We start from the raw sequence: 72,089 nt of genomic DNA, 5'->3' as shown, positions 1-72,089 counted from the left end.
AGAAAGTATCATATGCTTGGTGTATAGGATGACACTTATACTTCTCTGTGATTTAGGGAATGTATATGAAACAAAGGTCATACTGAACAGTAAAGTTTTGTTAGTTTACATAACCAGTGTTCTGTTTATCTATCTCTGCCTAATAAACCATCTCTAAAATTCAGTGGCTTGAAACCATGACATCATTTATTTTGCTCATGAATCTGTAACTTGGCCAGGGTCTGGCAGGGAAGGCTCGTGTCTATTCCATTTGGCAACTTGATGGCTAGGAATGGGATTATCCGATGATCACACCCTCACACTTGTGGCAGTTGATGCTGGATGCCAGCTGAGATCTCAGCCAGGCCGTGACCATATTCATATGCTTGGCCATTCTATGTGGCTGGTTGGCTTCCTCACGTCAGGGTGAGTGGTCCCAAGGGTAAGTGTCCTGAGAAGGAGAGAGCCAGGTGGGAGCCAGATCACTTTTTCTAACTTAACCTTAAAAGTCACTCAGCATTGTTTCCAGGTACCATCACGCTTTCTATTCATTAAGTGATCTACTCAAGCTAGCCCATGCTGAAGGTGAACAGAATTAAATTCCATCTTTTGATGGGAGCAGCATCCACAAATAGTCTTACATGGTTAAAAACAATCACAGACTGCCCTCTCACCACAAAGCATTTACCTCCCTCACTCATGAAAAATTTGATCACTTCCTTACAAGACACTCTTTGTGAAAATTCCTCAAATTATAGTACCAGGTAGAGGATTTTGTAGTGTAAATTACATCAAGAGGCACATGAGGCTCTTTGGGTTCAGTTCCTTGAATGCAGTTCCTTAAGTACAGCTTCTCTCATTATGAAGACCTGTGAACTAACAGGACACATTATCTGCCTCCCACATACTCAACATACAGTGCTGGGACATGTATAGGATAACTGTAATAGACACTCCTGCTCAAAAAGCAGTCACTGTTCCACAGCAATTCTGAAAACCAGCCAGTAATAACATGCTGCCTATCCTAGATTAGGGCTCAGTCCTAATTTCTATGAAAACTGTGTAGTGCTTGGCTCTGCCTTGTGAGTTCTTAGATTTTGTCCTCTGAGTCATCTATTTCTTTTCTATAAAAAATGGTCAGTTTTTGAAGTTGAGTATATTTCTCAGACTACTTCCTGCCCAAACTTGTTTAGGGTATCCAAGAGCCTTTTTTCATTTTGTACTGTTTTAACCCTTTGAATTGAAGCTGATGATGTTTCTGCTCTACAATTCTCTTGAAAAACTATGTGGATTTTCTATGAATCTTGTTAGGTCTCTTTCCATTCAGTGAAAGCATCAGTAAGTTTTACTGACATAAGCCCATGCCCTCCTTGGACTCTGTGTAAGACAGCAGTGGGACAACATGCTTCAGATGCTCAAAAGGCATTTGTCTGCTTGCAAGGGTCTCAGTAGCACTGCCTTACATTTTTCTGAGGTCCTAATAAAAGATTTGTAGTGTTGCTCTGTTTCGTCTTGTACCATATCTTTCTGTTAGCATCCTGGATTTATCTTTGCTCAGAAGACATTTCTTAATTTTAGCACAATTGCCATATAGAAAGGCTATGAATGAGAAAGTTATTTTGGAAACAGGAAGTTGTGGCTGCTTTGTGTATTAGCTTAACTCTGTCTTCTCACATTTGCCTACCTGCAATGAGAAGAGAACGGGCAGCACCTTGACACATTGCCTGTTACCTGTGTAGCTAGCTCATGCAGTTCATCAGGTGCGTTTGGTCTTCCACAGTACTCTAGGTTATAAGCTTAACTTTCTCACTATGTAACAAAGATTCCTTTTCCTCCAACTTCCAAAAATATCTCCTTCACTCTTGCACCAACACCCTTCTGCTAAGTCTCCTCAGGCCCTCAGGCTCACATTTCAAGATATGCTGCTCAGCACGCAGGCTGACAGTTCCCGATCTCTGTTTGATCCAGTCAGAAACAGCTGGGGTCTGTGTTCTTTTTAAAACGCATCTTTCATCTAACCTTCAAGATTCTTATTGAATTTGGGATAGAATCGTTCTTTTAGGGGAACACATATGAATAAATAGGTCATAGTAGTTCACTATCTCCTTAATTACTGTCACTACTCTTGCTCAAGAGGAACAAAATACCATGATTTTTCTATGTTTGCCATCATTATTTAATGGTGCTGCTATACCGTAGTGACGTACAACTCTGGACAAGTCACTTAACTTCCCAACAGTTCAGTCTCCTTCTATAAAATGAGGGCATTGGGCCATGTATCTATGGTTCTTTCCATCTCTAATTTTCTGTGTTTGATTGGTAGTATTTATAAATGTTAAGAGGCAACCTAATATGCGTTTCTGTTTCATAATAAGGAGGAAAAAATACATTGTCCTACTTAAGGTTTCTGTAAGCTAGGTACACGAGGGTACTTAAAAGAGTTCGTGAAAAAAAATAGAATTAAAAGATAATACAAATATCTCCATGAACTTTTTGAAGTATCCTCATATAGCTGATGAAAAAAACTTTTCTCTTTTTTGTAGAAATTAAAATCACTTTTTAAATATTCTCCCAAAAGCCACACTGTTCATTGGTATATTTAATTCATGTACCCTATTACTTAATAGAGGAAATTATAACCTGTTATCACAGAATTCTGAAATGCTAATTAGTTTATCCACATTTTTCTAAGAACTATAGACTTTTTGCATGGCCTGTTTTTTTTTAAAACAGAGAAAGTATGTCTGTCTGCTATGTTTTAACAAGTTTTTCAAATTGCACACTGATGGTTTTATCTATGAGTTACTTTGGAACATTGAAAGTGTCTTTTCAGAATAATAATTTTCATCTTCTTATTTTTAATACATAAAAGCTGTTTCTCTTTCATATTTGTTTAGACATTTAGGCTATCTCCATACTTAATAATTGGAGATTTCTTTAAGAGCCAAGATTAATTTTATGATTTATAATTTAATTTTTTTCCAGGTAAATTTTTGTTTATAATGTTCTTCTCTGCTTATTCGATTCCTAATCAATAATATAAGTGGTTATACATAAGCCAAAGCAAGTAAGAAGATTAACTTCTTGTCACAGCTAATCAGCTGCTCTTATCAAATCCTGGATCCATATATTGCTCACGAGGTGTTATTCTAGGCACTTTATATTCATTACCTACAATTTTCAAACAACTGTGAAAGTTAAGTTATCCTAATTTAAAATGAACAGACCAGCTTCTAACTGCTACATGACCACATTGGATTTAAGGTGGCCCAGTCACTTACTAGCAAAGAACTCTGGCCAAGTGAGAAGCAAGCTTCTCAGTTTTATTAATGGGCCACAGAAGTTTCCCAAACACAAAGCACAGAGCTTCCTGATAAAGATAGGAAAAAGACTCCAGTGTCCCTCCAAAGGCAAGCCTGCTTGAGTTTACCTTTAGATGTAGGTAGAGAAGCTGCAGCATATCAGACCTCCTCTCTCAGAGTTTCCCAGCTAGGAGAAGAGAGGTTTCCCTGTGGAGACTGCAAGCACAAAGCTCCTGGACCCAGACCCCAACTGCATCTATAGAGAAATAGCCACAATGTCATGACACACCTAAGAATGGCTTTAATGCCTTAATACCACCCAGCTGCAAAACACAACACAGAGAATGCCTGTGTCTAAGTCTGTTCAGGATGCCATAAGAAACTACTGTAGACTGGGGGCTTATAAACAAAAGAAATTTATTGCTCACAGTTCTGTAGGCTGGAAAGTCCAAGATCAAGGCACTGGCCAATTCAATGTCTGGTTAGGACTCACTTCCAGGCACATAGATGATGCCTTCTCTTTGTGTCCTTACATGGTAGAAAGGGCAAGAAGTCTCTCTGGAGCCTCTTTTATAAGGGCACTTATTCCATTTATGAGGGCTCCACCCTCATGAACTAATCACATCCCAAAGGCCCCACCTCCTGATACCATACATTGGGGAGTAGAATTCTAACTTATGAATTGGGGGGAGGTCACAAACATAAAGTCCATAACAGCCTACCTGTCACCAATATTAACAATAAGTTTAAGATTTAGTTGTCCTGTGATAAGGAGTAAGAGTGTGAAATAAGGATAGAGATTTCTTATATCTGAAACTAATCTTCATAGACCAAAGCAGAAAATGAGAAATGCAAGACAATGGTTTTCCATAAACAATCTGGCCTTTCCAAATTTATTCTCAAAGGATATCTTAATTTGAACAATCTCTGCCATACAAAGTATGGCATAAATCTCTGGAGAGAAATCATGTTTTAAGGCAGTATTCATTTCAGGATTCAGAAAGAGCTCAATGTTGATGAATAATTAATTCATCTCTTTGCTTGAAACTTCATGAATAATCATATTTTTACAAAGGGGGAAATTATGAATTTTTTTCTGTATCTGCGTTCTTTGAATGGATATAGGCATACATGAACTTGATTAACAGAGGAAAATTATTTAATGTCTTTGCTCTTCCAAAAACCAGAATATCTTGTTTAGTAAGTCATCTCTTTATATAATTTCATAATTTCAGGGAATCTAATTAAGTTCTTAAGTCCCCTGGAGATCATTTAAAGCAATGTAGTAATGTACTTTTTAGAGAGTTAATGCTATTTTTCAAATGCTTTTTCTCTGAATAAAATGGGCATGCAGTTTAGTCTAAAAAGAATACTTGCCTTTGGAGCCCCTGTAGGGATAAATATTCTGGGAGTAAAAATTATCTACACGCTAAATGTGCTTTTTCTTTTTTGGAAATAGACAAGGAGAATTATTACTGTCACGTCTAGCAATGCCACCTAGAGCCCTGGCGTCCAGATAATGTCCTGGGCTATTCTTGAGAGGCCCAATTGTGTGTTCCATGCACTCTGAGTGTTTAAGGTATATCTGCTGCAAATATTAGTGGACAAAGAGATGGTTGGTTCATTTACATAGAACTTAAGAAGGGAATTAAATGGAATAACTAACTGGTGATAGAAGTAAGGATACAATACAGGCTGTGAAATAAGGTAAGAGTCCCAGAGACAAGGCAAAATTAAAGGGCTACCTGCAATTGTAGAACAGGTGAAATCAAATAAGTAGCAGAGGAAGAAGAAATATAAATGTGAAGGAAACGTATTTAAATCTAATAAAGAAAGAAGAGAAAAGACTAGACATGGAATTTTAAAAAGGCTGTGAAGTCCTATAGTTAAAAAAGAAAAGTACAGGTGAAAATAGTATTTCTAAATAGATGTGGAAAAACAAGTTTTGAAAAAGAGAGAAAACACTGATGATTCCAGTTGTCCACTTCAGATGAAGAACATGAAATAGGAAACATCTTCTAACTCCAAAGAATTAAGTGACACTACGAATACGAGTCTGTATACAGTTAAGGTAATTTTGTTTGCTACTCAAGCTGGTTTTCTTCCATTTCTTTATCTCCTACTCCCATGCCATTTTCTTCTCTCTTCAGACAGACACACAGACACACGCACACACACATGCACATGCACGTGCACATGCACACTGATGAGCTTTCATTATCTGTATTTCTTGAGAGTTCCTTGGTGTGACAGTTAATTTTATGCATCAACTTGACTGGCTTAGGCATTCCCAGATAACTGGTAAAACATTATTTCTGGGTGTGTCTGTGAGGTGTTTCCAGAAGAGATTAGGCTTTGAATTAGTGGGCTAAGTAAAGGAGATCTACCCTCACCAATGTGGGCAGGCATCATCCAGTCCTTTGAGGAACCAAATAAAACAAAAAGGCAGAAAAGGAAGAAACTTCTCTCTCACTTGTAGCTAGTATATCCATTTTCTCCTGCCCTGGGACATTCTTTGGGCTCAGGGACTTACACCTTCGATCCTCAGTTCTTGGACTGAGAGTTACACCATCAACTCTCCTGATTCTCAGGCCTTCAGACTCAGACTGAATTAGACCATGGGCTTTCCTTGTTCTCCAACTCACATATGGCATATTGTAGAACTTCTCGGCCTCCATAATCATGTGAGCCAAGTCCCATAATAAGTCTCTTTTTATATATCTATGTATCTATATCCTATTGCTTCTATTTCTATGGAGAACCTTTATTAATACATTTGGTTATTAATAATAATGAGTATTTAAGACAGTAAGTCTTTTGTTTTTCTAATTTTGAGAGTAGAAGTAGGAAAAATCAAAATAGAATGGATAAATCAGCCATCTGTACAGGTAATTTAAAAAGCTTAACCTTAATAACCCAAGCCATTTTGAAATCTTTCAATGTATTTTTGTCAGCACCACGCTCAGCCAGTGAGCGAACCGGCCATCTGTATATGGGATCCGAACCCGGGGCCTTGGTGTTATCAGCACCGCACTCTCCCGAGTGAGCCACAGGCCGGCCCCTTCAATGTATTTTTGTATTTCAGATTCTTTTAAATTTTTTCTACAGGTAAGAATGGGTATCAAGAAGATGCAAATGCTCTGAATTCTTTGACCATTTAAGTCTAATTATAAATTTAAATAAACAGGCTGTCAAACTCATACATCAATGTCTTGTGTTTTTGTCAACTGTGATTCCTACTTGGGCTTGATCATCTTAGAAGCACTGGCAAGATCCATTCTCTGAACCAATAAACCAAAATACAGACTTGCTGGTGCAGCTGGCTGGTCTGGCTGAGTGTCTTCTTTGGCTCACCTGGATCCCCATATCTTTAAAACGTCTATGCCAGTGCACCCATCCAAAACTTATAATTGAAAACACTCTCACTTCAACCTTCCCATCCTTATTATGCCATAGCCACAATTGTTCCAATCATTGATTTGATCATTTTCTTCTTTATAAATGAATGTGAAAAGAAAGAGCATGAAAAAAATTAGGTACCAAATAAAAATAGCAGCCATTTATCGAACACTCTGGGATGCATACTTCATGTAGTATTTCTTTTTCTCTTCTTAATTTATTTTTCTCAATGGACCCATGATAATTGTATATATTTATGGGATACAATGTAATATTTGTGCAATGATCATATCAAGGAAATAGCATATCCATCGCCTCAAGCATTTGTCACCTCTTTGTACTGGGAACATTCAAAGTAGCTCTCTACCAGCTACTTGAAGTTATACAATAATTTATTGCTGACTGTAGTCTCCCTACAGTGCTACAGAATGCTGGATCTTTTTCTTCATATCCAGCTACAGCTTTGATTCCTTTGCCCACCTTCTCCGTATCCTCTTTCTCCCCTTTCCTTACCAGTCTCTAGTAACCATCAATTATCGTAACAGTCTTGCAAAGTGATTACTATCTTTATTTTAAAACTTACAACTCAAATAAAAAATTAGATTCAATTGGAAAATGTATGTATTTCCCAATTACATTGTATATGTATGTCTATATCATACATGTATATAGTGACAAAAAAACTTGTTTTAAACATATTTTCAATAAATTGTCTATTTTAGTAAAATTGTTACCTGGCTTACTCAGCTTAACAGCTATAATATATCTTCAAATCATTAATTTGTGGCCTTTTCTTTGTATTTAAATAAAGCACTTAATGGACATGCAAAGAAAGTTTTATAATTAAACCTCTACAAAGTTATTTTGGAGAGACTGAAAATATTGTTTGGTAAACATGACCTGCTGTAATTTTTCAATATTTTAAATGGGTAAGGATTTGAGAAGCTTTGTATAACATTTATAATTTAAATAATGTTGTTTTTACTAAGTACTTTTAATCTGAGTGATAAATTTTAAATAAGGTAAACAAGTAATTTAAACAGATAGATTTATTCCCCATGGTAAGTCAGTTTTGCCAACTGTATTATATTTTAAAAGGTGCATACTTTATTGACAATATTTGTTCAGTGGATTAAAGCTCATTTTTAGATCTCAGTTACAGGTTTACAGAGAGAATTTTGAATGTAATTGTATTAATAATATTAATGAAAATGTAAAATTATGAATTGTTTTGGGAGTCTCTGGGTATGGTAACTTTAAAAAAGTTATTTTATTTACTGAATCACTTATAATGGAACAAAAACTACAAATGTATTATATTTATTGAACCATCAAATTAGTTGGTCATCCAGTAATAGAGTGGATATGGGAGCAGAAAACAAACTAACCAAAAAAACCCTAAGGAGATTAACTGTCCAGTTCTGCATCTGTTTGTCAGGGTGAGTGAAGAAGCAGTAATTTTTAGCAATTGCCTTTCCATTTTCTTCCATTATAACTCACGTGTGGTTTTCATCTTTAAATGATGCTGATTAGAAATAAATGGGAATTCAGAACCATCTTCTTCAACAATACTACTTAGAAGTTAGGTGGCTTGAAGTTATGAAAATTGATTTCCTGTTCAGCAGTATGGTTCTCCTGCACTGCAACACCAAGGGGACAATATGTTATACATGGCCTTATCCTGACAGCACATGCAGGGGCCCTGGTGCATCGGATGAAAGGCTAAGTGGACACACAGGGTGGAAACAAACCTTTCAATGTGCCCAGTTCTCCGTTGTCTTTCATTGAGCGGTGCTTGGGGGAAGTGTACATTAAATAATATTAACTTGTAAGGGAAATCCCAGTAACGCCCTCCTACTGTTTTCTTGAGGGGTCAAAATGTCTGAAATATAATTCACTATTCCACAGATGGAAGTTAGGCGTTTATTTCCCTCATTGTGAGTTATTTGAGTTTGTGGTCTTTCTTTCTTTCTCTCTCTCTCTTTCTATTTTTATTTTTGACGAGGAAAAAATTCTCTTCCTAATATGATTTTACTACTAAAATAATAGTTATAGAACTTATAATTTCCAACACACATCACAGAAGTTTGTAAAGAAAGCAAATACAAAAATTAGTGATTACAGAAGACCATAAATCACCCATGGCTGTGCTCCCACTAACTAACGCGTGCTACAGTCACAACCAGACAAGACTGCTAAATGTCAACCAAGGCCTTTGTGTTTGCAAGAAAGCCCATGCATGAAAATACACACATACCCACAGACAGAACCAGACACCTGCAAGACAGTGAATCAGAATAGTCAGTAATTATTTATGATTTCCATAATAGACTTATAAAACATTAAAACTGTTTAGAAACTTGAAAATCTCAGATAAAAAGATAGATAGATAATTACATAGATAGATATTACATATCTATATAACATATATATAGATATATTACCTAAATATAAGTGTTATATAGAAAGTGGTAAAAATTCAAATATACATACGTGTGAGTGTGCGTCTGTGTGTGTTAGATGTCATAAATATCATGTATATATTATATATATATATAATATAATACCCATGTATATTACATATATAGTATAAACAGTCATAAAGAATCCAAAAGCTTGAGGTAAAGACATTGTATGTGTGCTGGGTTTGACTTTTCAATGTCACTGTCAGGATATGTAAGAAATGCAAAATTTTAAGTCTTTTTATTAAGGGATCTAAGTCCCCTTTTACATGAAACAGAAAACTTAATCTAATTAATTACAGATTAACTTTTTCAAATTCAGTAATTCTTCAGTCAATTCAGTTTTAAATTCAACCAAATTTCCACCACCCATCCCACCTTCCCACTGTCCCTGAGTGTACTTGGTTCCCTGTCCACAGTTCCTGGCAATCCTCTGTCTCCTGCCAGCATCTCCTAGAGCAGTCTTCAAATTCGAATCTGCATCATAATCCCCTGGAGGACTTATTAAAACACAATGGGCTGGGCCCCACTCCTGGGGATTCTGATCCAATGAGTCTGGAATGGGATCGGGGAATCTCCCTTTCTCACAAGGAACAAGCTCATGCTGGTTCTGCTGGTCTAGGGACCACATTTTGAGAACCACTGCACTAAAGCACACTTTGCATGTGCTGATCTTTTCTCTACTGAACCGATTGCTGAAGGTTGTTCACTAGGTCAGGGCCACATCCTAATCCCTTGTGGAGTCAAAGGAGACTTGCCTCGGCTCCCTGCGTTCTGAAGCCCCAGAGGATTCGGGAGACGGGTTGGTGTATGCCCCTTCTGCCTGGCCTGTCTGGCCACCCTTTTGGTTTATCTGTCACTTTACCTTTCCATTGCAACTTTTGATTTTATGAAGGGAATGGGATCCTGGTCTCATCTACTTTTGGATGGCCCTCCACCTCTAAAATATATTTAAGAGTCTTTTTGTTCCTGCTGCATCCCCTGGGACTTTGCTCAGAGCAGCTGACTCTTCTCTTCTGAACTCAATCTCTCTCCCACTGCGCTTCATCTCTACAGAAGCATTTACTCTTAGGTTATCATGAGTTCTTCTCAAACGAATGTTCTCAGTTCTTCACGCCCTTAGCATTTTGAGGTTTTAGAAATGTTTCTCCCAAGAAAAGCCTATTTATTAAGCCATTAAAATTGATACTTTAAATGTAATCTGATATTGTTTTTAAGGCCTGTTTTATAGATTAAAAAGCAAGTTTCTATGTTTTTATTTTACATTCTGTCCCCCTCTGAAGTAATTAGCCTCAGTTTAAGACCTCATTTTAATCATGGAAAGGTCACAAAATAACAGGAACTACTCAAAACATCAGTTTAAAAAATAAGTCAAATTTTCAAAATATTGCCCGGCTTACATTCATTTGGTTAGTTTTCTTGTGGAATGGCATACTTACCATCTTTGTGCTTTTGGTGAAAATAGTTACTGATGCCCATTTGTTGGGAAAATATAAGGAAAATGGTCAGGACCCCTCAGATGTTCAGAGTCTTGCCGAGCAGCTGAGGTGTGTATGTGCCTGTACACGGGTGTTCCTTGTTATTGTCTAGTGTGATTGCACATGTGCATCAGGGTTTTTGGTTTGGATTATGGACTCGAGTAAAAAGGACTAACGGTGGAGATGTGCAAAGCTTCTAGAGGACGCTCCAGGGAGCCCTATTAGGTGGATTGCTCCTAGCTCTGAATAAAGCCTATTATTTCTTCACCCACAGCTCCCAGGACCTTTTACCATTGCCTAGCTCATAAACCTGCATGTGAAGGGTTGTGACCAAGTCTGGACAATGGGCTCAAGGGGTCTGTGAGACCTAGCCCTAGCTCTACATCATTGAAAGTAAAATATTGTACCTCCATGGGCCATTGTTAGAATTTCTATTTTATTTTTGAGTCAAATTCAGAAGGTGTGATTATCAGGCACTGAATTGCATCGTTATCCCCCTTCTAGAGAAGATCAACTGGATGCTCACTCAAGCCAGGGATGGCTTGGGTCTCCAAGACTGTCAGGAAGGCTTGTGTTCAGATTTTCTCAGTCCTGCCTTCAGAATTTTGTCACTTTGGCTTCTGAATGAAGAGCCTGAGGGAGCCAGAGGTTGGAAGTAGTTGTATTTGAACAAGGTTACTTTGATGTAATTTGGCTGCACTCTGTGTATTGGGAATGCAAGGCTTGTCAGTAGAACATGGAACGTTATGTGAATTAACATGTACATTTACACAAATTATGTGCAGCAAAAAGGACTGCAGATTTAAAGTAAGTATAAGCTAACCTTCCTGCTGCCTCCACTCTAGTATAGGAAAATGACAGACTAAAACTAAATAAGCAGAGAATTAATAGTGTGATAGTAAGAGAAGAAATGCTTAATGCAGGAAGAGACCTCTTGGGCAGACTCTTTCAAAGGAGTAATCTGTTGGTTCTTAAAACTCAAAAAGCATGTATTTGAAGGTAAATAATCCTGTCATATACATGCATGTATGTGCATGTGTATGTATGTACACATAATCACACTTGTCCTTTTTAAAAAAATTACATTAAAAGCCACCACTCATTAAGTGCCTACTATATGGTAAACCTTAAATGATGTGTCCTTTATATACTATGTCTATGAAACAGAGATTATTATCCAAATTTTACAGATGAGGAAACTGAAACTCTGAAGACTTAAGGAAATTTTTAGTCCAAAAAATGGCTAAGTATGAATTCAAGCCTAAATTTGTCTAAACCCAGAAATTCCATAATTTACTTAGTTCAGATTTTTCAATTTATCTATGGTTGTTAAATTAAAATATAGTATTCATTCAACCATTCTAAATGCTGGTAGGATATCATATACAATTTGAAGGATTTACCTGCCAGCCCAAGAGAAAAGCCCAAGGTTAAATAAGGCTTGTGTTGGAAAAGCACAAAGAAACCCAGTGTGGCCAAAGCATTTTGAGTTAAGAGGAAATAAGCAGGCAGTCAAAGAGGCAGCTGGGATTAGACTGTGCAAGGCTAAAGTCTGGACTTAATATTTTAAATAAGACAGGAAGCCAATGGAATGAATAGGAGCAGTTTTCCTTTCTTCCTTGAAAATTATCTCGTTGTTAGATTTTACTGTTAGACAATTTATTTAAATGTCTATGAAATCTCATATTGAAAGCTGATTCCACATTAATTATGTCCTCACTCCAGTTAACAACATTTGGTACTTACAGAGTCAAGTTTATTGTCATTTTCCCCTTGCATATGTATGCTTTTCTGTCCTTTTTATCTTAGGGACACCTGTGATTGCTCAATGATTAGTTTTTGCAAAAAATGAATGTCTTGTTTGTATATGAATAATTTATCATCACATATTTTTCCACCTGTCAATTTTACTGACATTGAAATGTGGATAATTTAAGGCATATTGTTATTAATATTAAAATAATGTGAAACTAGAAGTTTGTTTTGTATTAATGAAGCCCTTATGCAAGCTATTTGCCTATTAGTAATGCATAAATGTAAATATCTGCTTGTAACTATCATTCTCCAAGGAATCATGAACTTGAATACGTGGAAATGTCAGCATTTTAATAGTTGATAAAAAGAAAAAAAGTTCTTCTGAAAATACATACTCACATTTTTATTTTATTTTATTTATTTATTTATTTATTTATTCTGACCAGTAAGGGGATCTCAACTCTCGGCACGGTTTTGTCTGCACCACGCTCAGCCAGTGAGCGCACCAGCCATCCCTATATAGGATCCGAACCCGCGGCCTTGGTGCTACCAGCGCTGCACTCTCCCGAGTGAGCCACAGGGTTGGCCCCGTACTCACGTTTTTAAACACTGAAGTAAGATTTAGATTTTATGTTAAACAGATGTAGAAAATAAATGTCAGATTAAAAGAAAACAAAATAAAATAACAATTTCAAAAATTTCAAACCCAAGCAAGAAGCTTATGTCTTTGTTTTTCATTTATTTCCCCAAATAAATGAATAAGAAACAGCTTATTTGAAGCTGTACTTAAATTACTATATTATGGGCATATTAACAAGGCAATAGGCATGATATTTATTTAAGATTTATTGAATTTATTATAATATGATAGGCATATATCATATAATATACTATTTATTATTTAGAATTACATGATTTATTATTTAGGATTGTTATTGAGTTTCATAAAGAGTTTTGGAGAAATAATGAATTGTCAAGTTTGATTTTTTTTCAACACCAGAAGTACATGTGCAAAATAATTCATTTACATAAAAAGGCACATAAAGTAGTGATACCTTTCATGGTTGCACGAATCTATTTTAGATCCTCAACAAATACATATTTTGCATCTACCATCTGCCCAGTATTGTGCTAGATGCAGAGAATATAAAGAAAAGTAAGACTCAACTTCTGATTACAAAACAATTAAAGCCACAAGAACTCATATACTAAGTTTAAATAATTTTTTAAAATACACTATTAAATAATTTGTCATTAATTTTGGTCTACAAATTAGAAAATTAGAATAAAATGACTCGTTGTTATCTGATTAATACATTTGTGAAGGTGGTCAAATCTGATTACTCACTCCCCCACCAAAATTCAAATTAATCCCTAAATTGTCTGGATTATTTTTTCATAGAGACCCAAATAACTGTTTAACATTGCATTCTGCAAATGATCGGGATCTTCCTGCTTGATGTGTCTATAGCAATGGAGCATTGCACATTGTAGAATATATATAAATATAATTAAACAAGTGAAATAAACAATTAATAATTACTGAATATTGATATTTTAAGGTATTTCTCCTGAGATCATGGTAGAGTGAAACAAAATGATTTCATTATGTAAATGGAAGACAAATTATAGTTATCTTAGATAAAAAGTAATTACTCAGAACCCTTGTTGGTATGAATTGAATCTGACCACTTTACCTTTTGTGAAACGTAAATTAGCAGGTCTGTACTTGAAAAGAAAAGAAAAAATCAGATCAATGTATTTAAAATAGATAATTCTTGAAAAGTTCACAAGTGAAGTAGTCTCACTAGTCAAAAACAAATGTCTTCCAAAATTTGCGAAATTCTTAATATATTGCAGAAAAAAGAGTGTCGTTTGATCCAGGGTTTGTCTGTCTGACTGACTCTGAGCCATTTTATAATTCATCCAGTGTGAGTCCTAAACATTGGAATTATAAACATTAGCAGAAACTGTCCATTCATCAGCAACCCTTCTATTTACCTGTCATGACCTTGGTGTTTGTGCAAATGTGACTTAATTGCAGCCTGTATTAATTCAAATCCCATGCACTGATTTCTGTGTAATATGATAACATTATCTACCGATCTGAAACCTTTCTAGAGCCCTCAGTCCCTCATGATAAAGTCCATGCTCTTAAAGAAGTCTTTCTACCCTGCAGCCTCGACTCTGGCCTCCAGAACAGCTGCATTGTTTCTCTTTTGGTGCCTCCAACAGGCTCAGCTCCTTCTTAACTCTGGGCCTTGGTTAAGTGGGAGCTGAGCCTGTTGGAGGCACCAAAAGAGAAGCAGAAATTTCATCTTCCTGGAAAACTCTTTTCCTGACTCTCCATTTGTCTTGTTTCTTCCTGTTCGTTGAGTGTCATTTTACACTTTACTTCCATGGGAAAAGTATGGAAGAAAGAGGCCATTCCTAAGTCTGGAGGAAGGTACTATGTCTACCTCATTGCATCTGTAGCACTAAGAAAATCCTTAACCTGTATATTTTATTCATTCTTCTAATTATTCAACAAATATTTATTAAGCATCTATTATATGCCAGGCATTGTTCCACACACGGGGGATGCAATGGCAATGTAAGACAACGTTCCTTTGTCATGAGGCTTACACACTTGTAATTAATAGTCAACTGAGACATAAAGGCACACTATAAGGAAAATTAACTGTGGGTTAGGGACAAGGCCTCTTGGAGAAAGTCTCCTTCAAGCTGGGTCCTAAAGAATCAAAGGGAAAAGCTACGCCAAACTGAGAAAAAAGAACATTTTAGTCAGGAAATGCAAGCTCAAAGATGTTGCACTTTCTCTAGATGAGGATGAGGTTGGCATTTCTGTGGGACAAGGAAAGACCAGTGTGCCTGGAAAATAGTGAGAGACGGAGCATATGGGTAATGGCAAAAGAACTCAGACAGCAGCCAAATCCTGTGGCATATCACAGATGACAGTGTGCAGTGGATTTGATTTTTAAATCCAGAAAAGAAGCCATTGATATATCTGGATCAAAGGAGGGCCATGCTCTTATTTAGGATTTGGAAAAATTACACTGCTACTAATGAAATGTGAGAGAAACAAGAATGAAAGCAGGAGCGATGATGGTTTGATGTGAAGTTTAGAGTGATAATTGGAAAAATTCAGGATCTATTTTGGGAACTACTTGTAGAGTCCTGGAGCCATCTGATAGTTTGAATATAGAAAGTGAAAGAAAAAGTAGGTGACCTGAGATCTATGGCTCGGGGATGATAAGGAAACTGAGGCACAGAAAGTTTAAGTGACCTGCCCAAGTTCTCACAGCTTATTTTTTGAGGGAGAGAAGAATGGTGTAAAGACTGAGGTTTTGGTGATGTCACCAGGATGGTGAAGTAGAGGATACCTGATGTCACTTCTCTCCAAAGAGATCAACATACAACTCTTAAAAACAAAAACTGCCATCATGAAACCACTGGAACTCAGGGGAAGAGGAGGAGAGACCTGCTGAGTCTGTGGAGGTGTGAAAATCCATGGGGTGTGGGAGGAGTGACCACTCCAATCAGTCTCAACCCCAGCTGCTCCCTGGACCAGCATGGCACAGTGCACAGAGCAGCTACCAGCACACAAAGAAGCTATCTGGAAACAGCAAAGTCATAGCAGCACCCTTAGGATGAAGCTATTTAAAGTCTTTAGGGGAAAAAGGGTGCCATGATCACTGGAAAAATTATGTATATATATTATAAATATAAAATATAACAATATATATTTTATCACACACACACACACCACTTCACACTGCCCCATCCCATTTCCCAGGCCAGCTAAGTTACTCTCAAGCTTCCTCTGCACCCACATAGGAGGGAGGAGCTGCAGCTAATGGTAGGAAGGGATCACTTTGAGTCCCACCTACCACCTTCAGGACCAGCACAGCACTATACACTCAGAAGGCCACTGTATCTGCTGTCTTGGAGGTGAGAAGAGAACTGGAAGTAGGTGTCTGAATTACACAGAGGCCTGTGAGTCTTCACAGGGACTTGTGTAGGGCCTGCCCCATGAGAAACTTTTGGAGTGCTAGGGGAGGGGAGAGCCACCAGGGACGCATCAGGGCACAATGCTGGCAGGTGATCTGTTTCCCAATTGCCACAGGCATCACACAGTGGAGACCAGTTGATGAGATAGAACTGCAGGGGACATATTTTGCAGGAAATACTCAGTCCCAGTCTGGATTTTTCATACAGCCCAGTTGCACTTGTGGCGACCCCACATGACCCAGAAGTGACTAAAGGCAGATATTAGAATCCTGTCAACACAGAAAGTTTTCAAGGCAGCAATTTAGCTCACGTACAACATTCAAGTTCTGATACCTGCAGGAAGTTTCTTGGAATCCAGGAATTAGCCACAGGACAGCAAGTTAATTCCAGTGAAGTTTTTAAGTAAGTGGTGGTGGTTGCAATTAATGCACCACGGAATGGAAAAAAAAACAACAAACAAGAGACAAAGTTCTGATATAGAGTAATAAAAGTCTAACACCATAAAAGAGTGCCAATAAAACCTGGAAGAGACAGTCATCTCTTCAAATGTACAGGCATCAATGTAAAGACACAAAAATCAAGAAAGAACAGAGAAATATGACACTACCAGAGGAAACCAAGAAAGTGTGAGCAATGAATCTAGAAGAACAGCAGACTTGTGAAGTGTCTGATAGAGCACTCAGAAAAATCCTCTTAAAAATGTTCAGGGAGTCACAAAAAAATAAAGATAGAAATTATATGATATTTGAAAGGCAATCCCAGAGCAGAATGAGAAACTTGACAAAGGAATAGGATCGATCAAAAAAAAATAAAAATTCTGGAAATAATGAATATGTTATCTGAATGAAAAACTTGATAGGTAGCTCCAACAGCAGACTTGATCAAACAGAAGAAAGACTCTGTGAGCTTGCAGACACAATATACAAAATTATCCAATCAAAGGAGCAAAAAGAAAAAATAATGAGAAGAAATAAAACAAAATTGCAGCAATTATGGGACACCTTCAAGAGAAATAACCTTCATATTATTGGTGTGTCCAAAGGACATGAAAAAGAGAAGAGACCTAGAAAGCATATTTAAGGGACTAACGGCTGAAAATTTCCTAAGTATGGAGAAAGATGAAAGCATCCAGGTATAAGAAGCTCAGAGGTCACCAATCAAGCTCAATCCAAGAGGAAGACCCCAAGGCACATCACAATCAAATTATCAAAACCCAAAGACAAAGAAAGAATACAATTGTTGAAAAAATCTGTTAATCAAGAATCCCGTATCTTGCAAAACTAACCTTGAAATATAAAGGAGAAATAAAACCTTTCCCAGACAAACAAAAGTAAAGGAAATTCGTCAACACTAGACCTGCTTTACGAGATAATGCTGAAGGGAGTTCTTCGGTCTGAAAGAAGAGAATGCTAAAGTGTGACCATAAAACATCTGAAGGTCCAAAACTCACTAGTAAAGTAACTCCACAGACAATCTCAGAAAACTTCAATATTTTAAGAGTGTTGAATAGGCCACTTATACCCTGGGTTTAAAGTTTAAAGGACAAACTTACCGAGATAAAAACAAATACAACAACTCTATAAGAGATAGGTAGCATTAAAAATGCAACTTGAAATAACACAATGTCAAAAGGGGAGGAGGGCGAAGAATGACATCAAAGCATAGAGTTGGCTTTAGTGTTTTTCTTTTTTCTTAGTGATCAAACTTAAGTTGCTGTTAGTTTAAAATAATCTGTTATAACATGCTTTTGTAAGACTCATGGTCACCATAACACAAAAATCTATAATAGGCATACTCAAAATAAATAGCAAGAAACCAAAATATAGTACTAGAGAAAACTGCATAATCACAAAGGAAGATAGTAAAACCAGAAAAAAGAATCTACAGAACAACCAGAAAAAAGGTAACAAAATGGCAGTAACAAGACTGTATATCAATCATAACTCTAAAGGTAAATGAATTAAATGCCACAATTAAAAGGCACAGAGTGGCTGAATGGATCATAAAACAAGAACCAACAATATGCTGCCTACAAGAAACTTACTTCACCTATAAAGCCACACATAAACTGAAAGTGAGGGAATGGAAAAAGATATTTCATACAAATGGGAACCAAAAATGAGCAGGAGAAGATAAACTTACATTAGATAAAATAGACTTCAAGGCAAAGAAAGTAAAAAAAATAAGGAAGGTTATTATATAATGATAAAGAGATCAATTCAACAAGACAATGTAACAGTTCTGAATACACGAGCACCCAGATACATAATGCAAATACTGTTAGACCTAACAGAAGAGACAGATTCCAAAACAGAAATAGTTGAGAACTTTAATACCTTGCTTTCAGCAAAGAACAGATCATCCAGACAGAAAATAGCCAAGGAACATCAGAGTTGATCTCCATTCTTGACAGATTAGATCTAACAAATATTTATAGAACATTTCATTCCAATAACTGCAGAATACACATTCTTTACAGCAGCACATGGAACATTCTCTATAATAGACCATACAGTAGGTCACAAAATAATTCTCAATACATTTAAAAAAAAATGAAATCATACCAACTATCTTGTCTGACCACAATGGAATAAACTAGGTATCAATAACATAAGAGACATCAGGAACTATACAAATACATGAAAACTAAACAACATGCTCCTATACAACAAATGGGTAAAAGAAGAAATTAAAAAGGAAATTAAAAAATTCGTAGAGAGAAATAAAAATGAAAACAACCTACCATAAACTGAGTGGTACAGCAAAAGCAGTTGTAAGCAATAAATGCCTACATCAAAAAAGTAGAAAGACTTCAAATAAACAATCTAATGTTACATCTCAAGGAAATAAGAAAACAAGAACAAATTATTAGAAAGAGACATAACAAAGATCAGAGAAGAAATAAGGGAATGGGATATTGGCAGTCTACTGCCCAGAAGCAGGCAAGGAGAACACTGGAGGTCCCACGCAGGAGCTGAAAGCAACCCCCACTGCCTAGAAACAGGCAAAGAGCATCCTTAGGGTCCTAGGCAGGAGCCAAGGGCAGCACCCCTGCCTGAAAACAGGAGAGGATCATGCTGAAAATATCACTTCCATGGGGGTGGCCCACCACAACCATAGCTGCTGCAAAAGTAGCTCACTGCCATGACAGGAGCCACAGCCACTGCACTGTGCAGGCAGCCAACCAGATACTAGACTGCATTGACACGAGGAGAGTCACCAGTGGAGACCTGGAAGAGAAAGTATCTTTCCTCAAAGCCTTCTACAGAGTAATAGAAGAAGCAACTGCTCTGCCAGATGACCAGACATCAGTGTAGAGATACTGGAAATATGAAAATCCAAGAAAACATGACACCACCACAGGAATACAGTAATTCTCAACTACCAGACCCTATAGAGCAAGAAACCTTTGAAATGACAGAAAAGGAGTTCTGAGCAATAACCTTAAGGAAACTCACTGAGACATAAGAAGACTCAGACAACATAATGAAATGAGAAAAAAAAAAACAACAAGATATGAAGGAGAAAATTTACAAAGATATTAATACCTTACAAAAGAATATAGCAGAGCTTATGGAATTGAAAGATTCACTCAATGAAATAAAAACACAACCAACAGCTTAAGCAACAGGCTAGAACAAGCAGAAGAAAAAATTTCTGATCTTGCAGATCATCTTTATGACATAACCCAGGTGGACAGAAAAAAAAAAAGATAAGAGAATTTTAAAAAATGAAGAAAATCTAAGAGAGCTAAGAGACAGCCTTAAGCACACAAACATTCAAATCCTGGGTGTTCCTGAAGGGGAGGAGAAAGGAAAAGGTGTGAAAAACCTATTCAATGAAATAATAATGGAAAACCTCCCACGTATAAGGGGAAACAGAGACCTTCAGATCCAGGAGGCACAAAGATTCCCCAAACAGAGTCAACCCCAAAAGATCCTCTCCAAGACATATTATAGTAAAACTGGAAAAGCTCAACGACAAAGCGAGAATCTAAAAAGAAGCAAGAGAAAAGCATTAAGTAACCTATAAAGCAGCCCCTATCAGACTAGCAGCAGACTTCTCAACAGAAACTCTACAGGTCATAAGAAAATGGGATGATGTACTCAAAATACTAAAATAAAAAGGCTGTCAGCCAAGAACACTATATCCAGCAACACTATCCTTCTGAGAAAGAAATACTGCATTTTCCAGACAAACAAAAACTGTGGGAATTCACCCCCACACAACCAGCCCTGAAGGAAATCCGCAAGGGAGTCCTGCATCTGGAATGTGAAAAATGATAATCACTACCACAAATATACAAGAAAGAAAAAAATCCTCCCAATAGAACAAAAATGCAAACATGAAAGAGAAAGAAATTAAATCTTACCACCACAAAAAAACATAATGACAATGAAACAAAAGCAGACAAACTCTTAGTCTCTTTGGAAGATGATAGGGAAACAATTCATTTTTCTAAAACTAATAAGTAAAAGGGAAGAGTCAGGCATTTATCCTGTCATTCCTATGTGAATTTTCCTCAGGGTGACCATAAATAGCTGAGGAGGGAATATTTCTGTCTATTGAAGCATCCCAGTTAGTAAACAAAGAAGAACTAAAATTACTAGAATATGGTATTTTGCAAACCCCTATCAAAAATTGGGTCTAGCAAATGCTCATCACCGTCTGCTAATGTCACAGAGAGACAATCATACATAAAGGGCGTCCTGCAGAAGGAACGCTTACTTCAGAAGCCAAATCTAAACTGAGCGAGACCAAGGCTCAGGATCCAGCAACCAATCATAAGGAAATGCAGGGGACAGTAGAACATGTTAAATGACACCACTGTAACGGAGCCAGTAAATCCAGACCTTGGGAAACTTTATGCGGTAAAGGGGAAAAAAATGAGAAAAAGGGGTAACCTATAGATTAAAAGAAACGAGAGAAAGCTGACATAGCAAACAGTAAAACAAGCGGAACTTGTTTGGATCCTGATGTAAACAAATCACTTGTGAGAAAGAAAGAAGGAGGGTGAGAGAATTGGAGAAATTTAAACATGTTCAATGTTTGATTATATTAAGAAATCATTTTTGATTTTTAAAATATGATTATATACTGCAGTTATGTCTTTTATAAAAGAGTTCTTATCTTTTAGAGACACATACTGAAATATATACAGATGAATGCTAAAAAAATAAATAAAAATAAAGGAATTACATATTTTAAAACCAGTACAAAAGATTGATGAAACAGAGTTGGTTTTTCGAAAAGATAAAATTGATTTATCTTTAGGTAGATGAAGAAAAAAAGATAGGAGACAAACAAAATCAGAAATGAAAAATAAGTCATTACAACTGATATCACAGAAATACAAAGGATCATAAGAGACTATTACAAATAACTACACACTAACAAACTGGAAAACCTAAAAGAAATGGATAAATTCCTGGCTACATATAACTTACCAATGTTGAATCATGAAGAATTAGGAAACCTAACTACACCAATACGAGTAATGAGATTGAAGCAATAATAACAAAATCTCTCAACACAGAGAATCCCAGGAGCAGATGGCTTCACCAAAAATTCTACCAAACATTTAAAGAAGAACTAATACCAATACTTCAAACTCTTCTGAAACACTGAAGAGGAGGGAATACTTCCAAAATCATTCTATGAGGCCCAAACCAGAAAAAGACACAACAAAAAAAGAAAACTGCCGACAAATACCTCTAATGAACATAGATGTGAAAATCCTCAACAAAATACCAGTGAATTGAGTCAAACAACACAGTAAGAAGATCATTCACTATGATCAAGTGGGTTCATCCCAGGGACATAAAAATGACTCAACATACACAACTTAATAAATTTGATACATCACATGAACAGAATGAAGGGAAAAAAAAAACATGATGACTTCAATAGATGCAGAAAAAGTATTCGATAAGATCCAAGACCACTTCATGATAAAGATACTCAACAAATTAGGTATAGAAGGAATGTACCTCAACATGATAAAGGCCATAGACAACAAACCTACAGCTAATATCATAATGAACAGACAAAAGCTGAAGGCTTTTTCTCTCAGATCTGGAACACGATGAGGATGCCCATTTTCCCCATTATTATTCAACATAGTACTAGAAGTTCCAGAAGTTCCAGCCAGCACAATAAAGCAAGAGAAAGCAATAAAGGACATCCAAACCAGAAACGAAATCAAACTATCCCTATTTGCAGATGACATGATCATATACATTGAAAATCCTAAGATCCCACTAAAAATTTACTAGAACTAATAAATGAATTCAGTAAAATGGCAGTATAGAAACTCAACACACAAAAATAAATAGCATTCCTTTCGGGCTCATGTTCATAAAGTCTGTGCCCAGATGTAGTTCCTGAAATGTTTCACCTATATTTTCCCTTAGTAATTTTACAGTTTCAGGTCTTATACTTAAGTCGTTAATCCATTTTCAGTTGATTTTAGTATATGGTGAGAGGTGCATGTCTAGTTTCATTCTTCTACATAAGGATATCCATGTTTCCCAGCACCATTTATTGAAGAGGCAGCCTTTTCTCCAATGTATGTTTTTGTTCTCTTTGTCAAATATCAGATGGCTGTAAGCGTGAGGGGTGATTTCTGGGTTCTCTATTCTGTTCCACCGGTCCAGGTGTCTATTTTTATGCCAGTACCATGCTCTCCTGGTTACTATAGCTTTGTAGTGTAATTTGAAGCCAGGTAGTATTAAGCCTCTGGCTTTATGTTTTTTTCTCAGGATTGCTTTGGCTATTCGGGGGTCTTTTGTTGTTCCATATGAATGTTGAGATTGTTTTTTCATTTCTGTGAAACATGTCATTGGTATTTTGATGAGGATTGCATTGAATCTGTAGATCACTTTGGGTAGTATAGACATTTTCACAATGTTAATTCTTCCAATCGAGAGCATTAAATGTCTTTCTTTCATTTTGTGTCTTCTTTAATTTCTTTCAATAGTGGTTTGTAGTTCTCATTGTAGACATCTTTCACCTCCTTGGTTAAATTGATTCCTAGGTATTGTTTTTGTGTGTGTGACTGTTGTAAATGGGTTTACTTTCTTGATTTCTCTTTCTTTTAGCTCATTATTGGAGAATATAAATGCAACTGATTTGGAGGCATTTATTTTGTATCCTGCAATGTTACTGAAATTATTAACCAGCTCTAGGAGTTTTTTGAAAGGGTCTTTCAGTTTTTCTATACATAGTTTATGTCATTGGTAAATAGGATTAGTTTGACTTCATCTTTTCCAATCTGTATGCCCTTTATTTCTTTCTCTTGCCTGATTGCTCTGTAAATTAGTACAACCACTATGGAAAACAGTATGGAGGGTTCTCAAACAACTACAGATAGATCCTCCATATGATCCAGCAATCCCATTTCTGGGTATACACCCAAAGGAGTGGAAATCTTCATGGCAAAAGGATACCTGCACTCTCATGCTCATTGCAGCTCCATTCACAATAGCCAAGATATGGAACCAACCTAAATGTCCATCGATGGATAACTGGATAAAGAAACTGGTATATATACACCATGGAATACTACTCTGCCATAAAAAAAGAATGAAATTCTCCCATTTGCAACAACATGGATGAACCTGGAGAAACTTATGTTGAGTGAAATAAGCAAAGCACAAAGGGATAAATACCATATGTACTCACTCATTAAGTGGGAGCTAAGAGATAAAGAAGAAAGGAAAGAAAGACCACAGTGGTGCACTGGACTTTCAGAGGGAGAGAACATACCTAGGGATATAAAGTGGAGTGGGGAAAGGGGCTGGGGAGGGAGGAAGGGGATAATTAAGTAGGGGACACAGGGTACAATCACAATTTGTGGTAATGGCATGCTGCCAGTATGGATCTGGCCATCACATCTTAGGCACGAGTGGTGACGATTTGCTTTGTACCCCATGAATATTAATAACCAACAAAAACAAAGCAAAACATTAAAAAAAATTCTTCAAGTACAAAACCAGAAGAAGCAGGCTTATTGTGAAATAAAGGGCTGAAAGAAGCACCTCCTTACAGATGGTTTCTCAGAGAGGTTGTTAAATTTCCCTAGCTGAATATTATTAAAATGACAGGGAAGTTTTGGGCCTTGTATAGTTTGAAGACAAACTTTTGGAAATAAAGGAAAACAGTACTTTTTGAAATTTCCTTTCCAATTCTATTAAAGGATACTAAGTATACACCACATGTATTAGTCCATTTTTGTTGCTTATAACAAAATACCCGAAACTGGGTGATTTATAAAGAAAATGAAATTTATTGCTTACAGTTTCTGAGGCTGGGAAATCAAAAGTCCATGTGCTGGTAGGGACAGTGACCCAGGGGTCTCACATTACAAGATGGGGAAAGTAGAAAGAACGGAGAGAGACAGACTCTCTTCTTTTTGTAAAACCTTCAGAACCATGCCCCTAACCACTATTTTTAATCCATTCAAGACCGCATGGTCCTACAATCGAATCACTTCTTGAAGGCTCCACCTTTCAATTATCATAACAGGATTTCCCACCCTCTTAACAGTCACAGAGTGGGGCCAAGTTCCTAATACATAAAACTTGGGGACACCACTCTAATTTCAGTGAGTTTTGGGGTGACATAATTCAATCTACTATACCACATTTCTTTCGACCCGCTTTCCCTGATTTGCTATAGCCTTAACTCACAAGAGAAAATTAAATTATGATCTTTAACAATATTTGTTGCTTAACTACTGGCTTCATACAAGTTGATAATTTGTTGTGAATAATAAAGTTACTACTAATAAAGTAAAAATAAATAAATAAATAAAAATTTTTTAAAAATAGCACTCCTATACCCCAAGTCTGAAATAGTCAAAGAAGAAATCAAGAAAGCAATCCCATTAATAATAGCTACCAAAAACATGAAATACCTAGGAGTAAATTTAACCAAGGAAGTGAAAGACCTTTACATGAAAATTATAAAAGATTGGTGAAAGAAATTGAAGAAGACACAAATTAATGGAAAGATATCCTGTGTTCATGGGTTGGAAGAATTAATATCATCAAAACATTCAAATTACCTAGAGCAATTACAGGTTCAATGCAATCACTATCAAAATACCAACAACTTTCTTCACAGAAATAGAAAAAAAAAAATCTTCAAATTTTTATGGAATCATGAGAGACCCTATATAGCCAAAGCTGTTCTAGACCTCTCTTGAATGGAACAGGGACATTTCTGCCTACGCTCATTCCCTCTCCCATATTAATATGGAGACATTTCTGCAATAGAAATCTGTAGGAATCTGGAAAGCAGGAGGTGACTAGTATTAAACATTTGGAAGGTGAGGAGGATCGGGATCCTCTTCAGAGATCAGGGGTATGAAAAAGCTAAACAGTGACCTTCCTTAGCCTTTGATCTCATGATATACCTAAGAGATGCATTTTTTTTTTCTTGTAGCAAACATCATGGTAAAAACTAAACTATTCACTTTGCAACGCTACTGACATTATAAGGCATGTGGTCTAGTCACAGAGCAGTGCCACGGCAAAAAAGACACAGACCAAGAACTACAAACAACTACAAAATAAATCAAGTACTCTTTGTATTTTCACATATGGTGAGTAGTAAACTTAGTCCGTGGCAACACTTAACTTTCACCATTTGTTTTTCCATAAAACCCCTTGTACCTCATGGTAGGCTCATACCTACCACCTCTACAGTTTCTTCCACAGTCCAGTTCTACCCATCTCTTTCCTTTTGTTGCTGCATCTCATTTTCAATTTGCAAAACAAAATCCAAAAGGATGAATCTTATAGGAAAGAAGAAAAAACTGCATAGGAAGGCCAGCCTACTCACTGGTGGACAAAAGACGAATTATGGACTGATAACATGTTGATGTTTTTGTCAGGTCCCAGAAGCACGTAATTTTGCCACTGTTTTCTTCTTTCCTAAAGATGTCCTCCTGCCTTAGATTTACCTTTTGTTTGTCAAATCAAGGGTCAAACGGTGCATTTGCTCACTATGATCCCAATGCTTTCTCTTGTCTTGTTCCATTTTCCTGGCCTTCCATCACCATTCACCAGCCTCAGGTTAATTAGCGTATGTCCATTCATTTCAGGTCACATTTGCAAATCCCCCATGATTTATGGGCTAAACAGTTTTAACGCAGATTAAATCTCTAGTACAATTATGCTTGTATTATATTAATTTTTAATACAATTGAATGTACTTAATTCAACTCTTTCTTCAACCACTCTGAACACTCATCTTTCTGCATTCTGCATATGCTCATCGCCACCTCTGTGCCATTACAGCTATGTGCTCTCCCTTGGCTTACTTTCCCACACTCTCCTTTCTATCTGATAATTCTACTTATGTTTAAGATTCAACTCAAGTTGTTTCCAATCAAGCCTTCCTACTCTTTTAACTCTCAATAATTCTTCTATTCTAACAAATGAAGCATTAATAATTTATATTACACAAGATGTCACTTGGCTATAAATTATTTTGAACTAATTTTTAATTATTTCTACTTTATAAGCCTCATTTCCTCAATAAGCTTGTAAGATCTTCAATCAATGGAGCACATAAGAGTACAGCTAGAGAAGATTTGTCTTAGTCATCATGAATGATAAATAAAGAGTCATTTTGATGTCTTTCTTAGGGAAGATATTCTTATCCTCTGTGACCCCTAACATTTAGCACTTGAGTGAGTGCATATAGTATATTCAATAAATGCCTGTTGACCTGATATGACAAATATGTAAATAATTTGATTACTTATATTTTTACTAACATAAAAGAAAAAATGATGCCCCCCCCACTAAAGATTGCATTTTCCTGTAATATATGAACTGTGTATGTGAGCTCTTAGGAAGAAGAGCTTTATATAGGTTTTAAAAATACAAGTACATAAAATTTAATTGATGCTAAAGGTTTTTTTTCCTTATCAAAGAAAATGAAACTCTAAGCTGCTCAAGGTAGAATTTAAGCTGTGGTTCTCAAACTTTAGCATCATCAGAATCACTTGAAGAGGTTGTTAAACGAATGGCTGAGCCCATCCCCTGAGGTTCCGATTCAATAGGCTCAGGCTGGGACCCAAGAATTATCATTTCTAATGAATTTTCTGGCCATGTAAATGCTGCTGTTCCTAGAAATGCACCTTTAGAGGCAGTGTGTAAAGCATCCTTTCCCCTAAAGAAAAAACCAGTTACTTCATTGGCACCACTGCCATGTTCCTAGAAGCAGGCAAAAGGTACAAGAAGACAAATATTCATGATTATTTTACTCAAGGCAAGATGTTCAAAAAAGGAAATGCTAATTTTCTCAGAAACAGAAAGGTGGGTTGTTTTCACCTGCTAGCGAGCATTAGAGAGACCAAGGGGACTCAGCTTCATGTACGTCTACCCAGATGTCCCCATTCCAAGCCTCAGGGTCTCACACTTTCCCAAAGACATCCTCACTATCAGATGAAATATTTGCCAAGACTGTGAATCCAACTTGTGTTGTAGCTCTGCAAACTTTGCAATTAAAATCTGTGTTTGTTTCTCAGAAAAATTGTCCCTGTGGCTTCATAAATAAGAGATTCTTCTAGGGCTACTAAACAAACTCTCTGGTTCTCTAGTCATAACTTGATATGAGAGTTTGCAGACTTGGGTTTGTCATTTTTTTGTTAAGGGCTCCAGTACATTAAAAAAAAATCCTTCTGAGCAGCCATGTGTTGGAGCCAGGTCATACCAGCTAGCAGAAGATGACGAGTGTGTATCTTCCCAACTCCATGTTTAGTGACATCACATTCATAGCTTGATATTGGCCATGGTGGGAATATTTACACCAAGAAAATTGGCCATGCCTACAAATAAGTTTTGTTTTGTTTTGTTTTTGTTTCTTGAGAGTTGTTCAATATTTTACTAGCCTAATACAGATTCTATGACATTATTTTTGTAGTCAACATTACTATAGTAAGATTCAGTGCAGCAGCACTACAGTCCTCAAGACATCTGCTTGAGAAGACACTTCATCAAAATTAACCACAGCTGATCAATCATAATTCTACAGCATCCAAGATTAACTTGCATCCCACTTCTCACTGGCAAGGAGCCAGGGATTATGCTCAAGCTCTGAGATATGACCAACCCAATTCCCAAATCCCATCTATGAGAGACCTTTTTCTTGGACCACTCCCAATAACAATTTTTATATCACTCAGTGTCTAGTCAGGAGACAAACATTACAGAAGTTACTTTAACAAATAATTGCATAGGAAGAATTGTTAACTTGGTATACAGAATTGTTAACTAGTAAGAAAATTCAAAAAACTGCATTCGGTTATCATGGCCATACTTTATATTAGGTATATAACTAAACCTATATATATAGGAAGCATCTACTATTACCGGAAAGGTAAATTGAAGGGAAATGTTGGAATCATTGAAAGATAGAAGCTTGGGAAATGAGCCCCCCCAAGTTGAAACTCAGACTTGTGAGAAGGAGTTGTTTCTGTTCGGTTTGTTTTGGTGTTTCTGTAGAGGAGACCTGTATTCTGAGATTCTAACGAGTAGGGAGTGATTCATGCTTAGCTGATGCCAGCGTCTATGCCAACATGCCCCAGGAGAACAGGCACAAAGTCTGAGTCAGGAGGAAATAGCTATACAACAAAGGCATTGCAAAAACATGGGGAAATGTGTGTGGAAATTGATTCCATGCTACTAGAAAAAGAAGAACATAATATAACAATGGCTCAGGCTAAAATTATTGATGTTGGTGCACTTACTAGAAAATTTGATTTAACACGCTAGTGAACGTTCTTGAAAGTTTACTTGATTATACAGCTAAAACTTGGACTCAAAGGATGGTCTACCTTCAAAGATGTTGAGATGCAGAACTTTCCTGCTATACTAGAGAGGAAGGAATTCTAAGGCAAGGGCAATGGAGATGTTAGAAACAGTAAATCTGTTTCTCTATGCGTTAGAAAAACTGAAACTGTAATCCAGGAACAGGCTTTGTATATGAGTTGAGTTTAATCTTAATCTTTGCAGATTTAATTCTTACACAGTGAATGATTATAAAAGTGTCATCAACTTCCAGTGTGAATAACAATTTAGAATTGAGTCCAAAGCTAGGACTTCGGTTTCCCAACAGAACATTTTTCTATAATAAAAGTATAATTTTAGCAATCAAGGTCCAGAATTTTATTTTTGCCCTTAATCAAAACTTGTATTTTCATCTGCCATACGACCCAGCTATCCCACTGCTGGGAATATACCCAGAGGAATGGAAATCATCAAGTCGAAGGTATACCTGTTCCCCAATGTTCATCGCAGCACTCTTTACAATAGCCAAGAGTTGGAACCAGCCCAAATGTCCATCATCAGATGAGTGGATACGGAAAATGTGGTACATCTACACAATGGAATACTACTCAGCTATAAAAACGAATGAAATACTGCCATTTGCAACAACATGGATGGACCTTGAGAGAATTATATTAAGTGAAACAAGTCAGGCACAGAAAGAGAAATACCACATGTTCTCACTTATTGGTGGGAGCTAAAAATTAATATATAAATTCACACACACACACACAAAACCGGTGGGGGGGGGGGGAAGATATAACAACCACAATTACTTGAAGTTGATACAACAAGCAAACAGAAAGGACATTGATGGGGGGCGGGGGGGGAGGGAGAAGGGAGGAGGTTTTGGTGATGGGGAGCAATAATCAGCCAAAATGTATATCGACAAAATAAAATTTAAAATAAATTTAAAAAATAAATTAAAAAAATTAAAAAAAACAAACAAACTTGTATTTTCTAGCATTGTACTTCACAAAACAGAAACCAGCCAGAGGTATGGAATGGCACCTAGAGAGCCCAATAGTGTGCTAAACATAATAGTCAAGAATCAAAAAATAAATTTTCATGAAAATCTTATGTATTATCTGCTAAGTTTCCAAAGAATACCTCTGCCTCTTTTGTATTGTGAAGAAAATTTTCGGATGATGACTGAGAATGTTACGTTACTATTAACTGGTTTTAGTAATACTTATGTTACATAGATGAATGACCACTGTGAAATTATAACCAAAAACATATGATCTGATGCCACATTTATTAATATTCTTTGCTTTTTGTGGAGACTTTCTTTGATGCAAAATACATAGAAATGAATTTCTGGGTCATGTCTTAATGTTTTGTCAAGAATCAATATAATTAACCTTGGACTGAAAAATGATTTCGAAAGAAAACTTTTGTATTTTCTACCTAAGACCATTTGCTTTAAATATTTCAGTAATATAGGGCATATGCCTGCCTGGTCATTGAAGACAGGCTTTACAATTTAGGACATATTTAAATCTTGCAGAACAATTATTTTAATTTCTACAATATTTGGGTAGTTTCTGACCATTTAATTACCCATTATTGATGTCCAAAGATGTGGTTTTGGGATTAAAAACTTAAACATTACTAAAGCATTAACATTATCCCTATTTTTACATAACCACTAAATCAAAAGTCAAGAAAAGGAAAAAACCCTGTAGATATAAAGGTAGTGATTGAATTAAAAGAACTGAGAAGAGGAATTCAGGGATCTTTCTTTTCATACGAAAGCAAATAGATTATTACAAAATAATTTTAATAGGAGAATTCTGATGTCAAATAGATCTGGGTTCAAATTTTTACTCTTTTGTTTACATCTTACAGACATAGGTGTTATACTTAAATCCCCAGGTTTCTATGTTTTCCTATGTAAAAGTGGGACAATACCTGGCTTTTAATGAACGATGTGCCATTTGCTTACCTAGAATGTCCCTCTGCTGCTCACCATCACTTCGCCCGACATCCTGTAGTTTGCAGTTTACTGTCACATTTTCAACAAAGTCTTATCGATTGAACTTGTCCTTTATGACCTTGACCACAGTGGAAATTAATGAATGGTAATTATTGTTTAATGTTTCTCCCCCTCATTAGTCTGCTTATGAGAGCAGGGGCCATTTCTGTATTGATAATGGCAACACTTCAGTAGATACTATATACCTGTAGAATAGATGAATGGATAACATATAAAGCTCTGACAGAAGTAGATAAGCAATAAATAGTAGTTAACACTATATTCATCATTTGTATTTTTATATTACAGGTATAGGTTACAGTGCACTCTTTAATAAAAATCTGCTATGTTGTTATTTTATTCAGTGATCTTTTTTTGTTCTGCAGAGATTAGAGACTATGGCATAAACATCAAGGGGCAAATTTTACCACTTCATTAAATATGCTGTGTTTTATTTGCCTGCAGGTTTATAGATGAGAGACTTTTTAGAGCAGAAAGTTTTCTCTTTGTTTCTATTCTAGAAAAAATGCTGATATTCTTTTGTTTGTATTCAAAATTCAATACTTTAAAAACAGTCCACTTATGACCATAGACATGAACATTAAATATGGCAAATGATTCATTTATCATGTTTAGGCATCCTCCCTGTCTATGCAACTATTACACTTACCACAAAGAGTTAGAGGTCATAACCCAAAGATGGCCAAGGATCGATCATCTTTGTTCCAAGTTGGGCTTTTCTCCCAGCTCCCTGGCTCCATGAAGGCCATTGTCAATTCCTTTTTGCTTATGGAAACTGAGCTGGCATCCACTCGGCTCGGCTGTCATTTGCAGAAGAGGTGACTATTCCCGCAAGACTAACTTCCTCAGAATCCTCGACTCCTAACCTATAAAGGACTCAGGCAAAGGAAATTCTACTCAAAGATTAAATGTCCCCCTGGCACAGCCAGGATCACTACTGTAGAGAAGATCGGGGATAAATGGTGTGAGCCTGTTTAAAAATATTAGGATCCTGACCTATGCAGCATTACTAAAAAGAAAAGAAGCACGGGTCATATTCATAGTGTTACTAAATTGTTTTTCTCACAAAAGTTATAGAAATCCATTGGAGAAATTTTAGAAAAAAAAATAGGCATAATGAAACTACTTACTGTTAATCACTGTCAGCAGTGGTTTTGTTACAGATCTGTCCAGACCCCTTTAAATGCGTGTGTGTAAATTTATGACCTAGATAAACAGATAAATCTTTAGTTCTTTTCTAGTTTATGCATATGAAATAAACGTACAATATGACTATACTATAATACTTTATGAATACCCTTCTATAGTATTATAAATTATTCTACAATATGATTTTATTGATTACGTAATATTTTCTTTTATGGCAATAAAATAACCCAATTATTCGAAAAATTACATATTAACCCTGTTGTTGGACATTTCTATAATTTTACTTCTTTATTACATATAAAGCTTTGGTATTCTATATATATATGCATATATGACTAATAATTTTATTGCATTATGATTCTAAACTTGCTATTTCTGGTAAAGTATACACAAATCTTCAAAGATATTTGTGTTATTCAAGGATATTGCATATTCAAGGATACACATATTGCCAAACCATCATGCTAAATTTTTACCAATTTATATTCCTATTTGTATTGTTTAAGGAAAAACTTTAGACAAATTAAATTTAGCAGAGATTATTTGAGCAAAGAATGATTCATGAACCAGGCAGCACCCTGAACAAGCAGAGGTCCAGAACACTCCACCTGACAATGTGGGCAGGCAATATTTATAGACAGGAAAAGGAAATGACATACAGAAACAGCTCAGCATTTGCCTTATTTGGGCATGGTGTGGTGAGACATTTGCCTTACATGGACATGGTCTGATCAGTTGGCAACCTCTGATCAGCTGAGACTCAGCTATTTGTTACAAGAATATACTCTTATGTTAGGTTGCAATTTACTACTGCAGAGGCAACTTTATGCCAGAATTAATTTAATTTAACAGTATGTGTAAGGGGATCTGTTTCCTGCTGCCCCCCCAAACACCAATTACTTAAACATGAAGTGCATTGTGCTGCAGTGGTTTCAGAAAAGAGTCTGATGCCCCATGGCTTTGCTCTTTGGAAAAGCAGCCAGTTTGTGTAATATTGCCCCAGCTTCTCTGAGGCAGGATTTAATTCTTGGAGCAACTGCCAAAGCTTCCAGAGGACTCCCTCTCAGTAGATATCTTTTTCTCTCTCTGAATTTGCCTGTGGATGTGGATCTACAGAACTGCTATATTTAATAGCTAACGTGTATTGATTGGTACAATGTGCTTTATATTTATATAGTTCAACATTTGTGATTTCTTTATAACATAGCTACTATGATTTCCAATTTCCAAATGGGAAAACTCAGGCAGAGTAAAGTTAAATAAATTATGACTTACACATTTGGCAATTAATAAGTGATGAAACATACTAAGTTGGTCTAGAAACTGGAATACTTGTAACACTGTTGGTGGGAATGTAAAATGATGAAGCCTCTATGGAAAAATTAAAAGTAAATTACCATATGATCCAGCCATCCCACTTCTGGGTATATTACAAAAATACTGAAGTCAGGATCTTGAAGAATTGTATGCACTCCCATGTAAATTACAGCATCATTTATAATAGCCAACACTTGGAGACAATTTAAATGTCACTCAATAGATGAATGAATAAAGAAAATATGGTATACACATATATTGAAATGTATAAACAGAAGAAAATTGTGCCATATGTAACAACATGAATGAATCTGGGGGACACTGTGCTAAGTGAAATAAGCCAGTCACAAAAGAACAAATACTGCATGATTCCATTTATATGAGATATCAAAAATAATTAAACTCATAGAAACAGAGATTAGAATTGTGGTTGCCAGGGGTTGGGGAGAGGAGGGATGAGGAATTGCTGTTGAATTGGATATAAAGCTTCAGTTATGTAAACTAAATACCTTCTAGAGATCTTCTCTATAACATTGTGCCCATAGTTAACACTGTATTGTGCACTTAACAATTTGTTAAGAGCATAGATCTCATGTTCAGTATTCTTACCACAATTAAAAACAACAACAGAAACCAAACCCACAAAAAACCAAGCTGATTTAACCCCAAAATGTCTGTTCTTCAGCACTATGTAATGTGGCTACAGAAAAGAGTGTTGATGAGTGAGAATTTATATTTCTGTCTGATATTTTTATTTGTATAAATGGAAAATATAAAAATTTATTTCACTAGTCAAAGACATATGCCATGCCCTTTACATACAGATTAAAAATTTTTAAAAGAGTGGTCAGCTGGACTGACTGAAATTACAGAATGTCCAGAAAGGACTTAATGGTTGAGGTGAGTCAGTGCTTACCAGGCAGATGTGGTGCGGTGCAGAGAGAGCCTCAAGGCCCTCCACGTGGAGGGGCAGCTGAGCAAAAGCAGGAGGTGTGAAAGCCAATGATGCACCTGCCAGCCACAACTGCGTGTAGCTGGCATCAGGTTTGTGGGGAGTGGTTCTCTAGCTGTTTTCCTCACTTCTCTTCTTCAGGTTGGGAAACACACCTTCTGCTTCCTATGCTTAGAATTTAAAGGCAAATGTAGAGAGATTTTCTTCCAAGCATCACTTTATCAGCACCACACTCTTCCGAGCAAGCATCACTTTATGATAAGGGACAGATTACTGTAAAGAAGTGTGCATTAAGCGAAAGCATGGCTGCATTCAGGCATAGGTATTGCCAGATTAAATAAGGAACACGGGGAATTAAAAAGTCTACTCTTGGTTTGGTTTGGAGACAGGGACATGATCTACTTTCTCTAATTATTTTTGTGGTCCCTGATCATAAAAACTTTCTTCGAAATATGCTGACATTTTTATTCAATTGGTCAGAATAATCACTTAAAATAGGATTATGAATATAAAATGTATCAAATGGTCCACTCATGCAGTTAAATGTAGCTTACATATAATTTAGAATAAAAATATTAACACAATGTTGCATCCCCTTTTTCTTCCCTTATGACAGCCATATTATTTTATAAGCCCGGTGCTCTAACTGAACTGATTTCTGCTAAATTTATAGAGATAAAGCATACAGTAAATCAGTATTTGAACTTGTGAGCTCTGAAATGTGCATAGTGGGGAAACAACTTAATTAATGTATGTGGTCCTATCTATTGATAGGTAGATTGAAATATAGCAAAATGAAATAAATGGCAGCTCTGTGTTTTCTCTAACTCCGGCTGCATCTGAAAGGTATTATTTTTGCAGCAATTAATATTGCCATACTCAAAAATAATGAAAGATTTGAAATTACATTGTTAACCTAAAAAAGGGAATTATTTTTGCTGCCTTGTTAGCAATCAATGTTAGTAAAAGAGAAAAAAAAAATGCCCTAGGGAATATTTAATTACTCTTTGGAGACCCTCTGAGAACAAGTGAAACAGAAGCTTAAACAAAAAGGAGTTAATTAACTTGTCCTAAGAACTATACCCATTCAATTCACGTATAATTAAGCTGTAGTTAACTCACTATTGGTTGTTTGCTATATGAGAGATAACTTAAGCAAGAGAAAGAAAATAAGCAATAGAAAATATTTTAGAACCAGACAGTGACCTTCCTTCAACTGATTCCCTTAAAATGTTTATCTTCCATTTTGATAATTACTCTTTATTTTCCTTTAAAATTATTTCTTCCTTGAGATATCCAGATTGCCCAAAATAATCCACAGGAATGCACAAAGGAGATCTTTGATGTTGAAAAAAAGTCATGAAAAACAAGACTATTATGACACTTATTTGCAAGTCTGAATTCTGGATGTGTCCCTCTAGACATTTTATTTAATTTCCATCTAAGCATCACCTTCTTAGTAGAGGAAAAACTCAGCCTAAATCTTCTTAAATCATTTTGAGAGCCTTAAACAACAACAAAGAAAAATGGAAGTATCTTTTAAAAAAAAATTGCATACTACGGGCCGAGCCCGTGGCGCACTTGGGAGAGTGTGGTGCTGGGAGCGCAGCGACGCTCCCGCCGCGGGTTCGGATCCTATATAGGAATGGCCGGTGCACTCACTGGCTGAGTGCCGGTCACGAAAAAGATTTTAAAAATTGCATATTACTATAGAATTACTTTAGTGAACTACTTCTATCTAAGAAAAAAAATTGTCACTGAGAATGCATTCTGTGACACTGCTGTGAATTAAGGGCACATGCCACAAAGTAATGTAGGAAGGAGAGGTACATTAGCATGATTTTTTATGCCTTGTAATACTACATATTATATTTTGTAATGCTATCTCTGATCTTTTCATGGGGAATAGTCCAACTGAAGCCTAACTGAATACGGACCCCAAATATTAGATCATGTCTTAACTTGAGCATGCAGCAATGAATGTACAAAAGAATTACTATATGATATTGCAATTTAGAAATTGATATTGCTATTTAGAAAACGGCTATGTGTTTTAGATTTCCTTGGCACTCTTACCTTCACAAACAGCGTTTTCATATTTGAAAAGGGCTCAGTACTAACTGCTATACTATGCCCTAAGTCTCACAGGGTGACTTGATATATATTGAACTAAAGAATTAAAACCCTGCCACTGAAGGACATGCAAGAGACCACTAGCCACTCTTAACAGTGGAGTGGTATGATCCCCTGTGGAATAGTACTTAACTTATAATTTGGTAGAAACCTTTATACAAGTATTTTCAAGAGCTCGATGGATATTGTACTTTTGATTTCTACTTTCAGCTAGAAGGCAAAAAGACTGAGGAGACTGCTCTTTTGATTGTAAAAATGAAAACATGCCCGAAACTGTAAAATCACAGTCACCCAGGTTGTAGTAACTATATCAAACTTTGCTTCCTGGCATAACCAAGTAGAAAAACAAATGGACACAGTATAAGAAATACCTGATTTTGTGCATTGCACAGAAGGCAATGCAGGACAATAATCCCTGAGAAAATGTAATTAAACAGAGAAGCTTAGAAGTCACCCTGAGGTTTTACATGGAGGCACTGTCAGAACCAGAGAATAGATGTGACCATGGAAGTTTTGCTGAATTGAGGAGACAGAAGTTGGATTTTGATGAGGTCCCTGAAGCTGAGCTTTTTACAGCAGAGTACTGGAGAGGAGAGAGCTATGCAGAGAAAGAGGTCCAGAAATCTTCAGAGGGCCACTTGAATTTTTTTCTGAATGCTATTTTGTTCATGTGTAGGAGAAATACTTGCAACCAGGCAACTTTGTGTTATAAGACAGCTCCCAGAGCTCCCCCAGAACCAGAAGATGTTCGAGTTGCCACCAGCTGTAGTGGAGCTGCTTACCTGGACTCACAGGGCTCTCGATAGAGAAACCAAGGCGATCGTATCTCAGCAGTAAACTAATCTACGCTTAGAGTCTTCCTAGTTCATACCCATCCTAAAAAGTTTTAAAAAGAAGCCTCAAAAGAATCAAGCTCCTCCACAAATAACTTGGCTATCAAAATAAAATTCAACATTCTTTAAAGATGAAATAGTCCAGATAAAAATGCTATAAACAAAATGACTAGCACCAAATTAAAATTTACCAGAATGTGAAACATCAGAAAAATCTTACCCACAACCAGAAGAAAAAGAAGACTATGGAAACAACCAAATATGACAGAGAGGGTGGAATCAGGTGCAAAGGGCTCTAATACAGCAATTATAATCAAGAATTTAAAGAAAACGTGAACCTAAAGGGAAGAGAGAATTTTTTAAAAGAAACAAAATATTCTTCTAGATAAGAAAAATACAATATGGAAATTGAAAATTCTTAACATGCTTAAGAGGTTATTAGATACTGATAAAAATATTCAGTAAACTTGAAAACATACAAAAAATTAAGTAAGTAGATAGAGATAGATGAATAGGTAGATACATACATACGTAAGAACAAGGAGCAAAACAACTTCAGCAACTGAACACAGTCTCAACAACCTGTTGGAAAATATAAAACAGCCTAACAAATGTTTAATTAGAGTTCTCAAAACAGAGAAAAGCCAGAATATATTTGAAGAAATCATGGTTTGATATTTTCAAAAAAAATTGTTGTCATTGTGTGAGTCCCTGACCCAAATCATTTTCCTTCTTCGTGAAAAACTTATTTTAACCACTTCTTACAGAACAGGTCTGTTGTAAGGAATTTCTTTTGATCTTGTTTGTCTGAGAAGTCTTTATTTCCTCTTTTAATGTCAAAGGATAATTTCACTGGACATGGAAATCTAGATAGTGTTTTTTTTCTTTCAATTCTTTAAATATTTTACTGTATTCTCTTACTACTTGCATGGCTTGCTGGTGAGAAATCTGCTGTAATTTTTATTTATTCATTTATTTTTTTATTTACTGAGATAAATCGGCCTTTAGAGTGAGGTTTATGTTCATCTGTAAGACTCAGGCTGTGCCTGTTTGCCGTAGCCTTTGGTGTTAGAGGTTTCATTCCCTCTAGGGTCCTTGCTTTTGTCTTCCTTTGCCTTCAGGCCTTCCCTCAAGCTCCCTCTTAGGCAGAATTTGCATCTTGCTTGTCTTTCAGCTGTAATCCTCTGTTATTATCCTGGAGCCTCGTGGTCGTGGTCGTAGTGGTAAACTAGGGGAAAAGAAGCATTCTCTACTCTCATGCTTCAACCTCAGTCTCTTAGTGGGACTGTGTCTCTGGAATGTGACCTTGGAGAGTGTTCCCTAGCTTTGCCGCCCCCTTAGGTTAGACAGGAAAGCTAGAGGGAACTGTTTCAGAGAGCTGTTCTTCTCCCAGGTGGAGTAATGGTCAGTAAAGGCTTTTCCCCAGAAGAGTTGGCCTTTGTTATTGAGAATGTTCTGGTCCTACTTAGAAATGATTTCTCTCCCCTCCAATGGCCAGAGCCTACTTCAGCAAGTGCTACAGAACCAGTGTCAGGAGTCCCTGTGCTGCCGTGGGTGAAGTGGCCGTTGTGAGGGGGCCAACATCTGTTCTCAGACTGCTGTTACTTGATATTGCCAAGGTTTTCTACCTTAAGAAGGCCAGAGTAGTGCTGAGGTTTGGAAAACTGGAAGAAGACTGATGTGGCTGTGCTATTAAAATTAAGCTGTTGTGTAGTCCAAGTTAGACTGGAGAGGTAGGCACAATTGTGTAGAAAACTTATTAAGAAACATGTTAGAAAACTTATGAAGAAGCTCTGCAAAGGTTTTAAGTTAAAAGAGTGGCATCTTCTAATGTGCATACGGCCAAATGTCATGCAGCTGGCAAAGGACATACAAGATTTCCATCCAAGTTCACTGTTTTCTAAAATATATTTTCTTTCCACAAGGAAGGCTCACTTAAGTGCAATGTAGTATTCATACACCTAGTAATAGAGGAGGGGCTGCATTGGAGAAGACTGTTACGACAATTTCCATGCAGCTCCAATTTCTCTATTAATATTATTTTGACTCCATTTAGCCCATCCTCTTCAGTTCACAGAAAGACCAAACTGAGAGGTGTTTGAACATAAAATTAAAAGGTCCAAATTGAAATACAAGCATCACTGCATGGCTAACAAACACATTTCCCTCCAAGTTCTTTGCATGCAGCTCTCATCCTGAAGGGGAAGGTATTCCACACACAGACGGTGTTCCTCATATCATACGCTGTCTGCCAGACTTGGCAGTCTCAACTCCTGCAGCCTAGGTAGGAAGCATTAGCACTTGTTTTTACCCACATTGATGCAAATGCTGAATGCTCAGAACATTTCCAGGCAGATGTTATCAAACACATCTTCTTGTCACAGTTTCCTCATAAATTTGCATAAAACAGCCATTGCCACTGAAAATGAGGTGCAGTCAACAAAGAAACAATTTGTGTTTGTTCTTGAGATCTGAAAATATGCCTTCGTTGAGGAATGATTTTTCATTTACTGCACTAAAAATACTTTTAACAAACATTCCAACAATGTTTTTGCATTTAATCTGAATAGACACACCCTTGTATATATGAACTTTGCCCCCTTGTACTCCCACCTGATTCTTCTCTAAATGTCATATTACCTCTTTCCTTTCTATTTCTCATCCAAAGACAAGAGAGCTGCATTAAAACTTCTACTTCTGGTTAGTAGTTAAATGGTCACAAGAGGCCATAACTCTCACTACAACAATTTTTAAAAATTGGATAAATTTTAAAAGCCACAGTATTTTAAAAAGCCATTAGAAATCCAAAAATGCAAAAACAACAACAAAAAAATTCAATGAATTAAACTACAGAGAAAAATGAGTATAGACATGCCCCTCGACTTACGATGAGGTTACTTCCTGATAAACACATGATAAATTGAAACTATCTTAAATCAAAATGCATTTAATACACCCAATGTACTGAACATCATAGCTTAGCTTAGCTCACCTTAAATGTGCTCAGAACACTTCCATTAGCCTACACTAGGGCAAAATCACTTAACACAAATCCAATTTTATAATAAAATGTTGAATATCTAATGTAATTTATCGAATACCATACTAAAAGTGAAAAACAGAATGGTTGTGTGGGTACATTAAGTACAGTTTCTACTGAATGTATATTGTTTTTGCACCATTATAAAGTTAAAAAATCCTAAGTCAAGCCATCCTAAGTTGGGAGCCCTCTGTCCTTCCTAGAAGAAATTGATAGTTACTTTTATGCCTGCAGGCAGCATGAACAGAGAATATAACTCTTCATTGGCAAAGGTTGTTTCATATATAAGGAGAAACTTTTAATGGACACATTTGGGGTGGCAAAACGGATTAGGTTCGAAAATGTCCCAGAAGAAAAGTACTTCACCTGTTCACAAATCTTTTCACATAAAGGCTCAAATACATAGAAACATACAAAATATTTGGGCCAAAACAGGAAAGTAGGAGATCTTCTGAGGTGCATAATGATGGACAGAGGATGGTTGAAGAAATCACCAGTAACCCAGAGATGACTGTATAGAATAAAAAGATCTGAGAGTCTCACAATCCTTAGATCTCAAGCCCTTTTGGAACTTTCAACTAAAATTTTTGTTATCAACAAAGCTATCTTTTGAAGAGGAAGGTAAAATAAAAATATTCCCCGATCAACAAAAGCTGAGACAATTCATTGCTAACAGATCTGTCCTATAAGAAATCTTAAAGGAAGACCTTCAGGTGAAAAGACATGGTACTAGATGGTAACTCGAATCTGCATACAGAAATAAAGTACACAGGTAAAGGCAATTGTGCAAATATACATCATAAATGTATTTTTTGCCTTCTCTTTTCTTAACTAATTTAAAAGATTTGCATAAAGCAATATTTATAAAATTGTTGTGATGCCCTTAAAACATGTATGTGAGTAAGAGCACAAAGGTAGGGGGAGGAAATGGAGCTATATGAAATCAAATTTCCATATTTTTATGGAATTAAGTTATTATTAATCTGAAATAGATTATAGTAAATTAAGATCCCTTGAGTAAACATGAAGAAAATAACTAAAACGCATAGTTTAAAGAAACCAGCAAAGGAATTAAAATTATATCTAGGAAATAACTAACACAAAAAGGAGGAGAAGCAGAGGAACAAAAAAAGATATGGGGTACATAGGAAACAAATAGCAAAACGGATGAGGTAAATCCACCTATATTGATAATTTGAATGTAAATAGATTTTATATTTAATGATGAATGCTATCCCCCTAAAATCCAGAGCAAGGTAAGGATGTCCTCTCTCATCACTCCTACTCAACACAGTACTGAAAGTCCTAGCCAATGAAATGGAGCAAAATAAAAGTGAAGGTAAAGAAAAGAAAAGAAGAGAAAAGAAAAGAGCACTCAGATTGGAAAAGAAGCAATAAAACTGCCTTTATTTGCAGATTACATTTTTATCTGTGTTAAAAACCCTAAAGAATCTATAAAACAAACAACAAACAAACCAAGAATAACTCCTGGAACTAAGTGAGTAATAAAGTCACAGGATAAAGAGTTAATTTACAGAAGTCAATTATATTCCTTCATACCAATAAGAAAAAATGGAATTTCAATTTTAAACATGCCCTTTAAACAGGCACCAAGATGTAGTGAAACGTTTGTGTATAAATATAACAAAACGTGTGCATAATCTGTATGCTCAAAACTAGAAAAACATTGATGAAAAAATTCAATGATAAATAAATGGAGAGATATTCTATGTTTATGGATTGGAAAACTCAATATTGTGAAGATGTCAGTTTTTCATATTTTAATCTGTAGGTACTTCACAATCTTAATCAAAATCTCAGCAAGGTTTTGGGGGATATTATAATTCTGAGATTTATATGAAAAGGCAAAGAAACTAGAATAGATGAAATAATTCTGATAAAGGAGAATAAAGTTAGAGGATTTACATTACCCAATTTCAAAACTTACCATAAATATGCAGTAATCAAGACAGCGTGATATGGCAAAAGGATAGACCCATAGATCAATGGATAAAAATGGTGAGTCCAAAATCAAAAACACACAAATATTGTCAACTTATTATTGCAAAGATTCAATGACAATCTAATAGAGAAATAATGGTCTTTTCAACAAATGGTGCTGGAACCACTAGATGTCCACATGGAAAAATATAAACCTTAATACCTCACACCTTATACAAAAATTCACTCAAAACAAAATTTAACCTAAATGCAAAACATAAAACTATGAGATCTCTAGAAGAAAGCATAGGAAAAAAATGTCTGCAAGACTTTCAGTTTGGTAATGAGTCTTTAAATATAATAAAAGCTGTACCCATAAAAGTAAAAAAACTAAATCGCACTTAATCAAAATTCAGAATGTTTGCTTTTTGAAAGACATTATTAAGAGGTTTAAAACAAAACAAGCTATGGATTAGGAGAAAATTCTTGCAAATAACACATCTGTGATAAAAAAAATCTGTGCCCTGAATATATTTTAAAACTCTTAAAAATTCAACAATAATAAATAAATTTAAAATGTACAAACTATCTGAACAGACATTTCACTAAATAATATGGATAAGCGTAGGAAAAGATGCTCAATGTCATTTGTCATTAGGGAAATGCAAGTTAAAGTTACAAGAAATACTACTACACACCAAATAGAATCAATTAAAAAATAATAAAATAAAAGCAAGAAAAGGGTGATGTAGAACAACAGAAACTCTCACCCATTGCTGGTAAAAATACAAAATAGTACAGCTATTTGGAAGATGCTTTGGTAGATTGAACATACCATATGATTCAGTAATCCCGCTCCTAGGTATTTACCCGAATAAATTGAAAATTTATGTTCACACAAAAGCTTATACTCCAATATTTACAGCACCTTTTATTTATTGCACTGTTGGTGGGAATGTAAAATGGTGTGGCTGATAAGAAAAACAGTACATCAGCTCCTCAAAAAATGAAAAATGCAGTAAGTTGTCTTTTCATTCTGTTGGTTGATTCCTCTTCTGAACAGGAGCTTTTCAGTTTGATATAATCCCATTTGTTTATTTATTTTTATTTTGTTGTTTGTACTTTGGGGGTCTTATTCATAAAGTCTTTGACCAGTCCTATGTCCTGAAGTATTTTTCCTATGTTTTCTTCTAGGAGTTTTACAGTTTTGGGTCTTATACTTAAGTCTTTAATCCATTTTGAGTTGATTTTGGTATATGGTGAGTGGTATGGGTCTAGTTTTATTTTTTTGCACAAGGATGTCCAGTTTTCTCAACACAATTTACTGAAGAGGCTGTCTTTTCCCCAATGTATGTTCTTGGCACCTTTGTCAAAGATCAATTGGCTGTAAAGAACCTGGGTTGATTTCTGTGTTTTCTATTCTGTTTCATTGATCCATGTGTCTGTTTTTATGCCAGTACCAAGCTCTTTCAGTTACTATAGCTTTGTAGTATAATTTGAAGTCATGTAGTGTTATGCCTCTGGTTTTATTTTTTTTTACTCAGGATTGCTTTGGTTATTCAGTCTTTTGTTGTTCCATATAAACATTAGGATTGTTTTTTCTATTTCTGTGAAGAATGCCATTGGTATGTTGATAGGGATTGCACAGGCATTTCTCAAAGGAAGATATACAAATGGCCAATGGACACATACCAGAATGCTCAACATCACTCAGCATCAGGCAATGCAAATCAAAACCATACTAAGATATCATCTTACCCCAGTTAGACTGGCTATCATCAAAAAGACAGAATAACAAATGCTGTGAGGATGTGGAGAAAGGGGGAAACCTCCTACACTGTTGGTGGGACTGTAAATTGGTGCAGCCATTATGGAAGATGGTGTGGAGATTCCTTAAACAACTACAGATAGAACTATCATATGTACCAGCAATTCCTCTGCTAGGTGTATACTCAAAAGCAATGGAAAGCATCATGTCAAAGGGATACCTGTACTGCCATGTTTATTGCAGCTCTATGTACAATAGCTAAGATATGGAACCAAACTAAATGTCCATCAATGGATGACTGGATAAGGAAAATGTGATATATTTTCACAATGGAATACTACTCAGCCATAAAAAAGAATGAAATTCTGCCATTTGCAACAACATGGATGAGCTTGGAGAAAATTATGTTAAGTGAAATAATCCAGACACAGAAAGAGAAATACCACATCTTCACTCATATGTGGGAGCTAAGTAACAAAGAAATAAAGACCATAATAAAACAGAATCAAATAAATATGAGTCAATTGATATATATAAGAAAATGAAGAAATAATTAATTGGAGAAGAGACAATTCTTCCTTACAAAAAAAGTGACCAGTACTCATAAAAAGTGTCAAGGTCATGAAAGACAGAGCAAAAATGAGGAACTGCAACAGGGTGGAGGTGACTAAAGAGATACTCTGGGGTCTTGGATTAGATACAGAAACAGAAAAAAAAGGCATTAGTAGAAAAACCGACTAAACTTGAATAATGCCAGTAGTTTAGTTAATAGTTTTGTAACAATGTTAATTTCTGTTCTTATAATTGCACTGTGGTTATGTAAGTAGATAACATCAGAGGAAACTGAGTGAAGGGTATAGTTGGACTTTCTTTACTATTTTGCAACTTTGATATGTCTAAAATTATTTTAAAATAAATTTTGAAAAAATAAAAGATCTTTTGGCCCTAACTTAGAAAGCTGTATAATAATTTAAATAAAAGCAAAGTACAATCTACAGTTTAATTGCTTTATGTATACATATACATACATTTATTTGTGTATATACACATATATTTATATTTACTATATATTTATGTTTATACTCATTTATATTAGCATATCCATATAAAGAGACTGTAACATCATATACCAAATTGTTAGTTGTTTTTTCTGGTTTGGAGAGAAGGGTAGATAATCAAAGTGGTCATATACTTTCTACCTTATATATTTTATATTTTTCTGTCATGTTTGAATTTCTATAATGAGGATAGATTCATTTTGAACAAAACAATAAAGGAATTTAAGTTTTTTTAAAAGAATAAGTTTGAAAAAAGGTGGATCAAAACCAAGTTTAAAAACTAAGCTTACTGTATTTATGGCTTAAATATGGGCCTGATTTCCTGAGCCATAGCTCCAGCCAGCATGCTGTATTCCAATTTATATTTCTGTTTGACTGGAAACATTAACAAATAGGGAAGATATAAAATTTTTAAAGCCCATGGAGCACTTAGGGCTGTCTGGATGATATATCTCACACACACAGCCCTGTGCTATGGCTTTTAGGTCAGATTTGGCCATTTAAGTTAGCAATAGCTACTGTGCAGCTTTCTTATATTTCATTTAGTCATATCATAAACTAACAACAAACTTTGATACATATTTAAAGTTCCTTTTATTCTCTATTCTTCAGGTTATTTGCAAATGATTTGAGTAAGAGGTCATGTTCTTTTCAGGAGTAATTTTTAATTATTAAAACTACCTAAAAAAATACACTTATAGTTTAAGGGAGAAATATACCTTTATATTACCCCTCAACATGCCCATTTAATGCTTGCTGTGTTGTGTCTTGCTGAATTTTCAGAAAGAACTAAACCTTTGTTTATTAAACTTCTAATGAGCTGCATAGGTTGCTCAATTTCTGCACGGACCACAGAGAAGTCATCATCACTGCCCATGTGGTCTTTCTGTGCTGGGATTGCCACCTGTCAGTAATGCAGCCACATCATGGGGGCGGAGTGCATCTGAAAAGGAAATGAATGGATATCCAGAGTCTTAAAATGAGACCTCCAGGAGATACTAAATAACATAATTGTAATTTCAATCTTCTTTGTATTTAGGTTTCCAGTGAGTTTATATGATTATGAGGTGGTGGTTCTATCCTGCTTTAGTTTCTATATTTTCTAGTTTTTTATTTATGATTATGTCTCACACCACCCCCCAACACAATTTGGCAATTCATGAAGAATGTCATGGTCTTTCAAATCAAAAACTAAAGCTATGAAATGTTATTAGGATAATGCAGTAATTTGTACTCTATAAATTTTATTTAATCAGTAAAGTCACTTTCTTAATGAATCAAAGTACAGGCATAGCTGGGAGATGTTGCAGGTTCAGTTCTAGACCACTGCAATAAAGCGAATATTGCAATGAAGAGAGTCGCACAGAATTTTTTGGTTTCCCAGGGCATACGAAAGTTACGTTTACACTGTACTGCAGTCTATTAAGTGTGCAATAGCGTTATGTCAATAAAAACAATGTGCATGCCTTAATTTAAAAATACTTGTTGCTAAAAATGCTAATGATCATCTGAGCCTTCAGTGAGTCGTAATCTTTTTGCTGGGAGAGGGTCTCACCTCAGTGTTGATGGCTGCTGACTGATCAGAGTGGTGATTGCTGAAGGCTCTGGTGGCTGTGGCAATTTCTTAAAATAAGACAAGGATGAAGTTTCCTGCATCGATTGACTCTTCCTTTCATGAAAGATTTCTCTGTAGCATGCAATGCTGTTTGGTAGCACAGTAGAACTTCTTTCAGAATTGGAGTCAGTCCTTTCAAACTCTGTGACTGCTTTATCAGTTAAGCATATATAATATTCAAAATCTGTTGTCATTTCAACAATGTTCACAGCAATTTCACCAAGAGTAAATGCCATTTTGGTTAACCACTTTCTTTGCTCATTCATAGAGTTTGGATGTGTTGTCCTCCCAAAACTCATGTGGAAATCTGATCCCCAATGTGTCAGTGTCAGGAGCTGTTGGAGTCACGGGGGCGGATCCCTCATGAATGGATTAATGCCTTCTCTGGTGGGGGGTGGGGCTCATGAGTGAGTTCTTGCTCTATTAGTTCCCACAAGAGCTGGTTGTTTAAAAGAAGTCTGGCACCTCCCCTCTATCTCTCTTTCTTCCTCTCCCCATGCAATCTGCTTGTACCTGCTGGCTGCCTGCCACTTTCTGCCATGAGTAGAAGCAGCCTGAGACCCATGCCAGATGCAGCTGTCCCAGAATCATAAGCCAAATAAACAGCTGTTCTATATAAATTACCCAGTCTCAGGTATTCTGTTATAGCAACACAAAATGGACTAATACACTTATCCATCTCAGTACCAATTTTCTGAATTAGTCCATTTCTGTTGCTTATAACAAACTACTTGGAACTGTGTAATTTACAAAGAAATAGAATATTTATTGCTTACAGTTTCCAAGACTGGGAAGTCCAAAGTCCAAGAAACACATCCAGTGAGGTGACTCTACAGCAATGCAGGGTGCCACATGGCGAAAATGGTGGAGCAGAGGGAGAGGGGATTTGCCAGTGTCCTTTAAATAACCATCTATCATGGGAACTAATAGAGTGAGAACTCACCCACCACCCTGCCCTCAGAGAAGGCATTAATCCATTCATGAGGGATCCACCCTCATGAACTAAATAGCTACCAGCACTGCCACATTGGGGATCAGATTTTCACGTGAGTGTTAGGGGGGACAAACATATCCAAACTCTATCATTCTGCCCCTAACCCACTAAAACTCATCTCACTCATACAGAATGCAATCATTTCATCCCAACAGTCCAAAAAGTCTTAGCTTGTTATAGCACCAACTTAAAAGCCCAAAGTCCAAAGTCTCATCTGAGACCATAGACAAAACTCCTTCCAGTTGTGAACATGTAAAAATCAAAATTGCATTTATCTCCTTTCAAGATACAATGATGGAACCAACATTGGGTACACATTCCCATTCCAAAAGGGAAGAACAGTCCAGAAGAAAGAGAAATGGGCCCCAAACAAGTCCAGAACACAGCAGGGTAGATATTAAATCTTAAAGCTCCAAAATAATCCACCTCATCAGTTAAGTTTTATCAAGAGATTGTAGCAATTCAGTCACATCTTCAGGCTCCACTTCTAATTCTAGTGTTCTTGCTATTTCTACCACATCTGCAGTTCCTTTCTCCACTAATGCCTCAAATCTCTCAGAGTCATCCGTGAGGGTTGCAATCAACTTCTTCCAAACTCCTGTCAATAATATTTTGACCTCCTTCCATGAATCACAAATGTTCTTAATCACATCTACAATGGTGAATACTTTCTAGAAGATCTTCAATTTACTTTGCCCAGATATATCAGAGAAATCACTACCTATGTCAGGTATAAGCCTTACAGAATGTATTTCTTAAATAATAAGACGTGAAAGTCAAAATTACTCCTTGATCCATGGGCCACAGAATGGATATGGTGTTAGCAGGCATGAAAACAACATTGCTCTTCTAGCACATCTCCATCAGAGCTCTTGGGTGACCAGGGGCATTGTCAATGAGCAGTGATATTTTGAAAGGAATCTTTTTTTCTAAGATGGGTCTCAACAGTGGCCTTAAAATATTCAGCAAACCATGCTATAAACAAATGTGCTGTCCTCCAGCCTTTGTTTTTCCATTTATACAGCACAGGCAGAATAGATTTCGCAGAATTCTTAAGGTCCTTAGAATTATCTGAATGACAAATGAGCACTGGCTTTAATTTAAAGTTACCAGCTGCATTAGCCCTTAACAGGAGTTAGCCTGTCCTTTGAAGCTTTGAAGCCAGGCATTCACTTCTCCTCTTTAGCTATGAAAGTCCCAGATAGCATGTTTTTCCAACAGAAGGCTGTTTCATCTACACTGAAAATCTGTTGTTTAGTGTAGGCACTTTCATCAGTGATTTTAGCTGGATCTTCTGGGTAACTTGCTGCAGCCTCTACACCAGCACTTGCTGATTTGCCTTGCACTTGTGTGTTACTGAGATGGCTTCTTTCCTTGCACTCCATGAACCGGCCTCTGCTAACTTCAAATCTTTCTTCTGCAACTTCCTCACCTCTCAGACTTCATAGTATTGAAGGGAGTTAGGCCTTGCTTTGGATTAGGCTTTGGCTAAAGGGAATTCTGTGGCTTATTTGATCTTCTACTCAGACCACTAAAACTTTATATTAGCAATAAGGCTCATGAATAAATGTGTTCTCATGAATAGCACTTTGAATTTCCTTCAAGAACTTTTCCTTTGCATTCACCACTTGGCTAAACATTTAGTGCAAGAGGCTTAGCTTTTGACATGCCTTCTCCACTAAGCTTAATCATTTCTAACTTTTGATTTAAGGGAGAGACCAGCAACTTTTCATTTGGACACTTGGAAGCATTGTACGGTTATTAGTTGGGCTGATTTTAATATTGTTGTGTCTCAGGAAATAGAGAGGCTAGAGGAGAGGGAGAAAGATGGGGGAAAAGTTGGTTGGTGTGGCAACCAGAGCACACGTATTTATCAATTTCGTTCGCTGTTTAATATGGGTGCAGTTCATGGCACCCCACAGCAATTACAATAGTAACATCAAAGATTATTGATCACAGATCACCATAGCAGATGTAAGTAATAAGGAAAACATTAAAAATGTTGCAAGAATTACCAAAATGTGACACAGATACATGAACTGAGCACATACTATTGAAAAAATGGTGCCAATAAACTTGCTCAACAGAGGTTTGCCACAAAACTTCGATTTGTAAAAAACACAATACAGTCAAAGCACAATATAATGAGGTATGCCTGTAACCAGAAAAGTTATGTAATACAGCATTATCATTCTCAGTTTGAAGAATTTTTTTTCTGTTGTTACTGTGATTAATTTGAAGTAATGACGATATTCACTGGAATTAAAAGTTCTGACTAGTTTTACCATTTATGACAGAGTAATATATGGATTAGCAAGGGGATAAGAAAAATGTGATAAAAACAAATTCCTAGTTAACCTCATTAAGTGACCAGAAAGTGTCATTTTAAGTAAAGAACAAACTTAATCTGAATACCAGGTCTTCATGCCCAATCCATTACTATGACATACTTAAAAAATGTATATGTATATATGTAAACTTAAAGGACTTTTTGTTTTGAAAACTGCATAAGAACTGCATGAGGATTTGTAAAGCCTCTTTAGTACCTAGATTCAGCCAGAAGTATTCCAAACAAAGGATGAGAATTTCTGAAGATTTGACTTTCATTTTTGGGTTTGACTTCCTTTGCCCTAAATCAGAGACCAGCACACTTTTTCTGTAAAGAAGCAGAAAGTAAAGATTGTCAGCTTTGTGGCACTACAGTTTTTTTGAATTACTCTCCTCTGCCATCGTGTAAAAGCAGCCACAGATAGTACATAAAGCAAGGGTGTCGCTGTGCTCCACTAACTCTGCTCACAAAACAGGAATCAGGTTACATCTAACATAGAAACGTCCCTTTTTATATGTTCCTCAGAAAGAACAGTTGAATCAAATTTGAACAATGAGAACAAAAGTTATATTTTTGTGGACACTTAAGGAAAATCATATAAATTGAAGAATATATTTGCAAACTGAAAAAAATCTACATTTAAAAGAAGTGTCTTTGAAGTCACATAACCTTCAAACTGACTGATAATATTACTAAAATAATTAAGGGATTCTTCAGCTTGTCTTTAGAAAGAAGTGCAGATGTTGGAAATATCTGGTGTGACAGATATACGTTACATGTAAAGATTTAAGCACTCAGACAGTGTGACCTGCCCAAAGTCTCATAGTTGATGGGAGCCAAGCTAAAATCCAAATGTTATGTCCTCTGCTCTTGTTGACTTTAAATATCATAGCACTACCATTGAAATATTAAACTAACAGCTTTGTGGTATCAGCAAGATCTCTACTTTCTGGCCTTTGTGGTTAAACATCCAGGGAAATGTAAATTACATTGGAAGGTGTGCAAATGAGTTAACAAAGCACTTTTGTGACTTAGGTAATGCAGGCACTTTCCCTTTCACAAGTCTTTTCTCCAAGGACATGAAAAAGACAACTCACTGAAGATTATGTACAGTTATTAAAGGAAACTATCATTAAAGGTAAAGTATAATGATTAAAGAGAACAAATCACAAGCCTACTGCACAAAAAGAATCTTGCCTTTCATGTAATGTGTGCATCCAAAGGGCAAAGATATACAGAAGAAAAATCTAATCCTGTTGAACAAAGTGAAGCATCTTTATGACCAAAAATGAATACTGGAGTGTACCACAGGCCTGCCCAGGTTCAAGGAATAGGAGGAATAGATTCCACCTCTGGATGGGGGGGGGTGACAAGGGCACACGGCAGAAGAGCACGTGGGTGAAAGATATTATTGCGGTCACCTTTGGAAAATGCACGCTGCTACAGGGAACATGCCCGAATAGGTCATTTAATTGTAGCCATAGTAATAGAGATACATTTGTGAATTACATGTCAGTGAGAATTAAAATTGTCAAAAATAGGAGGCTATCATTCACATTTGAAAATGTCATGAGAATATTTTAATATACTGACTTATCATGTACAGAGAATTTTTGTTTGTTTTTCTTTAATCTTTTAAATTGCATGTACTCACATGGAAAACATTTAGGCAGAAAAAATACAATATATTCAAAGAGTTAAATGAGAAATAATCATGCAGCTTTTATTTTTGAGATTATTTGAGCTCAAGTTAATAGTGCTCAATACTTCAAATCTCTCATTACATTGCGATTATCCTATCTGTTGTTATTAATATAACATCATCATATTTATTTTATAATTGTATGTTACAAATATATAATTACTGTAATTTAACCTCTCTATAAATATGTAATTTGAAAAATTATCTTGGTTATTTAAATGCATGCTAATCAGTAAGAAATTACTTAAGTAAAACAAGAAAATTAACAGAAGAAATAGAAAATAAACTTCTGGAGAAGGATAATTTCAGAGACTAATTATATCTCCAACAATAAATCATAAATGCAACTAATATAAAGATCTTTTCCTTTCCATTTAGGTGTTAGATATGGCCAGAATAGGTTCAATATGCAATGTTAACCCTATCCACATAACACTTCTGTTCCTATATTCAATTATTCGTTCAGTAATCCATTCACTCTCTCATACATCTGATGGACGTTTTCTCCTTATAATTCTGTCATGAATAGTTACAAGTGAAAGAGTCAGATATTAATCAAAACTTGTTCCTGACCTTGAGATGCTCACTGGTTAGTTTGCAAGGGATTTATTTATCCAAATAACAATTATTCAAATTGAAAGGAATATGATCATTTTAAAAGACAAGACAGATAAGGTCACTTAACTACTTAAAACTAATTCATGGTTTCCTGATAGATTTATCAAAATCTCTAGCCTTGGCCCAGACAGCCTTCCACTGTTGGGCTACTCCTTAGCTCGGTGACCACACCATCTTCCCGGCTGTCCTGTGTCCACTGCTGCAGCCAGGGCGAAAGTGTTTGTTCCAAAAGGTGGCGACTCCATCTTGCCTCGGGGCCTTCATCCTTGCTGTGTTCTTCTGCCTAGAAAGCAGGCTCTTACTCCCCACCCTAACGCCCACACAGGTCAGAGATTCTTGGCAGAATGTTTTTTGTACAACTTCAATGTATATCTAAAAAACCATATCACAAATAGACCATATTTTTAATAGAAAAACAACCAATGCAATTATGATTAAAAATTTCACAGCAAATTAAGTCATAGTCATGACTAAAAATGTTATAAAAATCAAGGATCTATCCACTATAAGTCCCTATTAGCATTTTAATGCATGCTGAAATACTAAGTTGCAATTCCTTGTTTAATCAATGTGTAGATTAAGTTCTTGATACAAAAATACAATTTTCTCTGTAACAGATCTAATATAAATTCAACCAGGAAACTAAAATCAGCATTTAACATCAATTACCTATTACTTCTATTGCTTAAAGTGTACAAGAGTTTGGCAAAAATAATTTCAAATGTCCATATCTCTTTAGCAAGCTGGTAATGGCAGCATGTGCTCAGGTCTTTATTTTCTGCTACTTTCTTGGCATCAAGAACAGAAAGCAAAGATTCTCAGATGTGCTTCTGCCATTGAGAAGAGTTTTTTCCAAAACAAGACTGACCCAACATTGTTTTCCTTTTCATACTTTCTTACATAATTAGCTCATTCAAAATCACAGCTACTTAGTGTTTGACTAGACTCTTGACTTACTAAAGCTTGTTATGTGATTTCAGGAAAACTGTTGTATATATATACTTAACATCTGACATTTTCTTATGTATATTTGAGATAGCTTTTAACATAAAGTTAATTGAATAGACAGAAATAGAAATGAGGATAACAAAAAAAAAAAAGAAGGGAAATATGCTAACTGACAGAGGTGCGATAACTGGCTTTGAGTTTTAGGGGGAAAGACATTTCGCTTCTTGAGGCCTCAGTTCCCTCATTTAAACACAGTGTTGATTTATATTAGGGAAGGTGAGTAGATCCTCTCTTATGTGCCAGATCCAACTGGTTGGGAGAGGCCACTGCACTGTGTTGAGGACGGTCCTGTGGCTGTCTATGAACTCACCAGGGCAGAATGCCCAGATAATTCAGTGAGGCCTGCCAAAATCACAGCACCAGGAAGCAGCAGCCGATGTGCCAGGTATTGGCCATTTCTGGATAAGATTATGGCTGTCAGTGACTCACCAAAGTGTCTTCACTGTCTTTGTATGATATCCCACTTGAAGTGGCAAACTCTTTGTAAATAATAAGATATCACCTGATCTATCATGCATAGTCATCAGCACCATTGGTTTGAATTAGTTTTAGTAAATGTATTCCCCTCACTTCCCTTTTTGAATGTCTTGAAAATCCTGAGCATGGCCCCTGACCTCATCCAGCTGAGTGTCTGGTAGGGGAGAAAAACCTTAATCAGGCAATTATACAAATAACTATGTAATTGCTGTTGCGATAACCTCTATCAAGAAAGCACAGTGCACAGCAAGGCAGACCTGACCTCTTCTAGCAGGTCTGAGGACCTCTGCTGTACTTCATCAACTGAATTGGAGGACACAATATTTATTCTGTGACTCCATACATACTTGCTTCCTCGTGTGAGGTGTTACTGAATATTTATTCATTACCATATTTCAAACTACCATTACCTTATCAGACATCTGCTCCATTGAAATACTGAGCATGTTGTTCTATTGATTGGCGACCTAATTGACGGTAGCAACATGCATATATGAATTGTTCTCATACCCCTCAAGTTTTAATAGTCTGGAGGTAACACTGAAAATAATTTACTGCTGTCTATGTATAGGAGTTTAGATGCTGCAACAGCTAGAGCTGCCGATTTGAAAATATACACAAATGAGTTACCTAAAGTCTTACAGAACTAAGCAATTATATCAAGATACCAAGAGAGGCTTAGCTTCTAAAAAGCATCGCTGATCTCACTACCTTTCACAGCAATAGTAAATGGAAACAGTTCTTGGAAATTAAAGTTTTTTACTTTTCTTAGTGGAGTCAATGATAAAGGATGGATAAGGTCTTGCTAGCATGTTGACTTAAACAATGTCTAAATCCTGCACCCTATAGCTGACTTATACAAGATTCAACATGTGAACTGAAGGGTTTGCATAGATTCAGGCAGAGAAAGCAGACATAGCACCAAGAGTTTTTGAATGAAGTTCTTTAATATTTTATATTATCAGTTGTAATCTTTTAAAATAGAGAATTTAAAATCATTTTACATACATGGTTTGAGTGTTTTTTGGTTTAAGATTTTTTTAAGATTTTTAAAAATTATATTCTGTAGATATTATCCATTCATTTTAGCTGCTAGATAGCATTCCATTTAGCTGACAAAATGTTTTTATTTATACTAATAACCCCCTATGGGATGTTTGATTACAGTTTTTTTCACTCTTACGTGTACGTGTGGACCTGTGGTAAAAATTGTTGTACACATCTTGTGCATAACTACTTTCTCAAGGGTGGACACCAAGAAAGAATCAGAAAAGAAGATGCAAAAGAATAGGTACAACAGACTACAAGTGACATAAATTTTTATAACACTGAATTTTTTATATATACATTTTTATTGAAGAGAAGCACAAAAGTGCATGAGAATGATCTATTCTGCTTCATGATGGCAGTCACCTTTGGGAAGTGCAGGAGGGCAAAAGAACAGAAGTAAGGCTCAGCTGTATCGTAAGCATTTCTTCTTTTAAAACTAAAATAAACAAGAAAAGTGCTAATGTCTGCTTAATCTTAGTGACAGATATATAGGCGTCGGTTTTACTTTTTACTGTTTGCTTTAAAATGTTTCATAATCTAAAAAATAATCTTAAATTTATGAACAGGTTGAGGGTGGCCTTTAAAACAAGAAAATCTTACATTTATTCTAAGTGCATTAGAGTCACAAATAAAAGGACCTTTGGGGTTATTTCAAAAAGTTCATGAAAAAATAGAATTAAAAGATAATATGAATCTTTCCATGAAGTTTTTGAAGTACTCTCGTATTATATGCACATATCTAATTTCCTCTTTTGAAAGAAGTTAGCTATAAGTTTAAAACATTCAATCATGGAGCTGGCCGGTTAGCTCTGTTAGGTAGAGCCGGTGTTAGAACACCAAGGTCAAGGGTTCAGATCCCTGTACTGGCAAGCCACCAAAAAGAAAAAAGAAAAGAAAAATTCAGCTATGAGAAAATGATACATAAGAGAAGAGTCCACATACTTAAGAAACTAAACAGTTGGATAGTGTTCCCCCAAAATTCATGTCCACTTGGAACCTCAGTATGTAACCTTTTTTGGAAATAACCGTCTTAGCAAATATAATCAGTTAAGATGAGGTCATACTGGATTAAGATGAGCTCTTTATCCAAAGACTGATGTCTTTATAAGAGAAAAGGACACACAGAGACACACACATACGTAGGAGGAAGACAGCTATTTGAAGACGGAGGCAGAAATTGGAGTGATGTGGCCACGAGTCAAGGAAGGCCAGGGATTGCTGGCAACCACCAGAAGATAGGAAGAGGCTAGAAAGGACTCTTCCGTATAGGCTACAGAGGGAGAAGGGCCCTGCCCACATCTTGCTTTTGGATTTCTAGCCTCCAGCACCACAGAGAACCAATTTGTGCTGTTTTAAGCCACCCGGTTTGTTAAAGCAGCTACAGGAAACTAATAGAAGCACTCTCTACTTCAACTCGCTGGTGGTTGGAGCTGGACTGGGATAGCGCAGGAATCCCCAGGGCTCAGGGAGCTGACCCCCAAATGTCCCCCCCACCACAATTCAGCTCATTTTCAGAGCAGCTGGACTAGGTTATAGGCAGCACCCAACAGAAGTGGGAAGGAACCTATAGGTGTCTTTAACTCCACATGAAATCAGAAATGGGCCAGGGATAAAATACAAAGAAAATCAGAGCAGATTTGGTGAGAAACGTGTGGTAGTCCCTGAGGATGTGTCATGAGGCAGGACACCTGTGCACTTGGGTAGAGCTGGTGGTCCTGGATTTGAAATTTTCTGGAACTCAGTTTCTTCAATTTGAATGTATTCTCATAGGGACTAAATGAAATAACACATGAAAAGATCTTGGCACCACAATAAGAGTTAGTTTCCTCCCCCAACCATAAAAGACAATAAGTAACATTGGAGATAAGATGGGGAGATGGGGGCCACTTTGGAATCTTTATCTGAAGGTATCTCTTGCAGGGATTCAAGAAGAACTCAAAGTGAGTTGCTTCTCCTGAGGTTGGAATGTAGAATTGACCATTAGTGGTGTGGGTACTTAATAGATCCTGAGCATATTCCTCAAATTTTCAACATAATAATTTGCAGGTAGCTGTTATTGTCATTTGCTCCAGTTACATAGGCACAGAGGAAGCCTGGCTAGTCACACCCCAGCACTGTAAACCACACATCCCATTCATGTGCTGCTGCTGCCAGGAAATACCATGTTAGATTTACCAATGCAGAATTACAGAGGGAGGGCTTCTGCTGTTGGTATTTGCAATGTAAGGCTCTCCTAATGTTAAAAAGAAAAAGAAAAAGAAAAAACCAATATAAATCTTCAGGCAGGCAATTCTGAAATTGAATAAGAACGCTTTAGGTAGCCACACTCTATCTGCTGATACTTATGCTAACTGCTGCCCCTTAATTCTTCCGTTGTTCAGATTAAATACCTTGCAGCCATTCAGAGACTGTGAATCACAGTGCCACATCTTCCCTCTGCCAGAGCGGTTAATGAGCTCCTAGCAGGTCTGAATGTCCAAGATTGTGAGGAAAATTTATACTTGTGCACGGAAGTACAGCAAGTTGCTTAGATGTCTTTTGTTAACCATGTACAATTTCTACACCATTTAGATTTTCCATTATCTTATAGAAAATCGAAAACTTCATTTGTTTCACATTCCTGGTGGTGAAATCATCATCATTGTTTTAGCTGGATAAAAGGAAAGCAAAAATTGGACGTTATTGAAGCAAACAGCTCTATAATATCTGAAAAGGAGTTCTCTAAGGAAGATCTATAGCGTAAAATTTATTCTTATTGTTACTATTTGCTTCAAAGGGGTCAAATTTGAGGAATTACCCGAAAAATCCTTCTTGTTGACCTTTGATAGTAAAATAAAGCTCATTATCTTTATATTTATATTGGCATTCAGGAAGCTGAACAGTGTTTGAACTTGACAGGTAGTTCCCTCTGATGATTTTTTCCTCTGACTTTCCTCTATGTGCCTTATATGTTAAATAGGATGTCTCAAGATTTTTTTTTCCAAATTATTTTTATCTTTAACAGCTCAACTCAATTTTTTTCTCCTTCTTGAATCCTTTCTGGATTTACTACTGCTTTTTTCCCCTGCTCTTCTTTGCAATTCTGTGATGCCTGACATCTGCACTTGTCATTTGTTACCTTCTATTTTCAAATGAGTGTTACATTCTGTCAGACTCCTCAGCTTATGGAAAATAGGTATCATGTCTTTCTGTCTTTGAAATACTATGTTTTCTTTTTCATAGGTAAGAAAATAATCCTGTCTTTTTAAAAGCCGTTTTTCTATCTCAAGTCAGAAGGCCTTTTCTAAAACGTAGTGCCCTTAAAATCTTTTTTATTTTCATTTTTCGCTTAAGTCTTTTAATGTTTCCTTGGATTCTCCATCTATCCATAGGTAGTACAACTCAATTATCTATAAAAATATATTGCAGGGAGAAACTATTTGCACACTATGCATCCAACAAAGATTAATATTCAAAATATATAAAGAACTCAAACAACTAAATAGTAAAAAGTACAAATAATCTAATTTAAAAATAGGCAAGGACCTGAATAGACATTTCTCAAAAGAGGGCATACAAACGGCTAACAGGTATATGAAAAAATGTTCAACATCATTAATCATCACAGAAATGCAAATCAAAACCACTTTGAGATATAATCTCACCCCAGTTAGTCTGGTTATTAACAAAATGATAGAGAATGACAAATGCTGATGAGGATGTGGAGAAAGGGTAACCCTCCTACATTGTCGGTGGGACTGTAAATTAGCACTGCCTTTACGGAAAACAGTATGGAAGTTTTTTAAACAACTACAGATAAAACTACCATATGATCCAGCAATCCCACTACTGTATATATACCCGAAGGAATGGAAATGATCTTATGGAAGGGAAACATGCACTCCCATGTTCATCACAGCTCTATTTACAATAGCCAAGATATGAAACCAACCTAAATGTCCATCAATGGATGACTGGATAAGGAAAATGTGGTATCTATACACAGCAGAATACTACTCAGCCACAGAAAGAATGAAATTCTGCCATTTGCAGCAGTATGAATGAGTTTGGAGAGAATTATGTTAAGTGAAATAGGTCAGGCATAGAAAGATAAATACTGACTGTTCTCACTCATATAGGAGCTAAAAAAATGATAATGATAAATAAATGAGTAATAGTAATAGTTAATTGAACTCTCAGAAGAGGATGTAAACTAAGGCTAGTGGGGTAAGGTGAAGGAGTATATATAGTGCTCAAGAGAGAACTCAGGGCAGGAGAGCTAATGCCCCACTCAGAGATTGAGCCTAAAGCACTAGGAGAGGTAGGAATTGGTGGTACAGATTTTTGGGAAGTAGGCTGAGTAGGAGTTGGCTCAGGTACCAGGATCTGAGGGAATGGAACGTAGGAAATGAAAAGGAGTAGGGAGGGAAATGTGAGACATGAGAGTTTCATACAAGGTCTCAGGTGCCAAGTCTCACCAAGACTTCATCTAGTCCCTGCTCCTATCCTTCTTGCTACCTCAAAGTCCTGCTGGAGGGTGGAATCAGCATAGTTTTATTGATGTCATCCTTGGTTTCCCAGGGTCTGCAAGTTTGTAGCTTCAGGTTGGCTGGAAAACAACTTTACATTCATGTAAACAACATCATCTTGTCCCAGAACCAATGCTCAAAATATCAAATAACCCTGGGGGAAAAAAAGGAACCCAGAGAAATGCATGCCAAGGGGGGGAAAAAAAATCCTGCATCCTTTTAAAATCTTTTAGAGCCCATGCAGTTTTGGGTCCCAACACGGCTTCAGTCCTGGTCACTCCAACAACTACCCATTGTCCATAGTTCCATCCATTTCTGTGGAACAGGGCAGATGACTCATCTTACTGCTTCAAGTTTAGTCGGGGTGATGAAAGTGTTAATTTAGAACGGAACTATTTGTGGTTTTTGTTTTGTTTTCTTTTTATTGGTTATAAAGATTCATGAGATACAAAGCTGATCGTCACCCCTCAGGCCAAAGATATGAAGGCCAGATTCATACTGGCAGCTTACTCATTACACAAATAGGATTTGTACCCTGTGTCCCCCACCCAATTAAGCCCAATCTCCCTCCCCCTCCCCCTTTCCCCCACTCCACTTTGTATCCCTAGGTATGTTCTCTCCCTCTGCAAGTTCAACGCACCACTGTGGTCTTTCTTTCCTTCCTTCTTTTTCTCTTAGCTCCCACATAGGAGTGAGCACATGCAGTATTTATCCCTCTGTGCTTTGCTTATTTCACTCAACATAAGTTTCTCCAGGCTCATCCATGTTATTGCAAATGGGAGAATTTCAATTTTTTTTTATGGCTGAGTAGTATTCCATGGTGTATATATACCACAGTTTCCTTATCCAGTCATCCATTGATGGACATTTAGGTTGAGTCCATGTCTTGGCTATTGTAAACAGAGCTGCAGTGAACATGGGAGTGATGATTTCCATTCTTCTGGGTATATACCCAGAAGTGGGATTGCTGTATCATATGGAAGATCTATCTGTAGTTATTTGAGAAATCTCCATCCCGTTTCCATTGTGATTGTACTAATTTACAGTCCCACCAACAGTGTAGAAGCATTCCCTTCTCTCTACACCCTCACCAGTATTTGTTATTCACCATCTTTTTTATCATAGCCAGTCTAACTGGAGTGAGGTGGTATCTCAATGTAGTTTTAATTTGCATTTCCTTGATTACTAGTGATGTCGAGCATTTTTCATGTACCTGTTGGCCACATTTGTATGTCTTCATTTAGGAGCAGTTAAGTTCTTCCAGAAAACCTAGTTGTCCCAACATAGGGGAGCAAACTCTAGTCTTGCATCAATGTGTTTTTGATATTAATGCTCATGCTCAAATTGTGGAAAAACTCATACATAGTCCCCTTCTAATTTTAGCCAACTTGATCACACATAAAATCATATATTTACCCTTCACAAACCATTATTATAACTTACTCAGACTTTCTGTTTTTGTCCCATACTTCCTAGTTCCTAAATAGCCAATCATTTCACTTTAGGACAAAATTCACTATACAAGATGCTTTCTCACACAAAAGTATTTCCTTTTCATTTTAACCTTCCTTGCCAAAAATGCAGCTTCATACCCATATATTTCTTAATATCTCCTCTTTCTCCACATTCTTGTTTCTTTTTCATTACCACTAAATTAAACTCACTTATCTAAAAGTTGCATACAGAATGATCTTTTTGGTTTTGGCTGGGTTGGTTCACTACTTTAAAAACCTTTAGCAGAGAAAAATATAACCTCGTTTGACCCGTAAATCCAGGCAAAAAAATGTATGCTGATAGTTGTGATAACATTTCTCATAGTGGTCTGATTTGAATCCCTTTACCTTTTTTTCTTTTTCCCAATTTCAATTTCAAGTAGCTTGATCTTCCCCTAACAGCCTTCTCTGCTTTAAGGCTTGTGGAACTCTGTACACACAGACACATTTCATCCAGGGATTTAGTTAATTGTATCATTGTAGATCAGTTTCTGTTTCTCAAACTTATCAAAAGAAACTCAGAGAGTGGGAAAAATACATTTTCTGTTTGGCAATCAGGTTTTTAATGACCAAAAATATGGAGGATACCAACATTAATAGAGCAAATGAATTTTACAGGGCCTAACTTATAGCTTAGTAGGACAACAGCCCTTAGTATTAGCAAGGCCAAAGCCCTGTAATTTAAGGTATAGCCTAGCTTTTTAGAATTGCACATAGAAATGCTTAGCATGGGAAAAACAGAAAACTTTCCCTGGACTAAAGTCTCTGTTGTAGATTAAAAAAAAAAAAAATGTAACAGCAAAAATGCTGGCTCTAAGGGCAGTCATCCTTGGTGCAGCTAAACCTAATGACGGGAAAGTATGTGAGCTAAAAGCTTCAAGGCTGCTGGTTGGGGGATGTTCCACTTCTTGTCTTCAGTTGTTTTTTAAAATTTCTTAGGGAACTAAGTGTTGCCATGATGATTATCTCATTGTTCCTTTTGTAACCACCTGTGTTCCTTTTCTGTAACTTCTTGCCTGGACAATAAAAACTGAGAGAAAACCTGAATTGGGGTTACTCCTAGGAATTCTCTCTTGAAAGAATTGCTCCTGGGATTAACCCCTTCTGGGCCTCTCACTGCTCTGGAGAAATGAGCTTTGAGTAATCCTTTGCATCTCCATCACCGTGGGAGAGGTGACAAATGGTGCCCCATGTGAGGCATTTATGACTCCATGGATCAGAGACCAACCTGCCAAGCCTTGGAAACTAAAGGACATCTGACATATACATATATATTGACGCATCCCAGCAAGGGAATCACAGGTGGCTCTCGTTTAGCACTGCATGCCTGCAGCAAGTCAAGTTAGGTCTTTTCAGCCCAAAGGTTTTTTTTTTTTTTTTTTCTCTCTTTCTCTCACTTTTAAAATATGGAAAACTTGTTATGTAAAGAGGAGACTCAACATAAATTACAACTCCAATGTCTCCTTAAAGCAGGCAGCTTTAAAGTAACTGAATGGCAGCTTGTGAAACTGTTAGTGGTTATTGAACAACAGGATGTCTTTGGCACCACAAGGAATGAAGGCTTGACATAAAAATTTGGAAACTAATTAGTCACTGGTTAATTTATGTAATGGGTCTTGTCAAAGCTTCCCACCTAACAGTTTGGAATCTATGTCAAGTTGCTCTGAGACCTACTCTAGACCTTAACAAAAAAACAAAGACATACTGTGTCACCAAAAACGATAAAATTTAATCTTTGCCAGTGACTGCAAAAACTTTAAATTAGATAAACTAAAGTAAAATAAGTTAATTTTTCTTTGCAACATTGGTTTTGTTTGAGCATGTTTTCTTTTTCTTAACTGCAGGTGCTTCTCTTCCTTGCCAGAGACTCAGACCTCCTGAGAAACGCAGCCACAGTGCACCAGCTGGACCTCCTTTTGGGTCTGCTGCCTTTCTCTTAAAACCACAAAAGTCAATGGCTCTATCTCTGTTTGTTCTTTGGCTCAGCCTTAAGCTCAGTAATCCATTTGAAAAACAGAAACTAAACTAAAATCAACCTGTTTTGTTACCTTATTTTCTCTAAAACAGGGTGAGGCCTCCCAGATAAATTTTGACAATTTTTTAAGAAAGAAAACAATTTAAATCTGACTGTCCTTTTATATTAGTGAGTTCTCTATTTTAATCTGTCTGTTTAGGTCTACATATATGCACATAAATGTAGGTTATGTCTATATGTTTGTGTCTAAATGTGTGTTTGTATTGTCTACATGGTACCAAATTGGCTTATAATTAATGCTTGCTCATTAAATAAATAAGGATACTTTTCAAGTTCATGTGACTTTAATTTCCTAAAATTGTTGAAAAACTAAGAAAGTTTTCAAAATTTTATTTAAACCTTCTGCCTAAATTTGCCTTCATGTCAACACATTTTGTGGTATGTTTGGTAGTAGTTTAATTTTTGTTTAAGGACTAAAAGCTATGAAAGAACTGACTGCTGGGTTTCTCCCAAAGCCTTGCACATACATGCCTTGTTGTTAGCTTGTGTTTGGTTTATTAATGAAGCAGGATTATATCTGTCTTTGCTAGAGGCTTTTAAATTATGAACCCAATCTATAACAAAATGATCTCTAATTATGAAATTTTTAAGTAAATGAGGCTAATTTAGTATTGTTGGTGAGAAAGGAATCAGTATGTAAAATAAGAGATGTGAAAAAAAGCTATGGATGTAAAGATGTAGTTTTGGTTAGAAAGGCTAAAAGGAAAGAAAATATTTTTATTTAGGAAAGCACCTGGTACAATGTATTTTTGTCCTAGAACTAAATAACCAGCTATTTAGAAAGTAGGAAGTATAGGACAAAATTTAAAAAAGAAAAAAAGAAAGAAAATCTAAAACATGTCATCAAATGTTTGAGTAAGTCATAATAATGTTATGTGAAAGGTAAATTTATAAAAGAATTTTATGTGTGATTAAGTTGGCTATAATTTAAAGGGAATTAATTGTCTTTCTAAAGATTGAACTTTGAGATTAAAAAAGACTGAAACAGAACTGAATTTCTGCTGTTAGAACAAGGTTTTCTTAAGTATAGATCAAATTCTTAATAAAATTGCAAAAGTTTTGATATTTCTCTAAAGGCATCTGCAATCAGATTCATGGAAAAGACTCCGACAAGTACTCTTGAACACAAGTTTCATATAACTTTAAGATCAATGGACAGAATAAATGTTTTTCAAAACTCTAATAAGAATTCTAATAAGTTTATAGAACAACTAATGAAGATCTAGCAAAGCAAAAATTAATTACATGAAGTTAAATAACTGATAAAAATGTTTTGTAACTTTCATTGTTGTTTCTTTGCTTAAATGTTTTGTTTTCCATATTTAAGAAAACTTTGTCTCTAAGCTGTCTGTAGCTAACAGCAGTTGGGTAAAATGTACTTTATAAACAAAGATGGAAATATTTGCTTTTTTTTCCTCTTGGATTCCTACAAAATTTGAAAACTGTGAATATCCTTCTGATTTTTATGGCAATATGGTTATTTAAATAAATGTAATAAGAATGTGCTCTCTTTATAACAAGATGTAATTGGAAAGATGGGTTATAAAATAGCATGTCTCTTCTAAGTTCCTGATCCCTCTTCATGTTGCCCTAATTTGGCCTAACTACTGTTTTATCTTTCCCCCTGATGTGGAACATGATAACCTGGGAATGAGCCTTCCCAGCACTGAGGGATTAGTACAAAGAAAAGTGAAACCTTTTCAATTAGAAAATTGATCATCAATGCTTTTATGAGGAATGTTTTGATCAAAAAGGGGGAAATAATATCTTGTCTACAAAAGCACTTCTCTAAAGTTCCACAGCCTTGAAGGGGGTGCTCATGACTTGGATAAGACATCCTTTCCTAAACAAAGGATTTGTAATTGATAGAGAAATTTTACAAAGATTAGATGCTTTGGAAGCAGTGGTGTCCTGGATGGGTAGACACCAACAATCTCTCTGGACCCAAAATCAACTTAACTGTGATGCAGGATATTGCTACATGTGCATAACTTCTGTTCCTTTTATTTCTCCACCTTGTGGGAAGATGTACAAAGATTATTACATGGAACAGAACCCGATTCCAGAGTTTCAACAACTGGCACTAACACCCCAGTTCACACCACCAGAAATGATGTTGATGCAACAGCCCTAAGAGACGAGGACATCATCAGTCCCCACCTAGGATAAATTAAAAAGACTTGCCATGCTAAAATGATACTAACTTTGCTTTAATAAAATGTTTTTGTCTTAACTGTGAAACCTTGATCTATAGCTTTTGCTTTTTATTTTAAATAAATAAATAAGGGGGATATGTACAGGATATTAACATTAAGAAGCACATGCATTTCAGGGCCTAACTTATAGCTTAGTAGGGAGACAGCCCTTAGTTTTAGCAGGGCCACAGCCCTGTAGTTTAAGGTCTAGCCTAAATTTTTAGAATTGTACATAGGAATGCTTAGCATGGGAAAAACAGAAAACTTTCCCAGGACTAAAGTCTCTGTTGTAGATTTTTTTAAAAAAAATTGTACCATAGTAAAAATGCTGGCTCTCAGGGTAGTCGTCCTTGGTGCAGCTAAACCTAGTGATGGGAAAGTATGTGAGCTAAAAGCTTCAAGGCTGCTGGTTGGGGGATGTTCCACATCTTGTCTTCAGCTGTTTTTTAAAATTTCTTAGGGAACTAAGTTTTGCCATGATGATTATCTCATTGTTCCTTTTGTAACCACCTGTGTTCCTTTTCTGTAACTTTCTTGCCTGGACAATAAAAACTGAGAGGAAACCTGATTTGGGGTTACTCCTAGGAGCTCTTCTCTCTTGAAAGAATTGCTCCCGGGATTAACCCTTTCTGGGCCTCTCACTGCTCAGGAGAAATGGACTTTGAGTAATCCTTTCTGTCTCCATCACCCTAGGGGAGGTGACACAAAAAGCACAAACTTAGTTACTCAAAGCAAAGCAGGTAGAGCTTTCCCAAACAACCTAAATGCAACCTACATCCTTGAGTCATTTCTCACACCCAAATGATACTTTTTAACAAACAGTCAGTGTAGAAGGAGTATTTAAAAGACAGAAGATACACTACAGAAAAAGGGAAGAAAGATGCAATGCCCATGAGGTTCATTATAGCTGGGAGGTGAAACATAAGGCACAGGAACAAGAAAGGAGAGGGCTCCCTCACATGTTTCCACTGATTTGGCTGCTGTAGTTACTCTTTTAAAACCATTAGGTTATGTCTCAGCTACTAAGTTTTTATAAATTGATAATGTTCCAGTCATTGCAGGAAATACCCCATGTTGCTAGATAAGCTCTGCAGCTTCTCAGTAAGCCTTATCAGAAACTGGTTCCTTCTTCCTTTGTCCGCACTATTGTGTGCATAATGGCCCATCAATTTTCTGCAGGGAAAAAAACTTACGAATGAAGATGGAAATTTAAAAGGTTTTCAACAATTCTCCCTGTCTCTTTTGACAAAAAGATAATTGAGCAAAAGTTCCACAGACCCAGAATTGAGGTACAGAGAGATAGGGGAAAAAAGTTAGGGTAACTTGAAGTACAGTACTCTTTTGACATGTCTTTAGTCTGTTGCTTAAGCTTTTCATTTGTGTTTTTCAAAAGTTATCTTAAGGATGTAATTTGGATTAGGTTAGTCTCTTATGTGTCCCCAAGTACGGATTAAGACAAGTTGATGGCTGTGAGAGGAGTCTGAGAGGAAGGAGGGGCAAGGGAAGGAGACAAGGTGGTGGAGGGTTAGGAAATGAGTCAGCAGAATATAAAGGTGCCTCTGATAAAATCCTGGCTTCCCCAAACATGCAGCCTAGTCCACTGTATTAGATTATTGCTTGTCCCAATGACATCATGTTTGCGTGCAGAGGTGTGTGGTTTGAGATCTACTGACAGAGCGATCAGTTCTGTTGTGGTTCAAGTGACTTTCTTGCATCCCAGCATCCTAATACTGAGCTCAAAATCATGACTCTAACCTGAAAAATAACCCAGGAAAGTCAAAGACCCAATGCAATCAGGGTAGGCATCTCAAGTGACAGAATGACCATTTCTGCCACAGAGCGCCCAAACCTGGGACCCCAACCTGGAGCAGGGCCTAAATGCCCAGAACTTGAACCCAGACTGGGCCTAAATAACTGGGACTCTAACTTGGGACTCCAGGAAAATGTCACACCGGGGCCAGGACTCTAACTCAGACTGAGCTCAAAATCTGTTCCAAGGACCCAATGCAACTTGGTGTGGCCTTAAAAGTGGCAGTGTTCTGCTGAAACCCAGGACCCTAACCTGGTAAGGAAAAAGGTGAAAGCCACTTCCCGAGTCTAGGTATCTGGAATCAGACAGGGCAGCAGGACCCCTGCTGGCTCAAGGTGGTCCCTGTGTTAAGAAAACCTTTGCCACTAATGGGTGCTTTCCTGGCTGTCTCATCAAAGATGATACCAGAGGAGAGGATCTGGGGCTTTCCAATAGCCTGCCTCAACCCACCCTGTCCTCTACCAGGTTCTTGACATCACCACAGGAAATAATTTAAAGGCAGAGTCATATAGGAAATGAAAACAGGATTGAAATAGAGAATAAGAAATACTGACCTCACAGGGAAAGTGCATCCTAGCTCCAGAGACTGAGTGGTGGTCTTAACAAGTTTAATACAAAAGTTAGAAATACACACTTTACAAAGTGCAGACTGGTCCCAGAGTGAACTGCAGCCTGCTAAAGACACGTTTAACATAAAAGGTAAGATATACACACCTTATAGGTGAAGTGCAGGCTGGCTCCAGAGAGAGTGAGCAACAGCCCTGCCTTCTTCCTAGGTTCAACATTTATAGATTGGCTATCTACACATACTCATGCTATCTAATGAACATTCAGCTAAGGGGGTGGTTCCCAACTATGTGACCTACTCTTGCACATGCTCAGTTGGTTTCTTTTAGAGCATGCTCATTAGTTAAGTTCCACCACATGCATCGAGTACACTTAAAATTCTAGGAGCTCTCTAGCGCCCCCCCCAGTGGGAGCTCATTCAAGGGATAAACTCCTTTTTATTGAGCATTCTCAGCCTCCAGGATTACACAAGTCTGCCTCCCTTGGTCTCAATTTCTATGTGCTGGTACTGAAAATGAGTGGGACAAGCCACCATAGCTCAGGACTCAGAGGCGGAGCTTGAGTCCTAGGAAGTAGTTTAAGACCCAGGAGAGTAGTCTGAAACTCAGAGTGGCCTAAAACCCAATTTCAGGGGTCTGAACACCTCCTATCTCAGTTATACACCGTATACATGTATTGAAATATAACTCTGTACCCCATAAATATATCTATCAACGTGTTTCAATAAAAAATAATTAATTAATTAAAGAAAGCGTTTCTCAAACTTCAGTGGCCCAAAATAAACTGTTTCTTGGCTGAAAGACATAAGTGCAATTGTAAAAATGATATCCCTCCTTGGCTGAGTCCCAGACAATATAAAACATATATATATAGTATGTTGTGAATTGGAATCTAAAAGAAAATCATATGCTGTTTATCCATGTTATCTAAGTCTTTTCTAGGGGCATTGGGTAGTGGAGATACTAGCTCCAGAGGCTGGCCCTCTTCTAGAGAAATCAAGTTCAAGGCACAGTGATCAGAGAAGAGAGTTAGTGTCTGAAGGAAGAACCTGATATATTAGGAAAATCACAGAAGCCAGAGAATTGAGATGCTGGCACAGCATTAGCAGACACTGAAAACAGAGTAGGGCCTAAAAATCTGCGTATCTGACTAGAGTTAGAAAACCACTCTTCTCTGCTAACCAACATTTCATTTCCTTTTACCTCACTGTTAAGACTTTACAAGTTGAGAAGTATTATGATGGTGTGAACAAACCTGTGGAAATTTCCCAGTGTGCTGAAGGCCTGTCACAGAACATCTCCAAGGGGCACCATTGTTATTGTGTTTGTGTGTGATGCCCCCTAGTGTTGTATACCATGTGTGCCTTGGATAAACTCAGGTTGATTTAAACAGAAAATGGCATTCTAAAAAAACCACAAAAGATAGGGCAGTTTATTAAAGAGTTGCTGCAAATAAAAGTTTGGTCAAGAGCAATAGCTCTGTGGTTTGATTCTCTACAGGTGAATTATTTTTTTGCCCTGTGTCTTACAGAATAATTTGGATAAATTACTAAAACTCTTTGTGCCTCAGTTCACTCAACTGACAATATATAGGCTAACCAAGGTTACAGTGAGACCTAAGTGAAACATACTAGGTAATGTGCTTAGAAGTGTGCCTGCACATGGTCAGCACTCTATAAACATTTCTCATTATTTTCACTGTACTTTACAGTTATGAAATTATCAATTAGACTTGCACTACCGGCAATTTAAAGCATTTTGTTGCTTTTTATCTACATCAAATATGACATGTTAAAATTTTGGAACTAGAACCATGATACTTATTTCATGACTATTGGGCCACTGAGAAATAGATTTATGAGAACACAGAGGGAAGTATCAAGGGAGTAAATTACACACTTTTTCCTTCAGATGGGATTTAGAATAGAGAAGTCTTCACATTTAAAGACTTCTGTGGTGGAAGAAAGGAATGACTTCAGTATTTTTATTGTTTAAACATTGCTATGAATGTGCACATCTGTATAGTAGGTATATGTTTCTCTAGCAGCTCTGAAAATACAAAAAAGCTTCACTCAGGTTCCTCCTTCTTTCTTTTTGGCAATTTATATTTTACTTTTCTCTCTTTGTCCCTGTGTCCTTTCACCTCTTTCATAAATGATATACTTCTTTTCACTGTCATTCTAAACGGGTCACGGGGACTTTAAATTGATATAGCTGTAAAGGAGGAATTGAGAGGCAAGGGAACACACTGTGACTTTAGGATGGAAAGATATGTAGTTTGGCTGCAAATGTAGGGGCAGCTGTGATTGAGGTGAAACATATGAAAGGTCTAAGAACAGTTGGCTATTACAGATCTCTGGGCAGAGTGAAAACTTGTGGGGGGAAATGTTCCTGCAGAGAGAGAGGGAGGACAGAGCTGGGGACAATGTTAGACTATCAGTTGTGGGGAAACTCACATGGAGCCAAGTCAAGGAGAGCACAGGCTCCTTGCAGGTGCAATGAGGGCAAGGATGGGCTTAGATCTGCACACGCATCCACACCCAGGCTCTCACACATGCACACGTGCACAGGAACGCACACACGTTATAAAGGTCCTCTGACAGGGACAACAGCATACCCATGTGGCCCCAGCAGTGGAAAGTGTGAACTGCTGACTGGAATGAACAGGGAGCGTGGGCTTTCTCTGTGCAGGCCTGTGCTGCGGCAGCTGGGGAAGGAGCAACACAGGACAGGCTGTATTTCTCCTCCTGGATTTCACCTGAGCGCTCCGTCTCTCCCCACCCCAACCATGTTCTGTGACTTTCCTGCTCACAGACTCTGAGGATGGGGATCCTTAGGCTGGGTCCTGCCACCAGCACTTGCACTAATTTCTTTGCTCTCCAAGGCCACTGTTGCTCACGTACTGGCCATGAGCCATGGGAACAGTTTCCATGCAGATGGTATTTTGAGGCTGTCATGTTCATACTCCCTAAATGCTAGTATTTTGGGTTTTAGAAGCAGCATTACATGCAGACAAGTGTTTGAGCTTCATCTGCAACAGTGCAGAGAGACATCTTGGGGGTGTTTCTTGCAGGCTCTAGGAAACACCATAGAGAAACAGACGTTATTAGGGAATTGGAGATAAAATAATGGAATGCAAGAACTCTGGAGAAGCATGGAGCATAGATATGATGCCCGATATAATGTACACAAATGGAAAAATTACTAAATCAACTGAGCATAGTCCAAAAACAAGGGAATAAGAGGAATGACATCTGGGAACTGGGGTGAAAGAAGACCTCTTTAGAAAATCAGGGATTGAGCAACCACGAAAGAAAAGCTGTCAGTTTTGTTTGCCTAATATGAACCAGGTCTAGGAAAATGAACTAACATTCTGAGCCAAAAAGAAAAACATGATTTTTTAAAAAAATGTTAATAAAAAGGTCTAAAGAGGAAAACTACAAAATACCAGCATTTTTCATTTCATTGCACTGAAGGAATATGAACAATGATGAGAAGAAATGGTAAAGGGAGAAAGAGTCTATGTTTCACTGTAGTTTGTGTGTTATGTAATATGACAAAAGACAGGGAATAAGCTGGCTTTTGTAAACAAAAGATCTTAGTGTATCTGAGATGCTCCTGTGATCTGCAAGAGAAATTGCAGCACAGGAGAGAAGATTGGAGAAGGACTAGATCACAAAATATATCTACATGCTATGAGTTTTTTGGGTGAAGAAACTACACAAAAATTAAGTCACATTAGAGGCAGTACATAAAGGGCAGTCCAAGTCTGGAGTAATAAGTGATACTATAAAAAAAATCATAGAATAACATTTCTCTCAGAAAGATATAAAAATGAGCAATTGGCATGTGAAAAGATTCTCACCATCATTAGTCTTCAGGGAAAACCACAATGAGATACCACTTCACATCCACCAAGAAAGCTAGAATCAAATATACCAATAGCAACAAATGTTGGCAAGGATGTGGAGACACTGGAACCCTCATACATTGCTGATGGGAATGCAAATTGGTGAAGCCGTTTGGAAAAACAGTCCAGCCATTGCTCAAAGGATTAAATGTAGACTTATCATCTGACCTTGTAATTCCACTTCTAGATATATACCCAAGATAAATGAAAATATATGTTCACACAAAACCTCACACACAAATGTTAGTGCATTGTTATTCATCATAGTCAAAAGGTGGAAACAACCCAAATGTCCATTGACAGACAAATGGGTAAGCAAAATGTAATTGTAATGGATTGAATTATGTCCCCCCAAAACTCA

This window comes from Cynocephalus volans, chromosome 15 (assembly GCF_027409185.1).
Source record: "Cynocephalus volans isolate mCynVol1 chromosome 15, mCynVol1.pri, whole genome shotgun sequence".
Classification (NCBI taxonomy): Eukaryota; Metazoa; Chordata; class Mammalia; order Dermoptera; family Cynocephalidae; genus Cynocephalus; species Cynocephalus volans.
The sequence above is the reverse complement of the archived record's forward strand: the minus strand, read 5'-3'. Positions refer to the sequence as shown.